General features: G+C 46.1%; 1 protein-coding gene across 2 annotated transcripts; it reads left to right on the top strand.

Moving 5' to 3' along the window:
• The first annotated feature begins 13199 nt into the window (after window positions 1-13199).
• GUCA1B (guanylate cyclase activator 1B) lies at window positions 13200-65282 on the top strand. 2 transcript variants are annotated; one of them, XM_066598668.1, is made up of 5 exons: window positions 13200-13443; window positions 53522-53671; window positions 54791-54905; window positions 58474-58547; window positions 65160-65282. In XM_066598668.1, the coding sequence occupies exons 1-5, from the start codon at window positions 13243-13245 to the stop codon at window positions 65229-65231; spliced, it is 612 nt and encodes a 203-aa protein (XP_066454765.1). In that variant the 5' UTR covers window positions 13200-13242; the 3' UTR covers window positions 65232-65282. The 2 variants fall into 2 exon arrangements, with proteins under 2 accessions (XP_066454765.1, XP_066454766.1); XM_066598669.1 differs by lacking the exon at window positions 65160-65282 and having other exon boundaries at window positions 58474-60438.
• The last annotated feature ends 6807 nt before the right edge of the window (window positions 65283-72089 follow it).

The following is a 72089-nucleotide window of genomic DNA, read 5'->3' as shown; positions in this document are numbered from 1 at the left end:
TTTATTTATAAACGTGGAAATATTGTTTGACAAAAGTTATATGAGCCTTTTGGGCCGCAGAAAAATTGGCAGTTCATCGTGATGACATGATGTTTCAGGAAGAGGAGCAGGAGGAGGAGGACTAATATCATACACAGATTGACAAAGGTAAATGTCCCTTTTTTTACGGTGATAGAGAACAATGCTTGCATCCGCGGTTGCAGCGAAAAGAATGTTTAGGTAACGCTGCTCTCCGCTGGTGGAGAAGAGAAATCCAGGCTTTGTTCATCTTTATGAGTGTTAGCATGTCGGCACTGTCAGTTGACAGGCGGGTACGCTTATCTGTGATGATTCCCCCAGCTGCACTAATCAACCTCTCTGACAAGACGTTAGCGGCAGGGCAAGCAAGCACCTCCAGGGCATACAGTGTGAGTTCGTGCCACGTGTCCAGCTTTGACACCCAGTAGTTGTACGGAGCAGAGGCATCACGGAGGACGTTGGTACGATCGGCTACGTACTCCCTCACCATCTTTTTACAGTGTTCCCTCTGACTCAGCCTTGACTGGGGAGTGGTGACACAGTCTTGCTGGGGAGCCATAAAGTTGGCAAAGGCTTTGGAAAGTGTTACCCTGCCTGCGCTGAACATGCTGCCTGATATCGGCGCCTCCCCTGCTACTTGGCCCTCGAAACTGCGCTTTCTGCCACTAGCCCTGTCAGATGGGAAGTTTACCATTAGTTTGTCCACCAGGGCCCTGTGGTATTGCATCACTCTCGAACCCCTTTCCTCTTCGGGAATGAGAGTCGAAAGGTTCTCCTTATACCGTTGGTCGAGCAGTGTGTATACCCAGTAATCCGTAGTGGCCAGAATGCATCTAACACGAGGGTCATGAGAAAGGCATCCTAACATGAAGTCAGCCATGTGTGCCAGGGTACCTGCACGCAACACATCGCTGTCCTCACTAGGAAGATCACTTTCAGGATTCTCCTCCACAGGCCATACACGCTGAACAGATGACAGGCAAGCAGGATGGGTACCCTCTGCAGTCGGCCCAGCTGTCTCTTTCCCCTCCTCCTCCACCTCAGGCTCCTCCTCATCCTCCTCCAAAACGCGCTGAGATATAGACATGAGGGTGCTCTGACTATCCAGCGACATACTGTCTTCCCCCGTCTCCTGTTACGACCGCAAAGCGTCAGCCTTTCTGCTTTGCAGGGAACTTCTCAACAGTCATAGCAGAGGAATGGTGACGCTAATGATTGCAGCATCGCCGCTCACCATCTGGGTAGACTCATCGAAGTTTCCAAGAACCTGGCAGATATCTGCCATCCATGCCCACTCCTCTGTAAAGAATTGAGGAGGCTGACTCCCACTACGCCGCCCATGTTGGAGTTGGTATTCCACTATAGCTCTACCCTGCTCATACAGCCTGGCCAACATGTGCAACCTAGAGTTCCACCGTGTGGGCACGTCGCACGGCAGTCGGTGCACTGGCAGATTGAACCGATGTTGCAGGGTGGCAGCGTCCGTGTTGGACTTGCGGAAATGTGCGCTGACCTGGCGCACCTTGCCGAGCAGGTCTGACAAGTGTGGGTAGTTTTTCAGAAACCGCTGAACCACCAAATTTAAGACGTGGGCCAGGCATGGCACGTGCATGAGGCTGCCGAGCTGCAGAGCCGCCACCAGGTTACGGCCGTTGTCACACACGACCATGCCCAGTTGGCGGCTCAGCGGCGAAAGCCAGCGGTCGGTCTGCTCTGTCAGATCATGCAACAGTTCATGGACCATGTGCCTCTTCTCTCCTCAGCTGATTAGTTTCAGCACGGCCTGCTGACGCTTGCCCGCCGCTGTGCTGCGGCGCCGCGCGACACCGACTGCCGGCGACATGCTGCTGACACATCTTAATTGCGAGCTAGAGGTTGCATAGGAGGAGGAGGGGGGAAGGTTTAGTGGAGGTGTCATATACCGCCGCAGATACCAGCACTGAGCTGGGGCCCGCTATTCTGGGGGTGGGTAGGACGTGAGCGGTCCCAGGATCTGAGTTTGTCCCAGCCTCCACTAAATTCACCCAATGTGCCATCAGGGAGATATAGTGGCCCTGCCCGCCTGTGCTTGTCCACGTGTCCGTTGTTAAGTGGACCTTCCCAGTAACCGCGTTGGTGAGGGGGTGTACAATGTTGCGGGAGACGTGGTCATGCAGGGCTGGGACGGCACACCGTGAAAAATAGTGGCGACTGGGGACCGAGTAGCGCAGCCGCCATCATGTTTTTGAAAGCCTCCGTTTCCACAAGCCTGTACGGCAGCATCTCCAGGCTGATCAATTTGGCAATGTGCATGTTTAAAGCTTGAGCATGGCGGCGTATTTGTGCTTTCGCTGCAACGCTTGTGCTAGCGACAGCAGGACGCTGCGCTGAGAGACATTGCTGGATGGGGCCGAGGACAGCGGAGGTGAGGGTGTGGGTGCAGGCCGGGAGACGCTCGTGCTTGTGTCCTGAGAGGGGGGTTGGATCTTAGTGGCAGGTTGGGGCACAGGGGGAGAGGCAGTGGTGCAACCGAGAGGCGGTGAACAGCCTTCGTCCCACCTTGTGGGGTGCTTGGCCATCATATGCCTGCGCATGCTGGTGGTGGTGAGGCTGGTAGTGGTGGCTCCCCGGCTGATCTTGCCGCGACAAAGGTTGCACACCACTGTTCGTCGGTCGTCCGCGCTCTCAGTGAAAAACTGCCACACCTTTGAGCACCTTGGCCTCTCACGGTGGCTTGGTGCGAGGGGGTGCTTTGGGAATCCGTTGGGGGATTATTCGCTCTGGCCCTGCCTCTACCCCTGGCCTTCTCACTGCCTCTTCCAACCTGTCCTGCTGCTGCACTTACCTCGCCCTCTGAAGACCTGTCCTCAGTTGGCTTATCAAACCAGGTGGGGCCAGTCACCTCATGGTCTAGCGGCTCTTCCTCCAAATCCTCTGTGCGCTCCTCCCTCGGACTTACTGCCCTTACTACTGCCTCACTGATAGACAACTGTGTCTCATCATCATCGACCTCCTCACCCACTGAAAGCTCTTGAGAGAGTTGCCGGAAGTCCCCAGCCTCATCACCCGGACCCCGGGAACTTTCCAAAGGTTGGGCATCGGTCATGACAAACTCCTCCGGTGGGAGAGGAACCATTTTTTTCCAATCAGGGCAGGGGCACGAGAACAGTTCCTGGGAGTCTGCCTGCTCATCAGAATGTGTCCTTTTCATGAAGTGAGGAGGCTGGGAGGAAGGAGGAGCAGCAGTGAGAGGATTCAGAGTTGCAGCCGTGGACGGCGTAGAAGACAGGTTGCTGGAGACATTGCTGGATGCACTTTCTGCCATCCACGACAGGACCTGCTCACACTGCTCATTTTGTAATAAAGGTCTACGACGTGGACCCAAAAATTGTGATATGAAGCTGGGGAGGCCAGAAACTTTCCTCTCTCCTAATCCCTCAGCAGCCGGCTGCGATTCACCTGGACCAGAAACTTGGCCTATGCCCACACCCTCACTTGGAACTCCGCGTCCACGTCCTCTAGCCCTACCCCTACCCCTCAGCATGGTGGATTACGAATTGAGCAGACACAGAGCGGTGTAAAAAATTTTTGAATTATTGGTGTGCAGTTGGAGGGAGACAGCGCTTATGTTACGCAAACTGCAGCCAGAAAAATAATTATACAGAAGTCTGCAAGCACGCCTACCTGTGCAATATGCAATAGTGATGCACCTGAACTCCCACCAGCCACGCAGTTGGGGTTCTTGTAGACAGGATTCCACACTACCCACTGTCCCTGCCTGACCAATACTGCCCCTATACTATGTAGTACAGACTGCAGCCTGAGAGCGCTATAGCTGTAATGGAGCTGCACGCCCGATATACAAAAAAAAAATGTGCAAAACTGCTCCCAGCAGCCACAACAGTAATGCACACGGTCAGATGTGGCCCTAAGAAGGACCGTTGTGGTTCTTGAAGACGCTAACACCCTAACACTCTCCCTATTGGAGGAACAGCACCTTCCCTAATCTCTGCCAGCGTGTGTCTGAGACGAGCAGCGGGCGGGACTGCCTTATATACTTGGCGGTCACTTAATCTCACCAGCCACTCACTGCAGGGGGTTGGGATAGGGCTGGCACGTCACAGAAGGAAGTTGTAATGCCTTCCCTGCATGTCTATTGGCCAGAAAATGGCGCAAAACTTTCAGGGAAGGAAATGGAATTGACTCGAGTAATGCGTGGTGCTCGTCTCGAGTAACGAGCATGTTGAACACCCTAATACTCGAACGAGCATCCAGCTCGGACGAGTATGCTCGCTCATCTCTACTTATAATTCTTTTCCTGGGCTTTACAGGCCATGGGCAGCTTGTTGGACAGTAGAAATGCTTTGCTCCACTCTTCTGGTATTATGGTTGTAGCAAGCTCATTTTCCCATGTGATCATAAAGATGGGGTCCTGAGAGGATAGACCAGCGATCAACCAACTATAGGTTTGTGATATGCATCTGTTTGGAGGCAAGTTTTAGTGAATAGAGTTTTAAATGAAGTCAGTGGGGCTCTAAATGCAGAGTTGGATATGTTAGTGTTGAGAAAATGTGAAAGCTGCATGTATGAGAACCATGAGAGTGAAACTACTGGGTGAAAGTTTTTAAGTTCAGCGAAAGAGGGTATCCTATTTCTGTTCAAAATCTGTTGGATTCTTGTATTGTCTGACTCAGACCACCCCATGAATCCTTCAGTTGCAAAGCCTGGGGGAAAATCAGGATTATGGAAGAGGGGTGTTAGAGGGCCTTTCTTTCTGGATGTTTTTTGCTGTGATCTTATCACATGTGGTGAGGAGATTAGGGACGAAGAGGGAACATTTAACATTGTTGTGGGGTCTGGCTGAGGGCAAAATGCAAGGCAGCGATTTTAGAGAAGTTTCAACAATGTTCATTTCTAGTTTAATGCGTTGTTTAGACTTCCTGGTGAAGTGCCAGTCGAGCAATCTAAGAAGGATAGAGCCCATGTGGTATAGCTTAAGGTCAGGAAACCCTGCCCCTCCTGCGGATTTAGGTTTTGGGAAGGTTTGGTAGCTGATGCGACTGTACCTTCCTCCCCATATAAATTGTGTGAAGGCAGATTGTAGTTTAAAGAAATTCATGGGGGGGCTTCATAGGCAGGGTCTAGAATAAGTACAGAAAGCTAGGGACGAAGTCCATCTTTAGAACGTTTTTTGGCCAAACCAGGAGAGAGATTTTTTGTCATAGTTATTCAAGTCTTTTAATGTGCGATCCAGCAAGGGGTGATAGTTTAAAGCGTAAAGAGCAGAGAGGTCCTGGGGGATTAGTATGCCTAAGTATTTGAAATGGGAATTTCTCTATTTAAATTGGAACTGTTGGGATAGGTGCTGAATTTCAGAGGATAGCAAGGAGATATTTAGCACTTCTGATTTAGTAATATTTATTTTAAAGTTACTGAGTTTTCCATATTTTCGGATCTCCGCTAAAATTAATGGAAGGAAAATTTGTGGCTGGGTAACATATAGAAGCGGATTGTCAGCATATAATGAGGCCTTGTACTGCTGTGACCCAATGGTGAAACCGTGTACACTGGAATTCCGCAACAAGAGTGTAGCAAGATGTGCCATGACTAGTGCAAAGAGAAACGGAGATAGAGGGCAGCTTTTAAACTTTTAAACCAATATAAGGCCTAGGCTCCGTGACTTAAACACTGATGAAAGGGGAAAAGGAAGTTCATATTGCATGTCCAGAGGTATAAGTATCGGATCAAAATGTGAGATATGTATCTGATGCGGAAACGCACACATCTTTCAAATGGTGGTTTTTCGTGGTCGGTCATTCCCCTGGAGGCGGAAATATTGGCCTGCTGAGTGGGGATTAACAAAGATCAACTGTCAGTTGTTATCCTGCATTGTTAGTTTAGCATGAAACAATAGCTGCAACTTTATTGCCTTTTCGTGGAGATGGCAGCAGATTGGGTAAAGGCTGCATGCTTTTGGGAGACAGAGGCAGAGAAGTCCTGGAATATTAAGACCCTAAAGTCTCTGATCCTCAAGATAGGTTGGCGACAGTAATCTCTGAGAATTTTTTCTTTTGCTGTCCAGTTAAGGTATTTCGCAATTACTTGTCTGAGGTTTTGACTTGCATCAGATGATCTGGGGGGCCCTATTCTGTGAGCTCGCTCTATGCTAGTTTTACCAGGAGGGATGTCCAAGGAAAGGGCCTTGGGGAGTTCTTCCATCAACAGTGAGGTCATTTTGCACAATGTTTTCTGGGATGCCCACAAAGCACAGATTAGTCCTGCAGTCCCGGTTTTCCAGGTCTTCCAGTTTCTCTCTCAGTGTAAGTTCTTTTTATTGACATCTGATGACTATTTGCTCCAAATGAGATGCTTTTATTTCATAGATGTTTACTTTGTTCTCCAGAGCTGTCATTTTTTGAGCATTTGTAGTGATGAAAGACAGTGCAGAGCTGATTGAGGTATGCAGCATCTCCAGTTTCTTATCAAACATCAGCATCAAAAGTCTCAATACTTTTTGTGCCACTGAGGTGGCTAGTGGAGTCTCAAAGGTCGATGCATAAGTAAGGCTGTGGCTTGGAGATGATTAGGGAGATATAGAGTCATTGTCCTGAGTGGAGTTTTGAGAAAGATAATGATCCTGGACTAGCTGCAAGGGATCTTGTATTTGAAGTTAACTTGTCTCTTCTGCCTTTGGACCACATCACGGCTGAGTTGCTTTTGCTTCCTGAGGAAAGCTGGGATGGAGACTGTCGGGAAAGTCAAGGCATACTATATGCGTCAGACTTCCGTAGATATTTTTCTATAATCTGGTGTCATAGACCCACAGAGGAATTGCCTAGCGGCCCTCAGGCTTTTGAAGATTTGTCTCCTCTAGTTGAAAGGAATGTGCGCATCTTGTCACAGGGTTTACTTATTATAGCTGGCTTGGTGGACTGCAATATGTGCACAGGTCTACGCAGGATTCATTGTATCTGGAGAGTTTACGTTAGTTGGTAGTGGTAATACGGTTCATGCTACCTCAGCAATATCAGTAAGGTCAGAGGTTGTAGGTCTGTAGTTGTAGTCGCCCAAAGTTAGGGGCCCTCTTGTTCTGTGCTTGTCCACCCCATATGGATTCGTCCTTGTGCATTCGTGTGTATTTGTGGCGACCTCTTGGGGTCAATATCTAGTGTTAGTGTCACCAATCATGGTGATGTCTGCATGACTGTCTCCCTAACCTGCTATGGGTGATGTGATTGGTAGAGAGGTTGGTTGGGGGCAGAGTTAGTTGGGAGAGAGAAGGAGAGATGTAGTCGGTAGGGGAGGACATGTGAGTAGGAGGCTGAGACTCTGATGCTTCTGTCTGATGCTTCCGTCGAAGACTCGTCTCTTTTATCATTAAGATGCATCCCTTCAGGGGACTTGAAGTGAGACTCAGTTCTTGGAATAGCAGTCGGCAGAGAATGCTACACACTCCCCTGCTTAACTACAGCATAGAGGGACTGTACCGACTTCGCTACTGCAAGTCGGAGGACAAGTTCTGGCGTGAGTGTATGCCCCATGAATGTCGCTAGGACAGCGAGGCAAGGGCATGAAGAGTAAGAAAAGACTGCTCGTGTTTGTTTTCCCCATGTCTAGAGCACTCTCTCAAGAGCCTTCATTCAAATAACTAAGACTGCTGATTACTGTATCTTGCGAAAAGAGTGTTTGTCTAATGCAAGTGTGTCAGAAGATAGTGAAAGGAAAAGGTGCCAGTAATATTGTACCAAAGACTGTTGCCATACTGTATTTGGAAATCAAAGTTTAAAACATCCAGTAAAAATCGTGTGCCTCTGGTTTTAAAACTGCCCTTTGACTGTGGACTTTTTATTTGGTTTTCGATGACTCATTACTGGAAAGGGGCACTGGCGCCATGTGAACAGTCAAGTTATCATTTCTCTACTAGCACCGCTACAAACTTTTACCCTTGCATGCTGCTGGGCCAGCTGTGTTTTAGGATGTGACGAGAGGAGATGGTAGAGCCATTGTGATGCACCATTTTTGTTCCCCACTGTCTCCCTCCCCAAAGGTTTGACTCCTGGCCGCTGCATAGTCTTAGGCAGTGACATGGTATGAAGGTTCTGTCATATATAGGGCTTTACACCCTGGAGTCTCCAGAGATATCAGTGATAAAATGTGAGCATATTTGATGTTTCCCTTCTGGAGGAACCAAAGTTCCTCTTTTAAGAAATTTTGTGGCTTAGCACCGTCTGGCTTTCAGGTTTTGCTGCATATATCGTAGGATAAGTGCCTCTCTAAGGCTTCAGGCCTTGCTTTTTTGCTTGGGGTCACACTGTGTGGCTGGCGGGGGTCTCCCAAAGGGTTAAGACCACCGCACGGGGGAGTTGATTGTGCTCTGGCACTTTTTAAGGTGACAGAGTGGCACTGCGGGTTCAGGGATGCAGCACTTTGGGCCCAGGTCTCAGGATCTTTTTTCTCTTACTGTGTGGTAAACAGGGTGCTCCTTGGGCCTGTCCCTGGTGGTCTGTGTGGCTAAGGGTGCAATGTGGGGTCTTTCCTACCACAGGAAAAGTGTCCTATAGGTAATCAGCGGTATTCAGGGCCGTGGGTTTTAGGGCCGCAATTGTGTTTGGGGGGCTCCTCACCTCTTACCCTGGGCCAGGAGACCTGTGTCTGGGTTCAGTCGGCCTTCTTCCTGGCTCCGGCGGCTCCTGGGCACCTCCGTGAGCAGCCATGGTCGCCACAGCAAAAATTTAGCCCACGGCTTCACAGGTCTTACAGGCGTCCGCAGCAATGGATCGGGCTGGGAAGCCCCTCTATTTCTTCCTCCCTTTGTCGGGAGGGTAATGGGGTCAGTGAGAAAGGTGGTAGAAACCGCAGGAGCTAGGATGGAGTAAAATTATGCCCGAGTGTGATGGAGCTCTCCCACGGCACTTCCTCCCTTATCATTGGTGAAGCCATGCCCCTACTAATGGGTTTTTATTCTGATGCATATCGGTATATTTTACCAATGATCAAGCATAGCAATATTCAAGTCCCATGGTGGGACAAATATAAAAAGTTAAAAAAGAGTAAAAAATATTTTAAAAAGTCAAAAGCCCACCTTTCCTCCTTTACTGTGTAAAAACTTTTTTTTTTTTTTAAATCCTCACAAATTTGAAATAGTTTAGTACGTTATTTAACCCACATGGTGCACGCCATGAAAAAAATATATAAAAGCATTGTGAAAATAGCTAATTTTGTATATCTTGCATCACAAAAAATGGAATAGAAAGCGATCAAAAAGTCATATGGATCACAAAATGGTACCAATAAAAAGTACAATGTGTCCTGCAATAAGAAGCTCTCAAACAGTAGCGTTGATAACAAAAAAAATAGTAGAGGTCTGAATGCGGCAATACAAAAAAAAGCGAGCAATGGACTGCCGGTAACCCCTGCAGTGATTTTCAGGTAAGGGCTTTAAATATAAGCCCTTCCCTGAAAATCATCCCTGGCTTGTGTAAAAGATAAAAAATGTCTAGGCACTTGATCTCCCAGTGGTGTAGTGAAGTTCTTTCAGCAGGCGGGGATTTTATATCCCCGCCTGCTGAAAGGGCTGTATCTGATTTGCTGAGCCAATCAGATAGAGCCCTTTCAGCAGGTGGGAATTTTAAATCCCCCCCTGCTGAAAGAGATTCAGAGCAGTGCAGGGAGAAGACAGGGCTGGACGCGCCTGAGCCCCAGCAGCTGCAGAGAGGTGAGTATATATATTTTTTTATTTTAAACACATTCTTGGGATGATTTTCAGGGAAGGGCTTATATTTAAAGCCCTTCCACGAAAATGCTTGCAGGGCTTGCCGGCAGCCCCTTGCTTTCAATGGGGCTGCAGAAGCAATGGGAGAACATTGCGATCCTCTGCTACAGCTGTGACAGGGGATTCTTTACTCCCCGCGGGGAGTCCCCTTGTCACTGAACAGTGTGACAGGGACTCCCCACGGGGAATATTGATGCCCAGCACGGACCTATGCATGCACGCATGTCCTATGTTTTGCAGGTACGTAACACACAGACATGTGAACTCAGCATAGGGAACCAATGGTTCTAAATAGATGCGTGGTTTTGTGCGCGCGTATATATGCACATAAACACGCTCGTGTAAATGAGACCTGAACCGCAGAATTAATTTAAGATACGATTTGTACTGCATGGTAAACACCATAAAAAGATAAAGACCATGCCATTTACACCTTTGTTCCTGCCTCTAAAAAAATGGAATAAAAAATTATCAAATTTGTTATATGTTCCAAAAAGTAGGATAAAGGAGCTTATCCCACAAAAAACAAGCAATATAGAGCTCCATCGATGGAGGACTAATAATGTTACTGCTTTTGGAATGCAGTGGCTCAAAAACAAATCTTAAAAAGAAGTGTTTTTAGTGCACAAAAATACGTAAAAATAAATTTGGTATTTTTTTTATCACTGGAATTGTGCTGACCCAGAGAATAATGTTATCACTTTATTTATTCTGCATGCTGAATGCTATAAAAATGAAATAAAGAAAAAAAATGGCAGAATTTATTTTTTTAACTACTAATATGCTCCCCCTCAAAAAAAATAATAAAATGGTATTAGTGTACCTTGATGCGAACGGAAGCTAGGGGTCTGACAGGAGGAATGCCCCTCTCACAACCCCAGCTCCCGATAGGGTGAAGGCACAAACGTCCTAGAAGCACAGTGTGGATAGATTTGTCCCAGCGCTGCTGCAGCTGTAACTACAGTTATTAGGCTTACATTATAATCTGTATATGCTGGCCTGTTACCACTGTAACATGGCAGTATTTACATGTCATAATGTAATACTAATAACTGTAGTAACCCTGAGTGTAAGGCTGCAGCAGCGCTGGAAGTGAAATCTATCGAGACGCTGCAGTGTGTTTTGTCTTGTCCCTTACGGGCGGCATTTAAAGGGGTTGTCCCGCGCCGAAACGTTTTTTTTTTTTTTTCAACCCCCCCCCCCCGTTCGGCGCGAGACAACCCCGATGCAGGGGTTAAAAAAAGAACACCGCACAGCGCTTACCTGAATCCCCGCGCTCCGGTGACTTCTTACTTACCTGCTGAAGATGGCCGCCGGGATCTTCTCCCTCGGTGGACCGCAGGGCTTCTGTGCGGTCCATTGCCGATTCCAGCCTCCTGATTGGCTGGAATCGGCACGTGACGGGGCGGAGCTACACGGAGCCCAATTGAGAAAAGAAGAAGACCCGGACTGCGCAAGCGCGTCTAATTTGGCGATTAGACGCTGAAAATTAGACGGCTCCATGGAAACGAGGACGCTAGCAACGGAGCAGGTAAGTGAAAAACTTCTGATAACTTCTGTATGGCTCATAATTAATGCACAAAGTACATTACAAAGTGCATTAATATGGCCATACAGAAGTGTATAGACCCACTTGCTTTCGCGGGACAACCCTTTTAGGGCAAGTCTGATACTCTGCTGGCCGCTCACCTATCAGTCCCGACCGCCGCTTCCGTCCCCGCCGCTTTGGCATTATGCCTTGGTCCTGGGTGACGGATGTCATTTCAGTTGCGGTGGCCGCATCAGTGGCCCGTGACGGGCGCTCTTGGCTTAGGTTTGGCCTCCCTGCTGGTGACGGCGTGCAGCGCTTCCACCATGAGGGGGCTTCTGGGCCGCTGCCACTGGGAAATCCACTTGTTGCTGCCAGCGCTTCTACACTGACGGAGCCTTCCGCCTTCTGCCCCGCCACCACAGCCGATGCTGCCGGGCAAGGCACTTGTTCCTGGGAGGTTTGTGGCTGCAGCGCCGGCGCCTGCTGTATGGATTCTCTATTTTATTTGTGTAGTGGCCTTGCAGGACCTGGTGGCTCACCCCCTGTACAGCCAATCACGTTCAGAGGGCGTCACCCCCCTTTCAATCTTGACTCCACCAGGAATTCTGGGTGGCGTCAAGATACACTAATACCTAATAAAAGTTACCCAATACAATTTATGTGCCTGAAAATTATGCCATAAAAATACAACTTGTCCATCAAAAAAATAAGCCGTAATATAGCTATGTCGTTGGAAAAATAAAACAAAAGTTATGACTCTAGGTATGCGACAATGAAAAAAAATGAAAAATTGGTTGGCCTATTAGAGCATAAAATGGCCCGTCACTAAGAGGTTAACATCCCTCATAAGAAACAAAGTGGGTATAACTCTCGGGACAGTTTCTGTCACTCATGCTGATTAATGTTGTAGTGCTTGTGGAGTTGGAGAGCCCTTCATAGGGTTTGACTAACCATGTGAAAGGGGTCAGGCCAAGGCATGGACCTATAAAAGCCACAGTGGCTTGCCTTTTTAGTACATGTTCTTGCCCTCTACAAAAGCATGAGAAGAGAGATTAAAAGCATCAGACACATTAAAACTTTTTATACTGCAGTTGTAAAAGTCATATCTACTATTGACATAAACATTGCCTCATTGATTTAGGCCTATAATTCCAAAAAATATATATCACAAGTATAAATCACTTTTACACATGAAGTACAATTCAGCCACTTTCAGGTTGTGCTGTACCTTTAACAAAAGCATCACATGAGAACATCTAAGTTCTTATGAGAATCTTCTAATGGTCTTATATCTTCTTATCCCTACCTGACAACACATGTTGCATTTAGGCTAATGGAGTCCGCCCCCTCCATTGTCTCCTTGTGCAGATCAGACAGCATTATCTGGGAATAGACACATAACTACTGAAAGGCGTACAGCAGGCTAAAAAAAGTTTCTAATTTCCGTATTAAGTTTAAATTTCACCCTGGACTTCAGTTTTACAGTCATCTGTTATTACAGATGAAAGCCAATGAGAAGAGATGGATCAAGTAAGATACTTCCCGGTGGATGTATTGAACACGAATGGATTGTATGTGAATTGACAAAATCCAGCCTAACGCAAGGAAAAAAAGAAGTCGAAAGAAATTGGGTGTCTTCAGGACATTTTCATTATTCTCATATTTTCTTAACTTAACATTTTTGACATACTATTAGAAATCCTTTTAAGCTGCTCTTGTGAATCAAGTAAAAGAACAACTAGTTCTTTATTCTCTTCTTCACCATTCCGCAAGACAGAAACACTTGGAATGTGGTTTGTGGAGGCTGGGTAACAAAGCTGCATGGGTGGCACCATTTTAATATTGGATCATTTTTGGAGAAAACCAGAAGGTCATAGGGTCATTCTGTGAAGAAGGATAGAGAGACTAAGAAGAGCGAAGACCATAGAAGGAATTTCTAAAGATGGGGCAGCACCTCAGTGAGGAGTCTAACAGAGTGGAAATAGATGTGGCCGAGCTCCAGGAATGGTATAAGAAGTTTGTTGTAGAGTGTCCTAGTGGGACTCTTTTCATGCATGAGTTTAAGCGTTTCTTTGGAGTGCAAGACAACCAAGAAGCAGCAGACTATGTTGAACACATGTTCAGAGCTTTCGATAAAAATGGGGTAAGTTGTCATCTTAACTCTGAACGCTATAACACAATCAAGTGGATACTGTATCTTTGAACATGTGGAATAAAATCACGTTTAGAACTAGTTAAGTGATTAAATGTGTTCTCTGGGTACAAGGACACTGAGAGAACTACTGGAGACCCAGGTTCTAATCCCTTTTTGTCCTATGTAAGATTTTTAGAGGACTGCTAAAACCCAACACACATGCAATTAATATTTTCATTCCCACCATTGCTTTATTCAGACTACTAGAAATTATTTTACACATTTCTCTTGTTTTTGTTTCCTGTGTTCAAGCAGATAGGATATATATTTCAGGAAGGTATAGCTGTTCTTGTCAATCTTTTTTGTTAAGTGTTACAGGTTTTTTAAGTGACTGTGCTATTGCCATTAACTTCACATTTGTCATATTCTAACAGGACAGATTAATTTGATTTTTTTTTATTAGAAAGCATAATTTACAGGGTGAATTTAGTAAGGACATAAGAAATCCAACATCTTACTATAATGACCAAAATATATACAATCCCAGTCGTTTAACTCCCTTTGGATACAGCAGTCGATTGTGATTATAGCATGTAAGCAGTTTGGCAGAGGAAGGAGGGGGTCTCCTATCAGTCCATAGATGTGATCGTGGTGGGGGGCAATGGTTTTGAATGGGGGTTGAGGGCTACTGAGCAATTTTTCGGACGATAGTCGGAAAGGCACCATTATGCCCCTTTTTGCACGGGCTGAGTCGGGCAAATGACTTGGTGACCTCATCACCAGCTCGTCCACGCTTGGGCAGCCTGTTTAAACTGCGCAATTTGTGATTGAGAATCATGCCATTCTTGTGCACTAGTCATTCAGTGTTTCACATTCCTTTGTAAAACACTGAACAATAAGCGTTTAAATGGCATGATAAGTGCGCGAGCCGCCGCTGATTTTTATGCTTGTTGAAACTGAACGATGTTCATTTGTCATTCAATTGTTTGCCTGCTTTCAAATTGAACAATTTTGTGAACGATAATTGTTTCATCTACATGAGGCTTAAGTCACAATTATAGACAAACACAATGAAAATAAACTAATAACACGCAAAGAGTTGTACCATTCATACCTTTTATTGCGCACACTGAGTAACCATCTACAGTGCAGGGAGAAAAAAGAAGCCAACGTCTGTCTTAGCAACTTCTCCAAGAGCTAATTGTCAAAGAATGGTATTCATGGAAGGACACCACCAAGGAAGCTGCTGCTGTCTGAAAAAAGAAACAGTTGGATGTTCCATGATGTTATATTCCACTATATTTATAGGGGGGGGAAAAAGCACTGCACTCCTACAACAAAACCTCATCTGAACAGTTTGGGACTGCTTTGCTGCCTCAAGGCCAAGATGCCTTGAGGGAACAATGAATTCTAATGTATAAGAAAACAATTGGAGGTGAATGTAAAGGAAGCAGTCCATGATCTTGTGACCCAAAGCACACAAAAGAAAATCACCTAAAGAATGGTAGAAAAACAAGATTTATGTTTTGGAATGTCCAAATCCAAGTTCTGACCTTAACCCTATGGCAATGTCCTGACATGACCTGAAGACGACACATAAAGCATCCCAGAAATATTGATAAACCGAAACACATTTACTGGAAGTAATGGTCCAAAATACCTCCTCAGCACTGTGCACAGCCATATTATTTGCAGCTACAGAAAATGGTTGATGGCGCTAAAGAAGGCTCTACAGGGTCATTTACTTTATATCCCTGCACTTTAAATATTTACTTAATGTGCTTAATATAATCCACGAGCAGTACTACTCTTTGTATGTCATTATTTTAGTTAGATTTTGTTAATCTTTGCAGAAATCCAGGCAATTCCCAGGGGTTCATTTACTTTTTCTTGCAATGTAGCTTTCTAATACACTTTGAATTTACATTCTTCACCATTTTCAAGATCTCTGTTTGCTGTTACATTTCAATTTGAAATCTGTTTTGATCTTGTCTAACTGACACACGTGTATGTCTGTGATGTGTAGACATACATTTATGTGAACCTCACATTATCATTAGTAATTTTCAGGCAGTAAGCAGAGCTCTTCACATTGTAAGACGTTGTCGCAACAAAATTAAAGGGGACGTCCAGGATTAGAAAAAAAAGGTTCTGCTTTTTCCCTATCTACAGAGCATGACTGTCCATGGACTCTGATTTTACAGTTAAGCCCCATTCACTTGGGGATGAGCTGCAATACCAGGCATCACCCAAGAAGACGAGTGGCGCTGTTTCTAGGGGGGAAAAAAAGATGCTTTATGCTTTTATTAACTCTTCTGTAGGCCCCCTAAGTGGTCTATCTAGAATACATGGTCACCAATTAAAAGAATACAAAATAACATTAGCAGGGTACAGATTCTCATGCAATGTGCAGTGCAAGCCTGGTTCACAATAGGTAATTGTAAATTGATTATGAATGTGAAGATGCAAAGGTTGGCACAGATGAATAGTAAATATTTGGAATTTCATAAGACTTTTTTTCATATAATAGTTTTCAAAGACCGTTTTCTATGGTGGTAAAGGGATTATTAACAGCCTTCAGGACAGATGAGGGGGACTTTGCAAAATATATAGTAGGACTGAACTTTGCTAGAACTTGTTCACAACATGTTCAAACCACAGATACCAGGTGCTTGCACACCTATGTTGTCCTGGACAGCACCATAAATCATGACTCCGTCTACCGATGTTGTGGTTTTCTTTTCCTGTGGCTTATATTTCTTCTTGTGTGATGGCCAGATGCTTAATAATCTGTAGTCTGAGTGCATGCATAATCAGAAAAAGTCCCCTACCAGATCTCTCTGCCCTCTTCAAGACCGGACTAATACATACACAATAAAAGAGTACTTAAAATAATTACAATACAGTCACAGCAAAGTATTTTTCTACACTTCCCTTTAACCCCTTAGTGAAGGCCACATAGTGTTTTTACGTCCCTGCTAAGTGGGCTTTAATCCTCAAGGACGTAAAAACATGCTTGCTCTGAAGATTAAAGGCCCGTGGGCTGAGGATGTGACAGCTCCATGCTGTTGGTTCCCGGAGGTAGCTGTCAACCTGGAGCTGTCATGGGGGACCGCGGGAAGCTCCCCCGACTCATGCAATCGACACTATCCAATGGATAGTGTCGATCGCATGAAAGTAAATAAAAAGTGAAAAAAAGTTAGTTTCAGCTCCCCTCATGGATCGCATCTATGAAGAGGGCTAAAACTACTCACCCCTGTACTCCGCGATACCCCGCGTGATCTGGTCTGAAAAGAACCATCAGCTGTCTTCTGCGCGCCAAAGGAAAAATGTGACGCATGTGCAGAAGACAGGATCATCGTGGGAAATGTCAAATCTTTTGGCTCCCTGCTACTGAAGGTTGCTGGGATGCAGGAGATGTCACCGAGGACCGCGGTGACTGATCCCTGGGCCTGTGATTGCCGCTATCCAATGGATAACAGCGATCACGGAAAAGTTCAAAAAGTAAAATAAAGTTAAAGTTTCACTTCCCCTGGATCCATGAGGGGAGGTGAAAATATTCACCCCCATCCTCCGCAATGTCCCACAGCGATATGGTCCTTTCAGGACCTTACGTCGCCTTCTGCGTTGGGCGCATGCACAGACGGGCTCACACCCTGGGAGATTTAAAAATCCCTCTGCTCCCGGTCAGCATGTGCAGCCTGGAGCAGAGAGATATCACCAGAGACCATTGTATGCGGTTCCCGGTCACATGATGTAAAAAAAAAAGTTTAAAAAGTTTGTTTCATCTCCCCTCACGGATCATATCCAAAATGGCCGAAGCATGCACAAAATACGCAGATTGTCCGGGTAATTGAAAATCTCTATACTCATGGCTACCAAACGTAGCCGAGAGCCTGGAGATGTCACGGGCTTCCGTGGTCCCTGGTCAGATGATCACTGCTATCCAATGGATAACGGTGATCATGTAAGAGTTTAAAAAGCTGAAATTTCACCTCCCATCACGGATCTGATCCATTAAGGCAGGTGAAATTACTTACTTAAGGCCTCCGGTGATGTTTCCCGACGGGATCTTTATGCGCAGACCTTTCCCCAACTTCAGCTCTTGTGCCCATTAGCAAAATGGCGGACACAAGCATAGAAGCTGGGGAGGGCCCGGGAAATTAAAAATCCCCTTGCTCCTCACTAGCCGAGACTGTGGAGCAGTGACCGAGGGCCGCAGTAAGCGGTCTCCAGTCACATGATCATCGTTATTCAATGGATAATGGTGATCACGTAAAAGTTAAAAGCAGTTGAACTTCAATGCTCCTTTTGGTTTGGGCCCCGTTGTGAAACCAGACATAAGATTGGGGCCACAATGGGCATACATGGGGCAAACAGGGTGTTCCATTTTGGGGTGAAAGTCTTCATTCATATGTATGCTGTACCAAAAACGTTTTCTAAAATGACATAATTGCCAAAAATTGCAAAAATCGTAATTTTTTCCTTCTGCTTCGCTTAGATTAATTCAAAAACTGTGGCGTCAAAATATGCAGTACACCCCTAGTTGAATGCGTTAAGGGCCTAGTTTTCAAAATGGGGCCTTTTGTGGGGGTTCTCCATCATTTTGGCTGCTCACGGGCTCTACAAGTGTGCTATGGGGCCTAAAATGCATTGAAGTAAAGTGTCTGTCCTGAAAGCCACCAGCTGCTCCTTTCAGTTTGGGCCCCGCTGCACATAAAGATATAAGATTAGGGCCACAACGGGTATGTTTCTGAAAACAGGACAAACAGGGGTATCCCTTTTGGAGTGTAAATCCTCATTTTAATGTGCACTATAGAAAAAAATGTCTTTAAAAGGACATATTTGCAAAAATATGAAATTTTATTTTTTTCTCCTCTAAATTGCATTAAAAAACTGTGTGGTCAAAATATTCATGACACCCGTCAGTGAATACATTAAGCGGTGTAGTTTTTGAAATGGGGTCATTTGTGGGGGTATCTATCATTCTGTCAACTATGAGCCTTTTAATTCTTGGGTTGGTGTAGGAAAACTGTGTTCCTCAAAATGTTGATAAGTAATTATAATGGTGGACACCGACTAGCGTTTTTTTTTTCTTGCACTGCAAGAGCGAGTGAAAACACTTACCTCACAGCGCAAAAAAAACGCTGCGATATCACAAATGCTTTCAATGGGGCCGGCAGCAGCAGCGTCAGCCCCATTGAAAACATAGGGAGTATATCGCTGACTTCTGCCACAGCTGTGACAGGGTTTTTTTTCATCCCCGCAGGGATAAAGGAATTCTCTTCTTCAGCTGTGACAGAAGTCCAGGATGCTATCCCATTGCTTTTAATGGGGTCGGCGCTGCTGCTGCACTTGGATATGCAAAACCTTTATGGAGTTATTCTATGTTAGAGTGACACATGTCAGATTTTCAAAATTTGGCTCCATCACTAAGGCGCAAACAGGCTTCATCCCTAAGGCCTCATGTTCACGGGGAAATTTGGGCCCGCGCGGATTCTCCATGCAGAATCCCGCAGCGGGTCCCTCCTTTCCTGCAGACATGAGGCCAAAAAATAGATAATACTCACCTGACTAGACGCTGCAGGTTCCTGTCCGTCACGGCCGGATCTTTTTTTCCGCCCGGCAGATGTGCTTGGCAGGCCGGTAGCGTGCCGCATGCATGTGCCGTGCACACTTTTTTTTTTTAACTACTGCTTTCCCGCCGTCCCACAGCACAAATACAGCTGAGGGACCGGACGGCTTCCATAGGCTGTAATAGAACACCCGCAGAAAATGGATCATGCTGCAGGCGATTTCAGGGAAAATGACATCCGCAGGTATTTAGTTACCTGCGGGTCGGGTGTCCAATGATTCCCTATGGGCGCGGATCACGCATGCTTGACAACTGCACGGATTTGTTAAATTGCAAGCATGAAAATCATAGTTGGCTCGTTCGCTAATCATTCGGTTTAAATACTGATCATTCCTTCATTCCTATTCAACAGTACTGTAAATGCAAACGATTTGGCGAGCAAAGGTTTTATCTGCCTTAATAAACAGGTTGCGCGAGCAAATGAGCGAACTCTAACAGTATTTGCTTTTGTGAACGGTAAATCGCTTTGTCTGAAACCACTCATAGGGCTCCTGCACACTTGCGTTTTTCTTGCGCCTTTTGTTTTCTTCACGCGATTGTCAATCGGACTTTCTAATGTTAAAAATGCATCACACAAAAATTGCAAAACACCAACCTGCGATGCGTTTTTAACATCAGAAAGTCGCATTGATAATCGCGTTAAAAAAGCTCAGCGATATCGCAGCGTTAAAAAAACGCAAGTGGGTGTGAGCCCTTAGGTGGAGTCTGCAGAAATGGTGATCTGCTGATTGAATGTTTGTCCGACAGCTTTCTCATCTGTATGACTAGATTAACTCATGGCTGATCTGCTTATACGATACCCTTAGGCCTCGTTCACACGAGCGTGTATTTGTGCTCACAAAACCACGGGTCTATTAGAACTATTTTTTTCCCATGGTGTGCTCGGCTGTTATTGGCTGAGCCCTCTGATTTTAAATGTATATGTATATGTATTTTTTTTTCACAAGCTAGGAATGATTTTCAGGGAAGGGCTTATATTTAAAGCCCTTACCCGAAAATCACTACAGGGGTTGCCGGCAGCAGCGGTTGCCCCATTGAAAGCAATGGCACGCAGCTCTGTTTACGAGCTGTTTTGTGCACATCCGTGCAGCGCTGATTTGCACGAACATATGCGCGTGCAAAACAACGCTCGTGTGAACGAGGCCTTAGGGTGCCTTCAAACTAGCGCTAAAATCCCACGATGAGAGTGAAAATGCAGAATTATGAAACCAATGATTTTCAATGGTTTCATTCCCATTTGCGATGTTTTCACTCATGCAATGTTGCGAGATTTAAAAATTGCAGCATGTCCTATCTTTCTGCGTTTCACGATTTAAAAAAAACAAAAAACATTTTCCCCTAGCCCATGTTTTCCTATGGAGCCTCCTTTTTATCACATCACAAAGCGTGAAATTGCAATTTGCATGCAGTGCATCTGAGAAACTCCTCAACATTAGAAACTCCTATTGACCTTCACGCGATAAAATCAGTAGGGTAGCACAAGACCGGGTTCACAGGAGTGAGACAATTGCACTATTTTCATGTCATGTAAGAGTGAGTGAAAACGCAGAATTATGAAACCAATGATTTTCAATGGTTTCATTTTCGATATTTTCACGCACATGTTGTATGGAAAAAAAAACAAACACATTACACCCCTAGTTAAATGCGTTAAGGGGCCTAGTTTTCAAAATTGGGTCATTTGTAGGAGGTTCTCTAACGTTTTGGCTGCTCACAGGCTCTACAAGTGTGCAGCCACACTTGTATGGCTGCACACTTCTATCTTTTTGCAGTATCGCCCATTGTTTTCAATGGGGCCTGCTGCAGCAGTGCCAGCCTCGTTGAAAGCAATGGGAGAACTCTACATTCCTCTTTCACAGCTGTGGCTGGGGAATCCTTTCATCACCGGCAGCGGAATCCCTTCATCGCTGGTGGGGGTATCCCTTTATTGCTGGTGGGGGAAATCGCTTCATCCCTGTGGTGATGCAAGGCTGGTTTTACATGAAACCACCTCACATCCACAATGCTTTCACATGGTGGAAAGTGCGATATCGGGCTGTGAATCACGGCCCAATATCCCCCTCACCCATGTGAAACTAGCCTTAAGGGCATGACCTATTTTGGTCTGAAGAATTCTTTGGGGATTTTCATCTACTTTTCAAAAGCCATAGCATTATTTTTCCACTGACGTGCCCGTGTGAGGGCTTGTTTTTTGCATGGCAAACTGTCATTTTTATCGGTACCATTTTTAGGTACATATAATGTATTGTAAAACTTTTATTAATTTTATTGGAGGGCACGGAGAGAAAATGCATTAATTCTGCCATAGATTTTTTTTACATTACTCATGCTGCACAAATGACATGATATATTTTTTCTGTAGATCAGTACGATTACAAAGATACCAAAATTATTAATATTTTTAGATATTTCTACTTTTGTGCAATAAAAACCCCTTTTTGGTAAATTTCTGTGGGGGCTTGTTTTTTGTATGACAAGCTATAGTATTTATTGGTACCATTTTGTGTATGGCTTATTTTAAAATCACTTATTGTGTTTTTTTGTGGGGCAAAATGAACAAAATTAGCATTTTCTACCCGTTTTTAAGTTGTTTTTCTTTTTTTTACTGCTTTTGCTGTGCAGGGTCAATTGTGTGTCCAATTTATTGTACAAGTCATTACAGATCTGATGATACCAAATATGTGTGTTTTTTTATATATACAATTGGGAGAGTGTGCAAAAAAAAAAAGTTAGTTTTTTTTTTATAGTATATTTTTACATTTTTTTATGGCCCTGTGGGGGACTTAAACCATAGAAGGTCCGATCGCTATGATAAGGCAATGCAGTACTTTTGTACTGAAATACCTTATCGCTTACAAGAGCAATCACAGCCCATGGCAGGCCAAGACACCAGTGTATGGCATTAGAGATGAGCGAGCACCAAAATGCTCGGGTGCTCGTTACTCGGGATGAAATTATCGCGATGCTCGAGGGTTCGTTTCGAGTAACGAACCCCATTGAAGTCAATGGGCGACCCGAGCATTTTTGTATTTCGCCGATGCTCGCTAAGGTTTTCATGTGTGAAAATCTGGGCAATTCAAGAAAGTGATGGGAACGACACAGCAATGGATAGGGCAGGCGAGGGGCTACATGTTGGGCTGCATCTCAAGTTCACAGGTCCCACTATTAAGCCACAATACCGGCAAGAGTGGGCCCCCCCCCCTCCCAACAATTTTTACTTCTGAAAAGCCCTCATTAGCATGGCATACCTTAGCTAAGCACCACACTACCTACAACAAAGCACAATCACTGCCTGCATGACACTCTGCTGCCACTTCTCCTGGGTTACATGCTGCCCAACCCCCCCCCCCCCCTGCACGACGCAGTGTCCACAGCGCACACCAAACTGTCCCTGCGCAGCCTTCAGCTGCCCTCATGCCACGCCACCCTCATGTCTATTTATAAGTGCGTCTGCCAGAGGAAAAGCAGGCACACACTGCAGAGGGTTGGCACGGCTAGGCAGCGACCCTCTTTAAAAGGGGTGGGGCGATAGCCCACAATGCTGTACAGAAGCAATGAGAAATATAATGCTGTGCCACCGCCATCAGGAGCTGCACACGTGGGCATAGCAATGGGGAACCTATGTGCCACACACTATTCATTCTGTCAAGGTGTCTGCATGCCCCAGTCAGACCTGGCTTTTTAATTCATAGACACAGGCAGGTACAACTCCCTATTGTGAAGTCCCTGTGGACCCACAGCATGGGTGGGTGCCAGGAAGCCACCAGCGGTACATAAAAATATCCCATTGCATTGCCCAACACAGCTGAGGTAGTAATGTCGTGCTTAATGCAGGTGGGCTTCGGCCCACACTGCATGCCCCAGTCAGACTGGTAATATGTACCTTAACAGTAACCACGTTGGTGGTAATGTGGTGGTGACTGCGGACCTAGTAGCGCGGTTTTATTTTGTTGGTTTTCGGAATGTGGCCAGGATTAAGTGGGCTGTGGCGGGGGATGTTTTTGAGGCACTACGTGTCCTCTCCACGTGTCCGTGGTTATATGCACCTTAACAGTAACAGCGTGGGTGGGAAATGGCCTCGCCGCCATCATGTCTTTGGGAAGCCTCTGTTTCCACACCCCAGAGACATACCATTAGCAGCGGTATAGGCAGAGCCCATAATTAGTAACATTTCAGCCGTAGCATTAGGACAGGCCCCACTAACATATCACTAGCAGCATTATAGGGGGAGCACAGTATTAGTTCCATTTCAGTAATAGTAGTACTCAAGACAGGCCCCAGTAACAATTCCGAAGCAGCAGTATAGTGGGAGCGCAGTCTTCGTTCCATTTCAGTAGCTGCAGTATAGACAAGGCCCAAGTTACATTTATGTAGCTAAAGTGTAGGCCAACCCCACACACCTTTCTGTACCATGAGTGCAGGCGAAGAACATAGAAATTGCTATGATTACACTGTAGGTGAGGGCCCCAAAAAATTGGTGTACCAACAGTACTAATGTACCTCAGTAAAAATTGGCCATGCCCAGCCAAGATGGCAGGTGAAACCCATTAATCGCTTTGGTTAATGTGGCTTAAGTGGTAACTAGGCCTGGAGGCAGCCCAGTTTAACGAAAAATTGGTTCAAGTTAAAGTTCCAACGCTTTTAAGAGCATTGAAACGTATAAACATTTTTTAGAAAAATTATATGAGTGAGCCTTGTGGCCCTAAGAAAAATTGCACGTTCAGCGTGATTACGTGAGATTTCAGGAGGAGGAGCAGGAGGAGGATGAATATTATACACAGATTGATGAAGCAGAAATGTCCCCGTTTTGGATGGTGAGAGAGAACGATGCTTCCATCCGCGGGTGCAGCCTACGTATTGCTTATGTATCGCTGCTGTCCGCTGGTGGAAAAGAGAAGTCTGGGGAAATCCAGGCTTTGCTCATCTTGATGAGTGTAAGCCTGTCGGCACTGTCGGTTGACAGGTGGGTACGCTTATCCGTGATGATTCCCCCAGCCACACTAAACACACTCTCTGACAAGACGCTAGCCGCAGGACAAGCAAGCACCTCCAGGGCATACAGCGCGATTTCAGGCCACGTGTCCAGCTTCGACACCCAGTAGTTGTAGGTGGCAGAGGCGTCACGGAGGACGGTTGTGCGATCGGCTACGTACTCCCTCACCATCCTTTTACAGTGCTCCCGCCGACTCAGCCTTGACTGGGGAGCGGTGACACAGTCTTGCTGGGGAGCCATAAAGCTGGCAAAGGCCTTGGAGAATGTTCCCCTGCCTGCGCTGTACATGCTGCCTGATCTCTGCGCCTCCCCTGCTACCTGGCCCTCGGAACTGCGCCTTCTGCCACTAGCGCTGTCGGATGGGAAGTTTACCATCAGTTTGTCCACCAGCGCCCTGTGGTATAGCATCATTCTCAAACCCCTTTCCTCTTCGGGAATGAGAGTGCAAAGGCTCTCCTTATACCGTGGGTCGAGCAGTGTGTACATCCAGTAATCCGTAGTGGCCAGAATGCGTGTAACGCGAGGGTCACGAGAAAGGCATCCTAACATGAAGTCAGCCATGTGTGCCAGGGTACCTGTACGCAACACATGGCTGTCTTCACTAGGAAGATCACTTTCAGGATCCTCCTCCTCCTCCTCCTCCTCAGGCCATACACGCTGAAAGGATGACAGGCAAGCAGCATGGGTACCGTCAGCAGTGGGCCAAGCTGTCTCTTCCCCCTCCTCATGCTCCTCCTCCTCCTCCTCCTCAACGCGCTGAGATATAGACAGGAGGGTGCTCTGACTATCCAGCAACATACTGTCTTCCTCCGGCTCTGTTTCCAAGCGCAAAGCGTCTGCCTTTATGCTTTGCAGGGCACTTCTCAAGATGCATAGCAGAGGAATGGTGACGCTAATGATTGCAGCATCGCCGCTCACCACCTGGGTAGACTCCTCAAATTTTCCAAGGACCTGGCAGATGGCTGCCAACCAGGCCCACTCTTCTGTAAATAATTGAGGAGGCTGACTCCCACTGCGCCGCCCATGTTGGAGTTGGTATTCCACTATAGCTCTACGCTGCTCATAGAGTCTGGCCAACATGTGGAGCGTAGAGTTCCACTGTGTGGGCACGTCGCACAGCAGTCGGTGCACTGGCAGATTAAACCGATGTTGCAGGGTGGCAGCGTGCGTGTGTGATTTGCGGAAATGTGCGCAGATCCGGCGCACCTTTCCGAGCAGGTATGACAAGTGGGGGTAGCTTTTCAGAAAGCGCTGAACCACCAAATTAAACACATGGGCCAGGCATGGCACGTGCGTGAGGCTGCCGAGCTGCAGAGCCGCCACCAGCTTACGGCCGTTGTCACACACGACCATGCCCGGTTGGAGGCTCAGCGGCGCAAGCCAGCGGTCGGTCTGCTCTGTCAGACCCTGCAGCAGTTTGTGGGCCGTGTGCCTCTTATCTCCTAAGCTGAGTAGTTTCAGCACGGCCTGCTGACGCTTGCCCACCGCTGTGCTGCCGTGCCGCGCGACACCGACTGCTGGCGACGTGCTGCTGCTGACACATCTTGATTGCGAGACAGAGGTTGCGTTGGAGGAGGAGGAAGGTGCTTTAGTGGAGGAAGCATACACCGCCGCAGATACCACCACCGAGCTGTGGCCCGCAATTCTGGGGGTGGGTAGGACGTGAGCGGTCCCAGGCTCTGATTCTGTCCCAGCCTCCACTAAATTCACCCAATGTGCCGTCAGGGAGATATAGTGGCCCTGCCCGCCTGTGCTTGTCCACGTGTCTGTTGTTAAGTGGACCTTGGCAGTAACCGCGTTGGTGAGGGCGCGTACAATGTTGCGGGAGACGTGGTCGTGCAGGCCTGGGACGGCACATCGGGAAAAGTAGTGGCGACTGGGAACCGAGTAGCGCGGGGCAGCCGCCGCCATCATGCTTTTGAAAGCCTCCGTTTCCACAAGCCTATACGGCAGCATCTCTAGGCTGATCAATTTTGCAATGTGCACGTTTAACGCTTGAGCGTGCGGGTGCGTGGCGTCGTACTTGCGCTTGCGCTCAAACTGTGGCGCTAGCGACGTCTGGACGCTACGCTGAGAGACATTGCTGGATGGGGCCGAGGATAGCGGAGGTGAGGGTGTGGGTGCAGGCCAGGAGACGGTAGTGCCTGTGTCCTCAGAGGGGGGTTGGATCTCAGTGGCAGGTTGGGGCACAGGGGGGAGAGGCAGTGGTGCAAACCGGAGGCGGTGAACGGGCATCGTCCCACCTTATGGGGTGCTTGGCCATCATATGCCTGCGCATGCTGTTGGTGGTGCCTCCCCAGCTGATCTTGGCGCGACAAAGGTTGCACACCACTGTTCGTCGGTCGTCAGGCGTCTCTGTGAAAAACTGCCACACCGTAGAGCACCTTGACCTGTGCAGGGTGGCATGGCGCGAGGGAGCGCTTTGGGAAACAGTTGGTGGATTATTCGGTCTGGCCCTGCCTCTACCCCTGGCCACCGCACTGTCTCGGCCTGTGCCCACACCCTGACTTGGGCCTCCGCGTCCTCGCCCGCGTCCTATAGGCCTACCCCTACCCCTCAGCATGGTGTATTACCAGTGATTTGATTTCCCAGGCAGGAAAGAAAGTGGCGCAAGCCTGCTGTAAAACATAGCTGGTTGCGTCTGATTTTTTAACGTTCTCCACGCAGCACACACGTACCCAGAGCCCCGAGGACTGTCAGAGGCAGGCCAAATATACTTTTTTCCATTTTTTGTTAAAGGAAAGGCCCACTGCGTCTATTCACTGAATAATAAGTTTAATAACTGTGTTGTGCCCCTGCAAATGTGTCACAGAACTTTAGTGTTGCAGAGTTATTAACTACAGCTGAGCAAGGAATTTCCCAGGCAGGAAAGAAAGTAGCGCAAGCCTGCTGTTAAACGTAGCTGGCTGCGTATGAATTTTTTACTATCTCCACCCACCACACACGTACACAGAATGCTGAGGACTGACAGAGGCAGGGCACATAGAAATTTTCCCTTTTTTTAAAAAGAAAAGGCCCACTGACTATATTCAATCAATAATATATGTCTTCTGGCCCTGCCTACACAATTCTCTCCCTGTAGTATTACTGCCGGGCGCAATGCTCTGCACAGCCGATTTAAAAAAAAAAAAAAATGCAACACTGCTAACAGCAGCCTGCACAGTACTGCACACGGTTAAATGTGGCCCTAAAAAGGACCGTTGGGGTTCTTGAAGCCTACACTCACTCCTAACACTCTCCCTGCCTAACCACCACTTCTATCCCTGGACTATTAATGCGGGGCGCAATGCTCTGCAGACAGCCGATTTTGGGGAAAAAAAAAATGCAACACTGCTAACAGCACCCTCCACAGTACTGCACACGGATAGATGTGGCCCTGAGAAGGACCGTTGGGGTTCTTGAAGCCTACACTCACTACTAACACTCTCCCTACAGCTGCTCCGGCACCAGCACTTTCCCTCAGCTAACTGAGTCACAAGGCATCTGAGGCGAGCCGCGGGAGAGGCCGACTTTTATACTCGGGTGACATCTGATCGCCCCAGCCACTCACAGCAGGGGGGTGGTATAGGGCTTGAACGTCACAGGGGGAAGTTGTAATGCCTTCCCTGTCTTTCAATTGGCCAGAAAAGCGCGCTAACGTCTCAGAGAGGAAACTGAAAGTAACCGAAAACATCGCGTGGTACTCGTTACGAGTAACGAGCATCCCGAACACGCTAATATTCGCCCGAGCATCAAGCTTGGACGAGTACGTTCGCTCATCTCTATATGGCATCCAGTTCCTATGGCAACCCATCAGCCTTCTGCGATTAAATCTCAGACTAATGATGCTATCACAAAGGGAGTGCTCTTCCTCTGTGAAACCTTTACATGCCACAATGTACATTGATTGCGACATGTAGGGGGTTAACAGCATGGATCAGTGTTCTCATCAATGCATGCTGCTGCAACGAGAGGCCATCTCCCAGTCACAGCCAGCTCCCGCTGCAGAATGGCATGGACTCAGAATGTTTATGTCCTGTTGTGTTAAGTTCCCCTCAGCCAGGACATAAACTTATGTCTTATGGCATTAAGGGGTTAAAATCAGGTTCTCACATGCATTGGTGCCTACAATAGATATGACAAAGCTGGCCACATTAGATGGCGTTTGCAGTTTTCTACATAAATGTTATTCCCCCCCTCCCCCCCCCCCTTTTTTTTTTTTTTTTTTTTTTTTTATACACAAGGTGGTCTAGTATCTATCTATCTATCTATCTAAAAAGACGAAAGCCCTCACTGACTGACAGACTCACTGACTGACTGACTCGCCACTAATTCTCCAACTTCCCGATGTCTTAGAAACATGAAATTTGGCACAAGCGTAGATTATGTCCAAAATTGGAAAAGTTAATAGGTCCCATTTCGATTATTCAATTATCGCGCAAAAGAATTAGCGTCCAAGTTTTACATACGGAATCTAATTCTCTCACTTCCCGATGTCGTAGAAACTTGAAATTTGGCACGAGCATTGATTATGTCATAAATAGGAAAAGCTAATGGGTCCTAACTCGATTATTTAATTCTAAGTGCAAAAGAATGTGTCCAAATCTTACGTACATAATCTAATTCTCTCACTTCCCGATGTCATAGAAATTGGAAATTTTCTTCATGAGCATTGATTATGTCATAAAGAGGAAAAGTTAATGGGTCCCAACTCGATTATTCAATTCTAAGTGCAAAAGAATTAGCGTCCAAATTTTACGTACGTAATCTAATTCTCTCACTTCCCGATGTCATCGAAATTTGAAATTTGGCACGGGCATTGATTATGTCATAAATAGGACAAGTTAATGGGTCCCAACTTGATTATTCAATTCTAAGTGTAAAAGAACTAACGTCCAAATTTTATGTACGTCATCTAATTCTCTCACTTCCTGAGGTCATTTTATATAAAGAAAACGTCGCATGGTTTCCTCCACGCGGTGTTTCCTGGGTATTGCACAGAACCATGCAAAATGGTGAACATATTTTTTTCCTCGGTATCTCTAAAGTAACCACGACTTCATAAGATTTTCCGTGTGAACACCAGATAAACACCAGTACCAAATTAACTCGGGCGAAGCCAGGTATATTAGCTAGTGTAATTATAATACGGTTAGGCCTCTTTCACACAAGCAAAATCTGTATTCGCCCCATAAACTGCTGCTGAAATCCGAGCATAATAACACCTCTTTAATTAACACGTCAAGTCTTTTTTCTGCACTGGGATGTGAAAAATGATGTTATAAGGACTTCGATTTCAACATGGATTTCAGCTTGGAATTTGTGTCAAAATCTGCATTAAAAAAAATCTTCTTGGCCCATGTGTGGATGAGTTTTTTTGAAACGTGATTCTTCTTTTACTGTAAAAAAAACAAAAAAAACCGCAGATTTCCTGAGTAAATTCTACTGTGGAAAATCTTCAGCTTCTGCACTAAGTGTGGACGTACCCTTATACGGTCTACTGCGATTTAATGGTTAATGCCCAATATCTCTTCTTGGACTTAGATATATGGAGCTCCCCAATGAACGACAGTAGTTTCAGCATTTGATTCAATATTTTGTCCTGAAGTAATCAGAATTCCGTAGCTCATTACAAATGTCTTTTTAAAAAATATTTTTTACTTTTTTTTTACTTTATGTTTTTAGGCATTAGTTTGTAAATGTTATTACTCTGATGGCATACATTTGGTAATTTAGCCATAAGCACAAGTTGAGGCCTATTAGCAAGACTGAAAATATTTAAACCCTTAATAATGGGTCCAGTTTAGGCCATGATGACCAACCAATTTTTCTGGGTTTTTTTGTATTTGCAATCCTACAACCATAACGTTTTCATTTTTCCAAAGACCTAGCCGTATGAGGGCATCATTTTTAAGTATGTATAATGTATTATATAACGTTTATGATTTTTTGTGGGGTGATTGGGGAAAAAAGAAATTCCGCCACAGTTTTTTTATTTCACTTTTAAGGCGTTCAGCATGCAGAATAATTAATATCATAGTATTATTCTTTGGGTCAGCATGATTCCGGAGATAAAGTTTATGCCAGATTTTTTATGTTTTGCTATTTTTGTACACTAAAACACTTTATTTAAAAGATTAGCTTTTGTGTTGCCACATTCTAAGAGCCTTAATATCTTTATTTTTTCATCAACGAAATTCTATAAGAAATTCATGATCTCTACTCTTCATGTATCTCATTTTTGGCAACATAACACTTCTATCGCTTTTTATTCAATTTTTTCTAGAGGCAAGATTAATGAAATATGCAATTCTGGCACGGTTTTTAATTTTCTTTAGGGTGCATTCAGACGACCGTATATTGGCCGGGTATTCACGCCGGCCGACATACAGCGTCTCTCTCTGCCGGGGGAGGAGGCTGGAGTGGGGCTAAGTTCCGTGAATTAGCTCCGCCCCGTCCCACCTCTCCTCATTGCAAATAGTGCAGGGGGGTGGAGAGGAGGCAGAGAGGGGGCGGGAGCTCAGAGCACTGCTCCCGACGCTCTCAGCCTCCTCCCCCTGCAGAGAGAGACGCTGTATATCGGCAAGCGTGAATACCCGGCCGATATACGGTCGTCTGAATGCACCCTAAAACTGTGTTAAATTAATTCTGCTGGTCAACACACCAATGCCAAATCTTTATGGTTTTTAAAATATTTTGCTACTTTCCCCTACTTTAAAAAAAACAAACAAAAAAAAAAAAACATGAATTTTTTGTTTTGTTGCATTCAAAGACCCCTAATAATTTTTCTTTATCAACAGCACTGTCAGAGCTTTTATTTTTCTTTTTCTGTGGGATGCGCTGTACTTAATTCCAAATAGTAATTTTTTTCTCTTCCAATTTTTTGTGAAGGCGAAATATGAAAAATTAGCAATTCTTGAAATGTTTTTAATTTTTTATGGCGTGCACCATATATGTTAAATAATGTCCTATTTTTTACATGCGTCATTCCAAATGCATGCTTATTTATATATAATTAATAACTTTTTTTTTTTTACACTTTTTAACTTTTTATTTTTGTCCTACTAGGGGACATGAATGTCATCACATTTTATCATATTTATAATACATGCAATACTTCAGAATTGCATTGTATTAAATGGTCCTATAGGGCTATTGTAGATGGCAGACCTGGAGGCTATCTTCAAGCCACCAAATGCCATAGCGGGTGTGCAATGGGACACAGGGAGATCCCCCCCTTGTCAGCCTTTTACATGCTGTGGTCACACTGACCGTGACATGTATAAGATTCAGTTGCAGGGATTGGCAGTTTCTTTCGTCCCCGCCATTAGAGCATGAGTCTAGTGACAGCCTGGTACCCACTCCGACAGGCATGGGAGAACTGCGTTGGTATTCTCATGCAGCACCATAAAAAGGCATATGCATCAGAATGAAGCTCATAAGTGACTTCTCATATGCATTTTTATGGCAGTCACTAAGGGGTATTACCCCCAAAAGTTTTAAGGCCCATTTACACGACAGTTTGAGTGACCTCTTTGAGCAATCATTTTGCATAAACTATTAAGTAGCTACTCAGCTACTTATTAGCATGCAAATGAAGCCTTTAGCTGAATACAGTTAGTAGCTAAAGGGCTGTCATCTGCATTTAGCTCCTTTTGTTCTCCAACGGGAAACAATGCTATCAGCACTACCCGCGGAGAACTCAGCGTGCGGTCCTGATAAGACAGCACAACGATTTTTAGGCTGGCCTGAATTTAATGATCACCTAGAAGTGCACGGAAAGTGCACCACGGCCGCGTGTTTAGACAATAATTATCGCTCAACCGATCGCTTTTTAGCAATTTTCTGAGCGATCAATGCTCCGTGTAAATGGGCTTTTACACTAGGTAGCTCATTAACACCTCTGTGTAGTGGGCCCCAATGGGCTGATTAAGGGAGCCCCCTTCCTGTGACAATGTTTCTTAGATGCCACAGTCAATGTTTACCAAAGGTCTCCTAGTGTTGAACTCATGTTTACAACCTCTGTGCCTTTGTGATTTTCCTATTGCCTGTGTTCCCCACCCCCTGCACCTCCTGTACCACCCCCAACCCATTTGTGTTTAACCCAATGTATCTCATATAGTAATTGTTGTATTGTTTTGCATTTATCCATGCCTGAAAGCGCTGCAGAATAAGTTGGCGCTATACAAATAAAGATTATTATTATTATTAATAACTCCAACAAATATGTTCAAATTAAAAAAACTCATTAACAATTGTTTGTTCTGTATATGATTGGCCTGTGTGAAGGCCCTGTAAAAAGTGGTGCTCAACTTATATGGTCGATCAGTGCCTGTCATGGGCCTGAAATTGCCCATGTTAAAGGACCCCAACTTACTGATACTATAGAGCACGCTGGAAGTACCCCCCCCAATATTGATCCAGAGGAAGGCAAAAAAACAGTGAGGTAGAAGACAATTGACTACAATTCTTGGACAGATCAGTGGCAAAAAAAGACCTGGCGCTAAAGGACACGATGGCTGATACGGTCAGAGCTGATACTGGCATGGATATCACACAACTGAAAGAAGCAGTGCAAAACTGAAAAACATGGAGGGAACTCGCCTTTTTGGGTTGCCGAGGGTCGTGAACGACTAAACGACTAGCAGCAAGATTTTACAACTTTGTCAGCCAGTAGGCAAAAAAATGAGTGCCATTGGACAACTTTAAAATGGATATCCTGTTAAAGGGATTGTCCAATTTAAGGAAACCCCTGTCAGTGGATCCCCCATGCAATAAAATAACAAATCAGCGCTCCCCTGCTGGTTTCCGCCAGTGGCTCCATTTAGCCTGTGACATCACTTTACAGGCTGCAATCAGTCAGAGACCATCTACAAAAAAGCTGCAGCAGCCAATGACAGCTCTCAGCGATCATGGCTGAGCACAATTATTGGCTACTAACGAAGGATTTCCGGACTTCACAGCAGCTTGTAAACAAAGACAGTGCAGACCGGAGCGGAGGGCGGGTGACAAGTGGGGTACGGAGAGAGGTGAGTAACTACTGATTTGTGGTTACATGGTGACGTGTTTCTTTAAAGTGAGTTCCCAGGGAGATTAATACTGATGACCTATCCTTAGAATAGCTTATCAATAGTTGATTGGCTGAGATTCATCGCTCGGGACCCCAACCGATCAGCTGAGCGGGCGTATACTGTCAGTGCCGCAATTAAACAGAGGTTGTGTTACAGTACTAGTAGTGTGCACTGGAACGCACGGCGCAGGACTTACAATACTAGCCGTGTGCACAGGTACACACGGCATGGGTATGTTACAATACTGGTAGTGTGCACAGGTATGCACAGTGCGGGAATACCTGACTCTCACCCATGCCAATGTCCCTTCCAGGAGGTATCCCCAAAGGTGGAGGCCAGGCCGCCAACACTGATCCAGGCCGCCAACACTGACCCTACGCTGCCTAGTGGCAAGACAGGAAGGAACCGCCATACCTATGCAGAAAACAACTTACTGGTACCGACAGGCTAGGCTGAAAGGATGGACCAATATGACAGGAAAAAAACGGTAAATCCACAGCAGCTACTATCAGCAGTAGCAGAACACCCAGCACAAACTTGGAACAGGTCAAAGTACCAGAGCCAGAACTCAGCAGGTCTGAACAGCAGGACTGCTCAAGGATCACTGGAGAATAATCGGTCACTCCCAGGCAGCAAGAGCTGGATCTTATATGGAGGCGGGAGAAGCTGGTTGGCTGCCAGACAAGTCAATCACAAGCCACACCTCACAGACACTAGCAGGATAATTAACCTAGACTAGAAGGCACAGGAGCTATTAACCCTGGCAAGTCTGGACAGAACCCACAGACACTAGGTGTGCTGGCAAATATTTAACCAAGTGCTGACAGGCGTAACACTATTCCCCCTCAAAAAAGGGGGCCTCTGGACCCTTTGGACAAACAAAAAAAATGTGTATATATATATGACAACTTCTCCAATGGACGGGCCTGAAATAACACATAACTGTCACAATAAGGAGCAAAAACATACATACGACAACTTGAACAGAACTATTGCGCCTTGCACAATTGGCCTCAGACACAGTACTCTGTAATGAACAGGTGTACGAAGCCAAAATATATATATATATATCATAACATTTCCCAGAACCGGAATGAGGGCTAATAGCCCCTAACAGGGGTATTCGCAGGAATACACCTGGTTAGACAATGGGTTCCCCACCCAAAAATTTCATTAGAAACCCAAATGACAATCCAGTTATGAATCTAAAACCAGGGTAATCCAAGGATTATATCAGAAGGTAGGCCCTCACATACATACAAGGATATGGTTTCCACATGAAACTGCCCAACCTTTAAACGTACGTCCGGAGTAACATGTCTCAGACATAACGGGGATAAGTCTACACTAGTAACTGACATTGATTTAGGGAGAGCCTCTATCTTCAGACCAGCTTTTAGGGCAAACTGAGAATTTATCACATTAATGTCTGACCCGCTATCCAGACAAACACCAGCAGATATGACGTTATCCTCTAATATTACCTCTGCAGAGACCTCTTGCCTGGATTTAGCCAACCAAGCAACTTGTGGATCCTGCTTAATCACTGGTTGCTTGTTCCGGGGTCTCACTGGACAACTGCAAATAAAGTGCCCGTCGTGCCCACAATAAAAGCACAAACCTTTCTTTAGACGAATATCCCTACGAGCTTTTTTAATAGAGACTGTCCCTAGCTCCATAGGTTCATCTGCAACCACTTCAGGGGATGTATACGATGAGGAAGGAGATTCAAACATAGTCTCCTGCTTTCTCTCCCGCAGGCGGCGATCAATCCTTATTGCCAAGGCCATGGCATCCTCCAGCGTGCAAGGAGTAGCATACTGAACCATTGCATTCTTCACCCTGCATGATAGACCAACACAAAACTGGCTTCTCAAAGCTGGATCGTTCCACTCGGTTTAATTTGCCCAACAGCAAAATTCTACACAGTAATCCTCAACCGGGCGATTGCCTAGTAGTATTATGTGGATTGTACTTTCAGCGAGGGCCACACGATCTGGATCATCATAGAGCAAGTCTAGAGCTGAGAAAAAAAACTGTCAACTGAAGACAGAGGAGGTGAGACAGGAAAAAGGGAAAATGTTACCATGCAGGGCGGCGCGGGGTCCCGTGGTCGGCGTGCGTCGCTCCGGCGTCGGCGTCCTGGAGCTCTGGTGTTGGGGCTCTCCCGGCGGCTTGGGGCGGCCGGTGGGCGGTGGCGTGTCCGATCATAGGGTGCCGCCCACACGCCTCCATCCTTCTTATGCAGCAGTGGGAGGAGTTGCCGCTTGTCTGCAGTTCAGTCTGTTTCTGTTTGGTCATTTCCATCTGCCTCCCTGTCGGCACTCTGCCCCCTGTTAGGTAGTTCCATCTTGTGTAGTCGCCAGGTCCCTAGCCAGGGTAGGGACCGCCGTCCAGTTGTCCGCCTGGGGTTAGCCAGGGTCGTGGCAAGTAGGCAGGGACAGTGGGGTGCGGGAAGTTCAGGGCACCCCATCTTGTGTAGTCGCCAGGTCCCTAGCCAGGGAAGGGACCGCCGTCCAGTTGTCCGCCTGGGGTTAGCCAGGGTCGTGGCAAGTAGGCAGGGACAGTGGGGTGCGGGAAGTTCAGGGCACCCCATCTTGTGTAGTCGCCAGGTCCCTAGCCAGGGAAGGGACCGCCATCCAGTTGTCCGCCTGGGGTTAGCCAGGGTCGTGGCAAGTAGGCAGGGACAGTGGGGTGCGGGAAGTTCAGGGCACCCCACCTGGCGCTCAGGGGGTCAGAGTGCCGTAACAGAAAATGCCCAGGCCTGAGTGTCTCCCTGTAACTGGGAGATATCTATGCCCACACTCACAGGTACGCATGGCACGGGTATGTTACAATACTGGTAGTGTGCACAGGTACGCATGGCATGGGACTCCCTGACTCACCCATGCCAATTTCCCTTCCTGGAGGTAGCCCCAAAGGTGAACATTACCAGGCTGCCAACACTGACCCTACGCTGCCTAGTGGCAAGACAGGAAGGAACCGCCGTGCCTATGCAGAAAACAACTTACTGGTACCGACAGGCTAGGCTGAAAGGATAGACCAATATGACAGGAAAAACTGGTAAACCTGCAGCAGCTACTATCAGCAGTAGCAGAACACCCGGCACAAACTGGGAACAGGTCAAAGTACCAGAGCCAGAACACGGCAGGTCTGAACAGCAGGACTGCTCAGGGATCACTGGAGAATAATCGGTCACTCCCAGGCAGCAAGAGCTGGATCTTATATGGAGGCGGGAGAAGCTGGTTGGCTGCCAGACAAGTCAATCACAAGCCACACCTTTCAGACACTAGCAGGATAATTAACCTAGACTAGAAGGCACAGGAGCTATTAACTAACCCTGGCAAGTCTGGACAGAACCCACAGACACTAGGTGTGCTGTCAAATATTTAACCAAGTGCTGACAGATGTAACAGGTTGAAGTTGAAGCAACAAAGTCTCTGTGCCGACCCCGTGTAGTGGCCAGCACTTGCAACTGCAGGCACAGCAGTTACAAGCGTTGATGTCAATGAAAGCCGTGTCAGTTACAAGCGCCCACCACTAGACAGAGGTCGGAGCAGAGACTTTCGATGCTTCAGCTTCGACCTCTGTGTATTTGCGGCTCTGACAGCATGTGCCCGCTCAGTTGATCAATTCCTAAGGATAGGTCAGCAATAGTATTCTCCCTGGAAACCCCCTTTAACTCAGCAACCCCTTTAAGTTATTCTCAAATCTGATTAACAAGACTATATTTCAACCCATATCGCCCATGTTTTAGCAATTTTACCTGCTCCAGTTTAAAATGCAATACAGAATTCTTATTAATGTTTAGAAGAAAAACAAGAACCATACAAACAGGAAACAAACATTAAGAATTGCTCATAATACGCATCATGAGGTTTGGCAATAAAATGGAGACTCAATCGATTTTTCCAGACACACAAATACTTGTTAGCGTCCTAGAGCTGTTACTTGAAGGAACCAAAACTTCTTTTCAGTATTTTGCTAACAAAGTTTCTGCAGCAACTAATTGAGTGCTTTATGCTCATTTACTCTTCCATTCTACTGTATTTTATACTTATTATAAACATATTACTGCATATAGGATTGTACATTTCAGTCTCCCTCAATAAAGTTTATATTAAAAAATCCAATTCGTAATGGTGTACTACAGACTACTATTATGGACCCCGGCTTGCCTGTGTATTTCCTTACTAGTCTCGAGTTATCACGTTAATGGAATATTTACTCTGTATATGACTCCACTCTGTATACATCTCCACTCCTCCCACTCACATTCTTGTTAGAAGAACTTTGCCCCAATCCGCCTCTGGAATTTCATTCCACTGGACATTCGCCACTCTCATCAAACCTGCAAGTGAGTCTTGTAAAGTTGCATGAGAGACATGATAACTAGAGATGAGCGAGCACCAAAATGCTCGGGTGCTCGTTACTCGAGACGACATTTTCGCGATGCTCGAGGGTTCGTTTCGAGCAACGAACCCCATTGAAGTCAATGGGCGACTCGAGCATTTTTGTATATCGCCAATGCTCGCTAAGGTTTTCATTTGTGAAAATCTGGGCAATTCAAGAAAGTGATGGGAACGACACAGCAACGGATAGGGCAGGCGAGGGACTACATGTTGGGCTGCATCTCAAGTTCCCAGGTACCACTATTAAGCCACAATAGCGGCAAGAGTGGGCCCCCCCCCCTCCCAACAATTTTTACTTTTGTAAAACCCTCATTAGCAAGGCATACCTTAGCTAAGCACCACACTACCTCCAAAAAAGCACAATCACTGCCTGCATGACACTCCGCTGCCACTTCTCCTGGGTTACATGCTTCCCAACCCCCCCGCACGACCCAGTGTCCACAGCGCACACCAAAGTGTCCCTGCGCAGCCTTCAGCTGCCCTCATGCCACACGCTGGCCTCATAGCCACACCACCCTCATGTCTATTTATAAGTACGTCTGCCATGAGGAGGAACCGCAGGCACACACTGCAGAGGGTTGGCACGGCTAGGCAACGACCCTCTTTAAAAGGGGCGGGGTGATAGCCCATAATGCTGCACAGAAGCAAGGAGAAATCCAATCCTGTGCCTCCATCAGGAGCTGCACATGTGGGCATAGCAATGGGGAACCCATGTGCCACACACTATTCATTCTGTCAAGGTGTCTGCATACCCCAGTCAGACTGGGGTTTTTTATAAATAGTCACAGGCAGGTACAACTCCGCAATGGGAATTCCGTGTACACCCACAGCATGGGTGGCTCCCTGGAACCCACCGGCTGTACATAAATGTATCCCATTGCAGTGCCCAGCACAGCTGAGGTAACATCAGGTTTAATGCAGGTGGGCTTCGGCCCACACTGCATGCCCCAGTCAGACTGGGGTTCTTTAGAAGTGTACACATGGAGTTACAACTCAGTGTGGACCGACAGCATGGGTGGGTCCCAGGAAGCCACCGGCGGTACATAAATATATCCCATTGCATTGCCCATCACAGCTGAGGTAACGTCCGATTAAATGCAGGTGGTCTTCGGCCCACAATGCATGCCCCAGTCTGACCGGGGTTTTTAATACATAGACACTGGCAGGTACAAATCCCTAATGTGAAGTCCCTGTGGACCCACAGCATAGGTGGCTCCCTGGAACCCACCGGCGGTACATAAATAAATCCCATTGCATTGCCCATCACAGCTGAGGTAACGTCAGGTTTAATGCAGGTGGGCTTCGGCCCACACTGCATGCCCCAGTCAGACTGGGGTTCTTTAGAAGTGGACACATGCAGTTACAACTCCGTGTGGACCGACAGCATGAGTGGCTCCCTGGAACCCACCGGCGGTACATAAATATATCCCATTGCAGTGCCCAGCACAGCTGAGGTAACGTCATCTTTAATGCAGGTGGGCTAAAAATTACTAGGATTACAATGTAGGCGAGGGCCCAAAAAAATTGGTGTACCAACAGTACAAATGTACCTCAGAAAAATTGCCCATGCCCAACCAAGAGGGCAGGTGAAACCCATTAATCGCTTTGGTTAATGTGGCTTAATTTGTAACTAGGCCTGGAGGCAGCCCAGTTAAAATTAAAATTGGTTCAGGTGCAAGTTTCAACGCTTTATTGAATTGAGAATTGAAACGTATAAACATTGTTTACAAAAGTTATATGACTGAGCCTTGTGGGCCTAAGAAAAATTGCCCGTTCGGCGTGATTACGTAAGGTTTCAGGAGGAGGAGCAGGAGGAGGAGGATGAATATAATACATAGATTGATGAAGCTAAAAGGTCCCCGTTTTTTATGGTGATAGAGAACGATGCTTCCATCCGCGGGTGCAGCCTACATATAGTTTAGGTATCGCTGCTGTCCGCTGGTGAAGAAGAGAACTCTGGGGAAATCCAGGCTTTGTTCATCTTTATGATTGTAAGCCTGTCGGCACTGTCGGCACCCAGTAGTTGTAGGGGGCAGAGGCGTCACGGAGGATGGTCGTGCGATCGACTACGTACTCCCTCACCATCCTTTTACAGTGCTCCCGCCGACTCAGCCTTGACTGAGGAGCGGTGACACAGTCTTGCTGGGGAGCCATAAAGCTGTCAAAGGCCTTGGATAGTGTACCCCTGCCCTCGGAACTGCGCCTTCTGCCCCTAGCGCTGTCGGATGGGAATTTTACCATCAGTTTGTCCGCCAGGGTCCTGTGGTATAGCATCACTCTCGAACCCCTTTCCTCTTTGGGTATGAGAGTGGAAAGGTTCTCCTTATACCGTGGGTCGAGCAGTATGTACACCCAGTAATCCGTAGGGGCCAGAATGCGTGTAACGCGAGGGTCACGAGAAAAGCATCCTAACATGAAGTCAGCCATGTGTGCCAGGGTACCTGTACGCAACACATGGCTGTCCTCACTAGGAAGATCACTTTCAGGATCCTCCTCCTTCTCAGGCCATACACGCTGAAAGGATGACAGGCAAGCAGCATGGGTACCCTCAGCAGTGGGCCAAGCTGTCTCTTCCCCCTCCTCCTCCTCCTCCTCAACGCGCTGAGATATAGACATAAGGGTGCTCTGACTATCCAGCGACATACTGTTTTCACCCGCCTCCGTTTCTGAGAGCAAAGCGTCTGCCTTTATGCTTTGCAGGGAACATCTCAAGAGGCATAGCAGAGGAATGGTGACACTAATGATTGCAGCATCGCCGCTCACCATCTGGGTAGACTCATCGAAGTTTCCAAGGACCTGGCAGATGTCTGCCAACCAGGCCCACTCTTCTGTAAAGAATTGAGGAGGCTGACTCCCACTATGCCGCCCATGTTGGAATTGGTATTCCACTATAGCTCTACGCTGCTCATAGAGCCTGGCCAACATGTGGAGCGTAGAGTTCCACCGTGTGGGCATGTCGCACAGCAGTCGGTGCACTGGCAGATTAAACCGATGTTGCAGGGTGCGCAGGGTGGCAGCGTCCGTCTTGGACTTGCGGAAATGTGCGCTGAGCCGGCGCACCTTTCCGAGCAGGTCTGTCAAGCGTGGGTAGCTTTTCAGAAAGCGCTGAACCACCAAATTAAAGACGTGGGCCAGGCATGGCACGTGCGTGAGGCTGCTGAGCTGCAGAGCCGCCACCAAGTTACGGCTATTGTCACACACGACCATGCCCGGTTGGAGGCTCAGCGGCAAAAGCCAGCGGTCGGTCTGCTCTGTCAGACCCTGCAGCAGTTTGTGGGCCGTGTGCCTCTTCTGTCCTAAGCTGAGTAGTTTCAGCACGGCCTGCTGACACTTGGCCACCGCTGTGCTGCCACGCTGCGCGACACCGACTGCTGGCGACGTGCTGCTGCTGACACATCTTGATTGCAAGACAGAGGTTGCATAGGAGGAGGAGGGTAGTTTAGTGGAGGAAGCATACACCGCCGCAGATACCAGCACCGAGCTGGGGCACGCAATTCTGGGGGTGGGTAGGACGTGAGCGGTCCCAGGCTCTGACTCTGTCCCAGCCTCCACTAAATTCACCCAATGTGCCGTCAGGGAGATATAGTGGCCCTGCCCGCCTGTGCTCGTCCATGTGTCCGTTGTTAAGTGGACCTTGCCAGTAACCGCGTTGGTGAGGGCGCGTACAATGTTGCGGTAGACGTGATCGTGCAGGGCTGGGACGGCACATCGGGAAAAGTAGTGGCGACTGGGAACCGAGTATCGCGGGGCCGCCGCCGCCATCATGTTTTTGAAAGCCTCCGTTTCCACAAGCCTATACGGCAGCATCTCCAGGCTGATCAATTTGGCTATGTGCACGTTTAACGCTTGAGCGTGCGGGTGCGTGGCGGCGTACTTGCGCTTGCGCTCAAACACTTGCGCTAGCGACGGCTGGACGGTGCGCTGAGACATTGCTGGATGGGGCCGAGGACAGCGGAGGTGAGGGTGTAGGTGCAGGCCGGGAGACGGTAGTGCCTGTGTCCTGAGAAGGGGGTTGGATCTCAGTGGCAGGTTGGGGCACAGGGGGAGAGGCAGTGGTGCAAACCGGAGGCGGTGAACGTCCTTTGTCCCACCTTGTGGGGTGCTTGGCCATCATATATCTGCGCATACTGGTGGTGGTGGCTCCACGGCTGATCTTGGCGCGACAAACCTTGCACACCGCAGTTCGTCGGTTGTCTGCACTCTCAGTGAAAAACTGCCAGACCTTTGAGCACCTCGGCCTCTGCAGGGTGGCATGGCACGAGGGGGCACTTTGGGAAACAGTTGGTGGATTATTCGGTCTGGCCCTGCCTCTACCCCTGGCCACCGCACTGCCTCTTGCAACCTGCCCTGCTGCTGCACTTGCCTCCCCCTCTGAAGACCTGTCCTCAGTAGGCTTAGCAAACCAGGTGGGGTCAGTCAGCACATCGTCCAGCTGCTCTTCCTCTGAATCCTCTGTGCGCTCCTCCCTCGGACTTACTGCCCTTACTACTACATGAGTGATAGACAACTGTGTCTCATCGTCATCGTCCTCCTCACCCACTGAAAGCTCTTGAGACAGTTGCCAGAAGTCCCCAGCCTCATCCCCCGGACCCCGGGAACTTTCCAAAGGTTGGGCATCGGTCACGACAAACTCCTCTGGTGGGAGAGGAACCATTGCTGCCCATTCTGGGCAGGGGCCCGAGAACAGTTCCTGGGAGTCTGCCTGCTCCTCAGAATGTGTCATTGTAATGGAGTGAGGAGGCTGGGAGGAAGGAGGAGCAGCAGCCAGAGGATTCAGAGTTGCAGCAGTGGACGGCGTAGAACTCTGGGTGGTCGATAGATTGCTGGATGCACTTTCTGCCATCCACGACAGGACCTGCTCACACTGCTCATTTTCTAATAAAGGTATACCCATTAATTGTGAGATGATTCTGGGGACGCCAGAAACGTGCCTCTCTCCTAATCCCGCAGCAGTCGGCTGCGATACACCTGGATCAGGAGCTCGGCCTGTGCCCACACCCTGACTTGGGCCTCCGCGTCCTCGCCCGCGTCCACGTCCTCTAGGCCTACCCCTACCCCTCAGCATGGTGTATTACGAGTAGAGCAGAAACAGAACGCTGTAATTAAATGTTGCGCTTATTGGCCTGTGGTTGGAGGCTGACTTCGCTTACGGAACGCACAGCAGAGCCAGGAAACAATTTTGCGCACGCCTGTAGTGAGACATAGGTGCATATGACTGAGCTAGTGGAATTCACAGCTCAGAAGCAGTCAAGTGGCCAAAGGCCAGTAGTAGGCCTTAAGTATTTTGCTTCTATTTTTTTAAATGCTGAGCTGATACAGCAGACAGATACTGTAGGCAGCGTATATTATGTATACTGTTTCCCTCTGCCGGGATGACGGCAGTGATGTAACGGAGACAGCAGAGGCAGGAAACAATTTTGCGCAAGCCTGCTGTAATGCTTAGCTGCGTATTAATTAGGACTTCTACCCCCAGCAGACAGATACTGTAGGCAGCGTATAATATTATGTATACTGATTCCCTCTGCCGGGATGACGGCGGTGATGTAACGGAGCCAGCAGAGGCAGGAAACAATTTTGCGCAAGCCTGCTGTAACGCTTAGCTGCGTATTAATTAGGACTACTACCCCCAGCAGACAGATACTGTAGGCAGCGTATAATATTATGTATACTGTTTCCCTCTGCCGGAATGATGGCGGTGATGTAACAGAGACAGCAGAGCCAGGAAACAATTTTGCGCAAGCCTGCTGTAACGCTTAGCTGTGTATTAATTAGGACTACTACCCCCAGCAGACAGATACTGTAGGCAGCGTATAATATTATGTATACTGTTTCCCTCTGCCGGGATGACGGCGGTGTTGTAACGGAGACAGCAGAGCCAGGAAACAATTTTGCGCAAGCCTGCTGTAACGCATAGCTGCGTATTAATTAGGACTACTACCCCCTGCAGACACGCAGTAAACTGTACACGGTCACAGGCAGCCCAAATATAGTATTTTTCCCCAATTTTTTTGAAAAAGCCCACTGCCTATATAGCCTGTATATCTCTTTCCCTGCCTCATCAGTACTGGCCCTATACTCTGTGCAATGACTGCAGACTGAGGACGCAATGCTCTGCATGCCCGATATACAAACAAAAAATTGTGCAGCACTGCCAAAAGCAGCCTCAACAGTACTGCACACGGTCAGATGTGGCCCTAAGAAGGACCGTTGGGGTTCTTCAAGCCTAAGATAACTCCTAACGCTCTCCCTATAGCAGCAGCAGCACTGTCCCTGATCTCTGTCAGAATGCATCTGTGGCGAGCCGCGGGCGGGGCAGATTTTAATACTCGGGTGACACCTGATCTCCCCAGCCACTCACTGCATGGCGTGGTATAGGGCTGGAACATCACAGGAGGAAGTTGTAATGCCTTCCATGTCTTTCTATTGGCCAGAAAAGCGCACAAATGTCTCAGAGATGAAAGTGAAAGTAACTCGAACATCGCGTGGTGCTCGTCTCGAGTAACGAGCATCTCGAACACCCTAATACTCGAACTAGTATCAAGCTCGGACGAGTACGTTCGCTCATCTCTAATGATAACTGCCAAGTTATACCACTTTCCTTCTACAATATGTACTAAAACTATTCTGCACCCCATCAATCTTATAGCAACAATTACTTGGGGAAATCTTTTTACGCACAGCAAACTGTAATTCTTACAGGCAGAGTTCTCAATCCTATTGTGTTTAAGGGTCCTTTTACACGGGATGACTGTGATGCCTAAGCATCCCAACGATTATTGCAGAGGCGGACAGAGATTGTTTCCAGCCTCCTGCCTTCATACATAGTATACAGACTGCCTGTTTTATTTTTGCCGATTATCGTTTAATTTAAATGCCTCCACAAACTGGACAAACAATAAGCGAACAAATTAATTTTTATCATTCAATCGCTGACAGCGTTTAGTTCTGCTACATTTCGAGCTATTTCTACGCTTTGTTGATTTAGTTGTAATGGTACCTGCATGGTACTTCATGTAATATGATTGTACTATATCCAACCCCTTTTCATAATAATTCAACTACCCTTTAAATTTTGGTTAGATCAGCTTGTTTAGTTACCTTGTTTGAAAAATATATAGTTAAAAACAAATGAAGCGTCAAATAAACAAACATTTTCTTATGTATAAGAGAATGTGTTAAAGTAACCAGCTACTAGAAACAAAGAGACTTCTTATCAGCATGCAGATATCAACGTAGTCCAGCCAAAACCAATTAAAAATGTATTCAACATTTTGTAGCATCCCCTTTAAGCAGAGGGCATTGAGTTTACTAGTGCTTGGAGCTCCTCAGGGGTGGTTGAATGTCAGATGTGCAGAATCTTTACCTTTAATCAGTCCCTGGTGCAGCATGAATTTATTCACAGTTAATCCTTCTCGATAAGGACTCAATCGGTGACAAATCAGAGCTGCTACCAGGCCAAGGAAGTGTAGGGATCATATTTTGAGCCAACCAGACTGTAGTCGACTTTGCTGTATGACGGAACACTTGTTGGAAACTGAATTCTCCATGATTAGTTTGAAGCTGAAGACTAGAAAGCAAAAGATGTCAAGCCAAAACTTTTTGGCACATTGATACTGCAGTGTCACACAAGGCACACATTGATGAGCTGGAAGGGTAGAATGGTCACCGGTCACAGTGGCACTTACCAGGCTCCCTCCCAGAGGGACACTCGTAGCCTCGGCCAGAGCAGCACTGGGCCTTTTTCGGACACCACTAGGATGGGGATGCCCAATAAATTGGAGAACAGGGATAGCAGATGTCACAGGTTACGCCACCGTTGTGTTACCCACCGGTATGACCTTCTGTGGTAAATAAATGAAGCCGCAGACAGAAGTAACGTACCTCAGGTCCCTGGGAACGGTCAGGGCCTGGCAAAAACTTTACTGGAACAACTTCTTGTCGACAAGGCACAAATGACAATGATTTGCAGTGCATGTATTAGACAGACTTGAGAGTTCCTCCACCTGGTGATCCCAGACTTCAGGACGGCCGGATGTGACAAATAAAGAAGTGTACCTCTATGCGGTGATCGTCTAGATCCGGATGGCCGCGTAGGAAAAGATGAATAAAGAGTACCTATACACCAGGCCTTGGAAGTGGCACCTGATTCTTGCTCATGGTCTCTCTCTTCAATTGGGGCTCACTCCTCTCTCATCTTTGGAACATACACTCTCATGGAACCTCTCTCCTTCCTCCATTCTTCACCACACGAGTGTTGAAGGTACCCCCATGTGGCTGGCACTCTGAAGACTCAGGAACCCAGAAGAAATGGAGTCTGACTCCCTTTCCCGCTCTCACACACTCCTATTTATATTCTCACTCATACCACTTGACAAGAGAAATTGATACATTGCAAGCATCTCCCAGTCTCATGCAAACACTTATCCCATCATTTGCTGCAGCTGTGAAATACAGATAACAGAATGACTAGAGACTTTTGAACAGCACACCTACAAAAGACATGACATGTATGACATTTATGGAGAGGGCCAGGATAAATGTACTGGTCCACTACAATAGTATTCACTATGAAGTGGAGACTGTCAACGCCTTTAGCCAACATGCATCCTCACACCATTACAGAAGCTGGAATTTTCACTGTGCGATTTAGGCAACCTGGATGGAATGCTTCTTCAGAAGTTCGGATCAATTGTTTGCACTCCCCGTCAGCGCAGACATTAAACCTTAACTTGTCACTCCATATTTTCGAATTCCACTGATGAGGCACCCAGTTTTGGTGCTCCTTGCCCACACCAAACTTTCTTTTTGTGTTGTAGAAGCTAAAACCTAGTCTAAATACAGCTCTATTACATGTTATGTTACTTAAATTCTGTGCAATGCCAGAATTTTTTTAACGGCCGTCCCATTTTCTTTCCAACAACAGTTGTTTTTGTATACTATGAAATTATACCTTGAATTATCAAGTGAGGTTTATCCAATGTTTTGGAAGTCACATATTGAGATTTCCCTTTTTTATGCAATTTTATAATTGCCTCATCATTTAGTCATGTACTGGTTTGCTAAACAGCATTTTTATAAATTATATGGATAAGTATTGTGGCTGCTCCTATACACGTCTATGGGAAAGCACGTGCATGGCACTGTGAAAAGAGTCGGATTTGCAGTACTGACGCAATCTACAGAGCAGGACACCAGAAAACCGGTGAGTATAAAGAATACATACCCCGACTCCCTGTCAAGTCTCCTAACAGAACTATAACTTAGTTTATGGTGCTGTGGGGATGTGACAGGTTCCCTTTAAATATGATGTACTGTATACTTTGTCTGGCTTAAGCAGAAAGCCAAAGTGTGAAGTTCAAATTAATTCACTTTATTGAGGAGGTTGACCCCCACCATTTACAATTGTTTCGCAACCACTCTGACTTTCCAGGTTGCTGTAGAGCAGGACATGTGACTGCTGCAGCCAATCACTGCCTATAGAAGGTTACTGCTGTCTCCAGTGATTGGCTGCAGCAGTCACAGGTCCTGGTCAAAGGCAAACAGGAAGAACAAAGTGGTGGTGCAGCAATTTTAAGGAGCGGGACAAAACTTTTAACTAGAGATGAGCGAACGTACTCGTCCGAGCTTGATACTCGTTCGAGTATTAGCGTGTTCGAGATGCTCGTTACTTGTGACGAGTACCACGCGATGTTCGGGTTACTTTCACTTTCATCTCTGAGACGTTAGCGCGCTTTTCTGGCCAATAGAAAGACAGGGAAGGCATTACAACTTCCCCCTGTGACGTTCAAGCCCTATACCACCCCCCTGCAGTGAGTGGCTGGCGAGATCAGGTGCCACCCGAGTATAAAAATCGGCCCCTCCCGCGGCTCGCCACAGATGCGTTCTGACATAGAGGAGGGAAAGTGCTGTCTTGGTGGAGCTGCTATAGGGAGAGTGTTAGGAGTATTTTAGGCTTCAAGAACCCCAACGGTCCTTCTTAGGGCCACATCTAACCGTGTGCAGTACTGTGGAGGCCGCTTTTTGCAGTGTTGCACTTTTTTTTTTTTTGGTATATCGGCCGTGCAGAGCATTGCGCCCTGCAGTAATACTCCAGGGCCAGAAGTGGTGGTTAGGCAGGGACAGAAGACATATTGATTGAATATAGGCAGTGGGCCTTTGCAAAAACAGTTGGGGAAAAAAATCTATTTGGGCTGCCTGTGACTGTCCTCAGTGTTCTGGGTCTCTGCTGGGTGTAGTAGTCCTCCAAATTCATACGCAGCCAGCTAAGTGTTACAGCAGGCTTGCGCAAAATTATTTCCTGGCTCTGCCTGGGCTGTTAAATCACCGCTGTATTGCAGTCCACAGTGCAACACTCTGCAGTTCTTTGACATGCTCCAGGGCCAGTAGCGGTGAGGCAGGGACAGAAGACATATTGATTGAATATAGGCAGCGGGCCTTTTCAAAAACATTTGGGGAAAAAAATTTATTTGGGCTGCCTGTGACTGTCCTCAGTGTTCTGGGTCTCTGCTGGGTGTAGTAGTCCTCCAAATTCATACGCAGCCAGCTAAGTGTTACAGCAGGCTTGCGCAAAATTATTTCCTGGCGTTCCGTAAGCGAAGTCAGCCTCCAACCACAGGCCAATAAGCGGCACATTTAATTACAGCGTTCTGTTTCTGCATTACTGGTAATACAGCATGCTGAGGGGTAGGGGTAGGCCTAGAGGACGTGGACGCGGGCGAGGACGCGGAGGCCCAAGTCAGGGTGTGGGCACAGGCCGAGCTCCTGATCCAGGTGTATCGCAGCCGACTGCTGCGGGATTAGGAGAGAGGCACGTTTCTGGCGTCCCCACATTCATCGCACAATTAATGGGTCCACGCGGTAGACCTTTATTAGAAAATGAGCAGTGTGAGCAGGTCCTGTCGTGGATGGCAGAAAGTGCATCCAGCAATCTATCGTCCACCCACAGTTCTGCGCCGTCCACTGCTGTCTATCAGTGAGGTAGTAGTAGGGGCAGTAAGTCCGAGGGAGGAGCGCACAGAGGATTCGGAGGAAGAGCAGCAGGACAATGAGGTGACTGACCCCACCTGGTTTGCTACGCCTACTGAGGACAGGTCTTCAGAGGGGGAGGCAAGGGCAGCAGCAGGGCAGGTTGCAAGAGGCAGTGCGGTGTCCAGGGGTAGAGGCAGGGCCAGACTGAATAATCCACCAACTGTTTCCCAAAGCGCCCCCTCGCGCCATGCCACCCTGCAAAGGCCGAGGTGCTCAAAGGTCTGGCAGTTTTTCACTGAGAGTGCAGACGACCGACGAACAGTGGTGTGCAACCTTTGTCGCGCCAAGATCAGCCGGGGAGCCACCACCACCAGCCTCACCACCACCAGCATGCGCAGATATATGATGGCCAAGCACCCCACAAGGTGGGACGAAGGCCATTCACCGCCTCCGGTTTGCACCGCTGCCTCTCCCCCTGTGCCCCAACCTGCCACTGAGATCCAACCCCCCTCTCAGGGCACAGGCACTACCGTCTCCTGGCCTGCACCCACACCCTCACCTCCGCAGTCCTCGGCCCCATCCACCAATGTCTGTCAGCGCACCGTCCAGCCATCGCTAGTGCAAGTGTTTGAGCGCAAGCGCAAGTACGCCGCCACGCACCCGCACGCTCAAGCGTTAAACGTGCACATAGCCAAATTCATCAGCCTGGAGATGCTGCCGTATAGGGTTGTGGAAATGGAGTCTTTCAAAAGTATGATGGCGGCGGCGGCCCCGCGCTACTCAGTTCCCAGTCGGCACTACTTTTCCCAATGTGCTGTCCCAGCCCTGCACGATCACGTCTCCCGCAACATTGTACGCGCCCTCACCAACGCGGTTACTGCCAAGGTCCACTTAACAACGGACACGTGGACAAGCACAGGCGGGCAGGGCCACTATATCTCCCTGACGGCACATTGGGTGAATTTAGTGGAGGCTGGGACAGAGTCAGAGCCTGGGACCGCTCACATCCTACCCACCCCCAGAATTGCGGGCCCCAGCTCGGTGGTGGTATCTGCGGCGGTGTATGCTTCCTCCACTAAACCACCCTCCTCCTCCTGCTCCTCCTCCTCCAACGCAACCTCTGTCTCGCAATCAAGATGTGTCAGCAGCAGCAGCACGTCGCCAGCAGTCGGTGTCGCGCGGCGTGGCAGCACAGCGGTGGGCAAGCGTCAGCAGGCCGTGCTGAAACTACTCAGCTTAGGAGAGAAGAGGCACACGGCCCACAAACTGCTGCAGGGTCTGACAGAGCAGACCGACCGCTGGCTTGCGCCGCTGAGCCTCCAACCGGGCATGGTCGTGTGTGACAACGGCCGTAACCTGGTGGCGGCTCTGCAGCTCGGCAGCCTCACGCACGTGCCATGCCTGGCCCACATCTTTAATTTGGTGGTTCAGCGCTTTCTGAAAAGCTACCCACGCTTGACAGACCTGCTCGGAAAGGTGCGCCGGCTCTGCGCACATTTCCGCAAGTCCCACATGGACGCTGCCACCCTGCGCACCCTGCAACATCGGTTTCATCTGCCAGTGCACCGACTGCTGTGCGACGTGCCCACACGGTGGAACTCTACGCTCCACATGTTGGCCAGGCTCTATGAGCAGCATAGAGCTACAGTGGAATACCAACTCCAACATGGGCGGCGTAGTGGGAGTCAGCCTCCTCAATTCTTTACAGAAGAGTGGGCCTGGTTGGCAGCCATCTGCCAGGTCCTTGGAAACTTTGAGGAGTCTACCCAGATGGTGAGCGGCGATACTGCAATCATTAGCGTCACCATTCCTCTGCTATGCCTCTTGAGAAGTTCCCTGCAATGCATAAAGGCAGACGCTTTGTGCTCGGAAACAGAGCCGGGGGAAGACAGTATGTCGCTGGATAGTCAGAGCACCCTCCTGTCTATATCTCAGCGCGTTGAGGAGGAGGAGCATGAGGAGGATGAGGAGGAGGGGGAAGAGACAGCTTAGCCCACTGCTGAGGGTACACATGCTGCTTGCCTGTCATCCTTTCAGCGTGTATGGCCTGAGGAGGAGGAGGAGGATCCTAAAAGTGATCTTCCTAGTGAGTACAGCCATGTGTTGCGTACAGGTACCCTGGCACACATGGCTGACTTCATGTTAGGATGCCTTTCTCGTGACCCTCGCGTTACACGCATTCTGGCCACTACAGATTACTGGGTGTACACACTGCTTGACCCACGGTATAAGGAGAACCTTTCCACTCTCATACCCGAAGAGGAAAGGGGTTCGAGAGTGATGCTATACCACAGGACCCTGGCGGACAAACTGATGGTAAAATTCCCATCCGACAGCGCTAGTGGCCGAAGGCGCAGTTCCGAGGGCCAGGTAGCAGGGGAGGCGCGGAGATCAGGCAGCATGTACAGCACAGGCAGGGGAACACTCTCTAAGGCCCTTGACAGCTTTATGGCTCCCCAGCAAGACTGTGTCACCGCTCCCCAGTCAAGGCTGAGTCGGCGGGAGCACTGTAAAAGGATGGTGAGGGAGTACGTAGCCGATCGCACGACCGTCCTCCGTGACGCCTCTGCCCCCTACAACTACTGGGTGTCGAAGCTGGACACGTGGCCTGAACTCGCACTGTATGCCCTGGAGGTGCTTGCTTGTCCTGCGGCTAGCGTCTTGTCAGAGAGGGTGTTTAGTGCGGCTGAGGGAATCATCACAGATAAGCGTACCCGCCTGTCAACCGACAGTGCCGACAGGCTTACACTCATCAAGATGAACAAAGCCTGGATTTCCCCAGACTTCTCTTCTCCACCAGCGGACAGCAGCGATACCTAAGCAATGCGTAGGCTGCACCCGCGGATGGAAGCATCGTTCTCTATCCCCATCAAAAACAGGGACCTTTTTGCTTCATCAATCTGTGTATAATATTCCTCCCCCTCCTCCTCCTGAAACCTCACATAATCACGCCGAACGGGCAATTTTTCTTAGGCCCACAAGGCTCAGTCATATAATTTTTGTAAACAATTTTTATACGTTTCAATGCTCATTAAAGCGTTGAAACTTTCACCTCAACCAATTTTTATTTTAACTGGGCTGCCTCCAGGCCTAGTTACCAATTAAGCCACATTAACCAAAGCGATTAATGTATTTCACCTGCCCTCTTGGTTGGGCATGGGCAATTTTTCTCAGGTACATTAGTACTGTTGGTACACCAATTTTTGGGGGCCCTCGCCTACAGTGTAATCAAATGAATTTTTAGCCCACCTGCATTACAGCTGACAGTACATCAGCTGTGTTGGGCACTGCAATGGGATATATTTATGTACTGCCGGTGGGTTCCAGGGAGCCACCCATGCCGTGGGTCCACAGGGAGTTGTAACTGCATGTGTCCACTTCTAAAGAACCCCAGTCTGACTGGGGCATGCAGTGTGGGCCGAAGCCCACCTGCATTAAGCACGACATTACCTCAGCTGTGATGGGCAATGCAATGGGATACATTTATGTACCGCCGGTGGGTTCCAGGGAGCCACCCATGCCGTGGGTCCACAGGGAGTTGTAACTGCATGTGTCCACTTCTAAAGAACCCCAGTCTGACTGGGGCATGCAGTGTGGGCCGAAGCCCACCTGCATTAAGCACGACATTACCTCAGCTGTGATGGGCAATGCAATGGGATACATTTATGTACCGCCGGTGGGTTCCAGGGAGCCACCCATGCTGTGGGTGCACACGGAATTCCCATTGCGGAGTTGTACCTGCCTGTGACTATTTATAAAAAACCGCGGTCTGACTGGGGCCTGCAGACACCTTGACAGAATGAATAGTGTGTGGCACACAGGTTCCCCATTGCTATGCCCACGTGTGCAGCTCCAAATGGAGGTGGCACAGGATTGGATTTCTCATTGCTTCTGTACAGCCTTGTGGACTATCGCCCCGCCCCTTTTAAAGAGGGTCGCTGCCTAGCCGTGCCAACCCTCTGCAGTGTGTGCCTGCGGTTCCTCTGGCAGACGCACTTATAAATAGACATGAGGGTGGCGTGGCATGAGGGCAGCTGAAGGCTGGGCAGGGACAGTTTGATGTGCGCTGTGGACACTGGGTCATGCGGGGGGGTTGGTCAGCATGTAACCCAGGAGAAGGGGCAGCGGAGTGTCATGCAGGCAGTGATTGTGCTTTGTTGGAGGTAGTGTGGTGCTTAGCTAAGGTATGCATTGCTAATGAGGGCTTTTCAGAAGTAAAAATTGTTGGGAGGGGGGGGGCCCACTCTTGCCGCTATTGCGGCTTAATAGTGGGACCTGTGAACTTGAGATGCAGCCCAACCTGTAGCCCCTCGCCTGCCCTATCCGTTGCTGTGTCGTTCCCATCACTTTCTTGAATTGCCCCGATTTTCACACATGAAAACCTTAGCGAGCATCGGTGATATACAAAAATGCTCGGGTCGCCCATTGACTTCAATGGGGTTCGTTACTCGAAACGAACCCTCGAGCATCGCGATAATTTCGTCCCGAGTAACAAGCACCCGAGCATTTTGGTGCTCGCTCATCTCTACTTTTAACCAATTCACAAACAATTGTTAGATTATGATAATAGTTCTGGGGGGGTAGATGGACTATTACCACTATGTAACGAATGTTCATATTGATGAGCTTGTGTCACTTTTTTGTAAATCATATTGTTTGAATTCCGAAACTTGCATTATGTAGAGAAATAATTCTAGTTTAAGACAATATAAAGTTTGCATAACTGATGAACATGATAAAAAATGTAAGACAATTTTACAAAAACACATGCATTCAAAACCAACGGTAGTATAACTATTATGAAAAGAAGTAATCTAACATTAGTAGTAACATAATATACAGTCATACTTGCGCTCAGTGGGATGTATATACAGAGACTATAGGTATGAAGCTGTAGCAACACTCGAGAGATTGCCTTTATAAAACACACAGTTCTTCCTATTGTAATAACCACACATATGTCACAACACTGTGTATACATATATATGATTGTTTCATGTAAATCCTCTGATGTTTTTGTCACTTACAGGATAACACCATAGACTTCCTGGAATATGTTGCTGCTCTTAATCTAGTTTTACGGGGGAAACTAGAGCACAAGCTGAAATGGACTTTCAAGGTGTATGACAGAGATGGCAATGGCTGTATTGACAAGACAGAACTTTTAGAAATAGTGGAGGTAAAGTGTTGTGCACATTATGATAAACTATTACATATTATATGTACAGTTTTGTGAAAAAAAGGAAATTGTCAGATTACATATTCTGTTTTATCTGATATATAACGTAGGCCGATTTCACATCTGCGTTGGATTCTCTGGTCGGAGGTTCCACCGCAGCTCCGGATCAAACTACATGCATGCAGCGCTTTCTCTTCCATCCAAAAGCTGGGCAACCAGCCTTACTGTATTTCAAAAAAACATTACTTTTTTGGTGAATTTATCATAATCCAGAAAAATAAAACATTTTGTATGTGGAAAAGTTTGGAACTACTTTCAGTCAATATTCAGTAAGACTCTCTTTGACATAAACAGTCTGCAAACATTTTTTGCAGCTAGTTAGCCCTCTTTGTATTTCTGCTTTAGAAAGTGTCCCCACTCTTCTTCGCAGAACATTTTTAATTCTGGTGTATACTTCGCTTGGAGATCTTCCATTGGAGTTTGAAATATTCTCAGATATTCAGGTCTGGGGACTGTGAGGCCCTGTCAAAATCCTTAATCTATTATTTATTAGCTTTTAAAGCCTAAATGATATAAATGTATGTCATGGATTGACTTGCCTTAAGCCTCCGTGGTAAATATTTAAGTCAAGGCGATCGTGTGTGCACAGGAACTCTGCCGACTGATCATTACAAGAGTTTATTGTTAATCAACAGCTGAGCTCCTGCTGTAATGGCCAGATAACTCCAATCTCAGCAGTTTAACCCCTTAGATGCTATGGTCAGTAGTGACCGTGGCATCTGGGTGGTCACACGAGAAAGTTTCCTTCTGTCCCCATTGGACCCTGTGAATTCAATCATGTGGAGCTAATGAGTAGCCATGGCAGCCAGAGACTTAATAAAAGTTAATAATTTAGTTATGTGGTTACAAAATGGCTTATTTCAAAAACACTATTCATCCCACAAAAAAACAAGCCTTATCTCAATGGAAAACTAAGAAAGTTATAGCTAAAGTGAGGTAACACAATAGCGAAAATGTGCATGGGAGCCATAATGCCAAAATATTTTACATGTGGTCTTTTTTTCCTTCCATATTTTTCTTCCTCTTACTGGATATTAAATTTGTTCATTTTTATTTCAGTCTATATACAACTTGAAGAAAGTTTGTCGCCAGGGTCAAGAAGATCGAATTCCATTGTTGTCGCCAGAAGAAGTGGTGGATAGGATATTCCAGCTGGTGGATGAAAATGGAGACGGTACGCTGCTGATACAACTCTAGGTTCATGGATACAGGATAAAAAAATTACCTTTCTATTAGCTCACTTGCCCAATAGCTGGATAAGCACCTGAGTAATGCACCCCTATACCAACTGACTCGGCGAATAATGTTATCATGTTATTTATACCACATGCTGTATAAAAAAAAACATTGGCAGCATTTCTAGGGTCCCCCCCCCAAAAGTAAAAAAATCTTATATGATACATTATATGTACCCAAAAATCATGCTATTATAAATTATGACTTGTCCCAACTTTCACAGCACACATTCTATATTATTTGATGTACCTGTAACTAGAGAATACAGAAAAACATCATCTTCTTATGTCACATATGAGATAATTAGATTTTAATTTGGACAGTTAGATTTCCAGATTTCCATTTGGTGGCTACCATAAAGTAGTAAGCATTTTGTTTTTTTCAGATGGATCCCACCTTTACTAATATTTCTGCATTTGACTGCAATTTGACTTGTATTGCTAAAAAAAGAGAACAAAAACACATTAATGCAATTTCCTTTTGTGTGACCCAGTAAGATAAACGCTTTAAAAGTACAGGCGACCATACACATTAGATAGAAGTAAGTTGATGGTTGAGAAACATGTTGAACGATCTTTTCACAGAGCTTTAGCTATACACAATGTAGTCCATATTGGCCGCTTCAGTCATTCAAATTGGCCATACTTGTTCAATGACACTGAGCGACGGATAAACAGTCTTTCTGGGAATGTTCTTTCAAAGAAAGATTGTTCACTGGCAAAGATCTTTTGTCCGACTACCACACAAAGATTTCAAACTCACCCAACTTCTTTCCAGACTATGGCAGTCTTTCATTGGTTGGCTAAATGGATCGTTAATAGAGATGAGCGAGTGTACTCATTAAGGCAAATTACTTGAGTGAGTATCGCCATTTTCGAGTACATGCCTGCTTGTCCGAAAAGATTCGGGGGCCGGTGGGGGTGAGCGGTGAGTCGCGGGAGGGAGTGAGCAGGGGGGAGCAGGGGAAGGAGAGAGAGATCTTACCCTTCGCTCATCCCCCCCCCCCCCCCCGCTCCCCGCCGGCCTCCGAATCTTTTCGGGCAAGCAGGCATGTGCTCAAAAATGCCTATTAAAGGGGTTTTATCCTTACTATAAAAACGTTTCTAGCATCTGGGCCCGGCATAAAATAAAAAAATACAGATAATACTTACCTCTCCTTGGACCCTCAAAATGGAGCTGAGTGGCTCACACTGTCCGGGCTTCCTGGGATCAGTGCTCATATCCTGGGCGCCATGATGCCAGGAGTTTGGTGATGTTGCTGCGGCTTCTGTTTGGCCACAGCATCAAGTGCTTCTGTCTGGCTGTCTTCCGGAAAGCCGATGGTGGGGCAGTGTAAGCTGCTCAGCTCCGCTTTGGGAGTTCAAGGAGAGGTATTATCTATTTTTTTATATTATAGCGTTCTCAGCTTTTGACATTTTTTTTATAGTAATTGTAAAACCCCTTTAATGAGCAGTCTATTTAGGCCCTAATGACCAGCCAATTTTACAGTTTTTCATTGTCACATTCCAAGAGCGCTAACTTTTTCATTTGCTGATCTTTTGCGGAAAATAATTGTGAATGCATGTGGTTTGCCGTGCAGATGTACGAGTATGCACAGCGTATCGTCCACACAGAATAAAGATCACCCATTGTTTTTACGGGACAAGTCATATTTTTTGTAGAATTTATCACATAAGTTCTATTGATATTTTTTGGGGGAGACAAACCCCAGGCTGTATTTTTTTTCAGCATTCCCCTTGTGGTATAAATAACATAATAACATTATTCTCTGGGTCAGCACAGTTGGAAAAATACTAAATTTGTATATTTTGTTTTAGGTTTTACTAGTTTTGCAGACTAGAAACACATTTAAAGACTACCTGAACTTTCAGAAAAGTTTTCGACATGTTATAGAGACATGTGAAAGTATTGATTAGTAGGGGTCCCGTTGCTGAGACTCATGCTCATTGCTAGAATGAGGAGGCTGCAGCACTCACCCGAACACTGTGCCCCCTTGGCTTTGTTCGCTCGTTTTCGTCTTCTTCTGGCAGCTGAGATCATCCTCAGAGGTCTATAGGAAGCGTTTTTTTCTTTTAATGGCATAATGTTTGGATAGATGTGAAATTTCTATGACTCTGGACAGAATTTTTTTTATATAATGAACACTTTATAATTATGATTAGGAACCTCAATTTCTGTGAACCAATCAGTTATTGAAGCATTTCTTACATTTGCTGTATACACTCATTGTAAAAATAATTCAAGCACCTAGAAGAAGCTGTCGGAATCTAATGAAACTTTCTCTGTGTGATTGTAATGTTGATATAAGTGAGTGATTACAATATCATAGCAAAAGGACTATTTATTGTGGAAAACTGAACACTTGAAGGCTTGAAGGGAGGCTCTAGTACTCTGTTGTACCCCCTGTAGTCTAGATGCAAGATGTGAAACGGGTGGGAATGAAGGCATACAAGTTTCCATATGGTATCCTGCAGCATATCGCTCCACATAGCCTGTAACTGAGTCTTTTAGATTGTACAGACTTGTAGGGTTTTGAATTGGTATTCCAGATGGTCCCATACATCTTCTAATGGCAATAAATCTGGCAACCGGGCTCAACGGAAGTATGACAATGTTGCGGGGACATTCCTATGACCCCTTTGTGTGTGCAGCCGAGCATTATCCTGCTGGAAAATGCCTCTTAGAGGCCGCCATGAAAGTAACACATGTGGCTGCAGAATGTCCTGAACATATCACTGAGCTGTCATTGTCCCTTGTACCACTACTAGGGGTGACCGACTATCGTATGCGATGGACCCCTAGACCATTACACCTGCAGGGGGCGCAGTGGGCCACTCCACAGCAAAGGCAGGAATGAGGCACTCACCCCGAGGTCACCAGACATGAACATGCATCATTGAAGACAACCCCGTTCCACACTGCAGCAGTCCAGTTTTGTGGTTCACGACTCCACTGCAAAAAGAGGAGACGGTGGGTGGGTGTCAAAGATCGTACACATATTGGGTGCTGTGAGACAAAATGTCCTTCAGTCAAGCACCTGGAACTGGTTCTCACAGACACAGGGGCCTGTGACAATGGTGTCACCTATATCTGGATGGCAGACAATGAAACAGTTGGAGCTGCTCATGCTTGTTGGATGATCAGATGATCCTCTCCATTGGTGGTCTGACGAGGGCGTCCTGAGCCCGGTCACCTTGTGTGCCCTCACACAACCACTGGCCCCAACACCTCCTAACAGTCTGGTCAGAATGGCCCAGGTTATAGGCAAGAGACTTTCTATAGGCCAATGGGGGGAATCACTTTTAGGGCCTCAGGTGACAAGACCGTTCATCTAATCACACCACAACTCTAATCATTTGTATATCTGCCTAAGATGGAACTGCATGCTGAGTTTTGCAGCAAAATAACAACTTCTTCTGGGGACCAAATTGTTTTTACAAAGTCTTTATTATGGCTATCTTTTGGTGTGGATATACATATGTAAATTTTTACGACTTTCTTTGCAGGCCAGCTGTCTTTAGATGAATTTATAGATGGCGCTCGGAAAGACAAATGGGTGATGAAGATGCTTCAAATGGACGTGAGTCCAGGCAGCTGGATTAATGAGCAGAGAAGAAAGAGTGCTTTGTTTTAATGTTAACTGGTTGACTACATTCTTGTTGTGTTTCTGACGACCTGAAGAGCTCCACGGAGTTTGGGACTTCTCAGAAAGAGTCGAGCATCAGGTTTTGAAGGCATATGATCACTGTGCTTGATACCAGTAGCAAGCATTACCGATCAGAGATTATTATAAATTTTGATGTATTTTCTGATTCATAATTGCTGCTATCATGTTCCTGAGATCTGCGCAATATTTCACAATGTTACCAGGCATATTGTGATTGCTTATCTCTATGTACAACATAAATGTTGTGTTGGTGGTTGTGTTGCTGTTGCTAAAATGCTATTATTCTGCAGTCTCAAATTATACTAATTGATTTTGCAATATGGATTTAATTTGGAAGTAAAATTCAATTATTTGCTTCCTAATGCTCAATAGAAATTATAAACTGAGGTTTTAAAATCTATGCAGATTTTGGGATTTATGTAACAATCTATTTATCTGCCCGGGGGTCTTTAAGAAATTGTATGACACTGACTGGAAAAGGGTAAGATGAAGGAAAGGAAATGTGGATAAAAATATGCTTCACAGCATAGATCCCAGTTGCTCCCCAGCAACAGTGAGCAAACTATCTTAGCTAACTTCCACTGTAAGGTCTCATCTACAGGGCAACGGTATGCAAGTGTCTGCCGCATGGTCTTCCATGCATTGTGTTATGCTGGAGATAGTCTCCCCTAGACACAAAACTTCAAGGGGAAATACTTCTATAATGCAACATCCACGGAGCATGCCAGAATTTTTTTGCCTGCATAATCCAGCAAAAAATAAACCTTCACATATCTATATGAAATCAGAGGTATAGTAGGCACATAGGTTACATAGACTCTATGTAACTTGTATGGAGCTATAGTAGGCCGGTGAGTGGCCTATTATAGCTCCATGCTGGTTACATAGAGTCATAATGTGGCTATGTGCGCGAGGCCTTACTTAGAAAACAACTATTTATAGTCTTTTCCTGAGGAGCAACTGAGAGCTTTTTATACAGAGGGTGGACAAAAATATGGAAACACCGTATAAAATGCATGCCTTAAAATTGTCTTATTGAAATATGATTTCCAGCAGCCCAAGCAACAAAGTTCCATTGGTCAGGGGTTTGAGCCACTCAGCTGCTGTTACCAGCTCGCTCCCAAAGCCATCCAGAGCAGAGCAAGAGGTGAAGTAAAAACAAATTTGGTGGGTAAGCTCTCAGCCAAGCAGGGGCCAAAAGGGCAGCTCAGTGCTAATGATTAAAATATCATACATTTCGTACAGTGTTTCCATATTTTAGTCCACCCCCTATATGTGAAATCTCTGCGAAAGTGGACCTACATTTAAACCTTACAGAATGTAGTATATAAACCTTGTATATATAATATTGTTTTATGCTTTGCAGTTGCTTTGTACTTAGGCGACTGTTTAAAGTGTTCCTGATAACAAGACACAGGTGGTAGCACACTTATGGGTTCAACCAACAATGTATATAATGGCTGCCTTGATGAATTTTAACTTTCCTGCTACTGTTGTCGGCACAGGAAGACATTAAACTGTCTTTTAACCAAAACCGGTTTAATCTGCACTTGTATACAGCACTTTAAAACCTTGTACAGATTTAACTCAAGCGTTAATCCCTTCCTTGTCAAGGGGTCTTTCAGCAATGCAGAACCCTCTGGCAGGGGATTTCCGAAGACATGTACAGCGACTGGCAGATGAAATGTTAATGATGTGTGCTGGTTCCTACACGCTTCTTCACTTGAAATCAGTAATGTCATTGCATGTGAGCAATATTATTTTGCGAATGTGCTAAACTTCTTGCAATTTATTTAATAAAACTAACGGCAAATGTGGGAAAAATGTGTCCACTTCTGTTAAAGAAAGTCTGCTGTCCACAGGGAAACAAGGGGTTATGCATCTCGGAGTTTTATGGAACCACAAGATAGCGCCCATAGACTTCTATGGGATCTATACTGTACCTCCACAGGCTTCAGTTTCATATGGAGAGGTACATAGTTTTTTTTTATCTTTAGATTCTGTATTTTATGACTAGAAAAAAAAAATACTGCAATTTTCCATCGCGATGGGGCTATTCTCACTTTCTGGGGAAGAATATCTCTATATTACAGGCCTGTACGAGGGCATCAAACAGCTGCATACTGAGTCAGAGACTGTGTGCCTTCATACAGCAATGCCATATGTATGAGGCCTTATGGTAAAAAGTACATAGTATGAAGGGAACTCAAAAACTAAGGTTCTTTGCCATTTATTTAATAAAATCAAGTTCAATCGTGCTGCTTACTCAATAGCTGGAAGCAGATATCGAGTTCCAACCTGTACAGATCAGCCATGTGAACTCAGTGATACAGGAAGCAATACGATGTGCAATATGGAACCATATTGCGCATCATATCATGTTATTATCATTTGTTGTACAGTACTGTGCAAAAGTTATAGGTGTAGAAAAATATGCTGCAAAGTAAGAATGCTCTCAAAAATAGAAGTGGTTATTTTTTATCAATAAACAAAATACAAAGTTAATGAACAAAAAGGAAATCTAAAGCAAACCAATTTTTGCTGGGACCTCCCTTTGCCTTCAAAGCAGCATTAATTCTTCTAGGTACACTTGTACAAAGTCAGGGATTTTGTAGGATTAAAGTCAGGTGTATGATTAATCAGTTATATGACCCTAATTCCAAAAAAGTTGGGACCCTGTGTAAATGTAAGTAAATAAAAAAAAAAGAATGCAATGATTTGGAAATCTCATAAAACCATATTTTATTCACATTAGAACACAGAACACAGATATCTGGAGGGATAGGGAGACATTTTTCTATTTTACTTTAAAAAATGTACTCATTTAGAAATTGATGGTAGCAGCAAATCTCACAAAAGTTGGGGCAGGGCCGTTTCTACCATTGTGTAGCATCCTTTTCTTCTCCTTACAATACTCTGTAAATGTCTGGGAAGTGAGAAGTTGCTGTTGTGATGGATGTAGTACGTGGTTTAGTATTGTCTTGCTGAAATATCCAAGGCCTTCCCTGAAAGGGATGTTGTGTGGATGGAGCGTATGTTGTTCACAAACCCCTATATACTGCTCAGCATTGATAGCGTCTCTCATAATGTGGCACAAATGCAGCCCCATACCATCAGAGATGGTGGCTTTTGAACTGTGCGCTGATAACAAGCTGGATGACCCCTCTCCTCTAGAGTTTGTACGACATGGCGTCCATGGTTAACAAAAAGAATTTCAAATTTTGATTCATCTGACCACAAAACAGTTTTCCATTTTGCCTCAGTTCATTTTAAATGAGCTTTGGCCCAGAGAAGACGCCGGTGTTCCTGGATTGTGTTGGTATATGGCTTCTTCTTTGTATGATACAGCTTTACCTTGCATTTGTAGATTACACAGTTAACTGTGTTCACAGACAATGATTTCTGGAAGGGTTTCTGAGCTCATGCACTGATTTGCATTACAGAACCATACCTGTTATTAATGCAGTAATGCCTGAGGGCCCGCAGATCTCTTGCATCTGATATTGACCGACCAACAGCCTTGTCCCTTGTGTGCATGAATTTCTCCAGATCCTCCAGATGACATTATGTACTGTAGATGATGAGATATTCAAAGTCTTCACAATTTTATATTGAAGAACATTTTTCAGAAATTTTATATTGAAGAACATTTTTCAGAAATTATTCCACAATTTTTAAATATAGATTGTGAACCTCTGACATCTTTACTTCTAAGACACTTTGCTTCTCTAACTTGCTCTTTTTATACACAGTCATGTGACTGCCTTAAGTTACCCTTAGGGCTCTTTCCCACGAGCGCATATCTGCATTTTCATGGCCGGCTGATATGCGCTGTGATCTGTTGCATTGGATTCCAAGGCATGAGATCACATGGGCGCATTTCTGAGACTATGTTTCGGGCCCGACGTAAAAACGCCCGGCGCTATATTGGCTTGGCCGGGCGTTTTTACGTCGGGCCCGAAACATATTCCTGTAACTATGTTTTGGGCCAGAATATGTCGGCCGCTGCATGGGCTCCTATGGGATTGCATTTTGTTAATTGACAAAAATAAACTAACACTTCTGTTATTGAAAGTATTCTTACTTTGCTGCATTTTTTTCACACCTGACTTAACTTTTTGCACAGTGCTGTATATCACACCATATTCCTCCCTAGAAGCACTGAAATAGGACATCTATGGAGAGAAAAAAAACTAATATTAAAGGACCGGTGCTCCAATAGAAGAAATCAGCAGGCAAAGTAGCGGTGGTAAGTAGATAAGGACTCACCTTTGTGCCTACGGTCAGGCTGAGTCTGACCATAGGCTGGTGTGGACAGCCCTATTTGGATAGGTGATAAGTAGGTCCAGATTTCCTATATCCACCAGGGTGGAGAGCAAGCAGCCCGAACACCAGAAGGTATGCAACGATCCATGGTATATAACATAGACAATAAGAAAAAGGCTTCATGCAGTGTCTCTTGGACGCCTATGTGCCAATCCACATTAAAACATTGCAGCATCTTTAGCTGCTGTATTGTACCATATTCTTTCCACTAATGTAGACAATAAGAATAAAAGGCCCTATGCTCACAGGCAATTTAGTGCAGTTCACAAAATAAGTGAAAAGGTGCAGAAGGAGGACTTACTGATTGCGGGGGTCTCCTTTTCGTCACACATGACCAGTTCTAAACAACCTTTTCTCTTTCTGTTTTTCTGCAATGCCGTACACACTTGAGTCTTTAATGACCAGCTGCACTGTGGGTTAAATTCCCCATTTACATTGGTATATGGAATTGTTTCTTCGTACGCCTACCCGGTAGTAACGTCATCTCTATGGCCCGCACGTACAATCGCCTTATCATTTACTCTACTATATAGGAAAGCTGCATTTATGTTGTTGTTATGCTTGAAAAAGAGGCCTTGTGAACCTCAAAACGCGTTGTCATATCTTTGTACTCTCCACTTGTACTTGAATAAATCTGTGTTTGAATTCCATGGACAAAAAGGAGACTTTTCTTCCAACTCTTGACACCATATAGGGGGGGGGGGGGGGCTCAAGGAGAGGACCCCCACCCCCCTGCAATCAGTAAGTCCTCCTTCTGCACCTTTTCCACTTATTTTGTGAAGTGCACTAAATTTCCTGTGAGCATAAAGTCTTTTTTTCTTATTGTCTACATTAGTGGAGAGAATATGGTACAATACAGCAGCTAAGGCTGCTGCAGTGTTTTAATGTGGATTGGTCCAGGAGACATTGCATGAAGCCTTGTGAAGACTCAGGCTTTAGGCTGCCTGCACACAGCCAGATTTGCATTGTGGAATCCTGAGTGGGAGTCTGCCAATACTGTCCATAGCATGCAATGGAAAAACGCTTTTTCCTGCACATGAGTGTAAATCAATTGTGATGTTCCGCTCACAGAGAAAAAACTGCAGCATGCTCCATTTTTGCAAGGATTTTGCGCAGATGGCTTCCATTGGAGTCAATGAAAGCTGTCCGTTCGTGACCCTTCCGCAATTAACATTGCGGAAAAGGTTGCGGATTGCGTGTCATCGCTAGGCGATGAGGCGGGAAAAGCAGGAGTTTAAAATTTTTAAAAAAAATCTGTACTGTGCATGTCCGACAGCGAGCCATGCGGACCATCCACAGTACAGATGAAGAGAAAGAAAAGCAGGTATGTGTCGACGCCACTGCTGCCAAGGTCGGACTCTGCTGCGCCTGTGTGCAGGCGGCCTTACCCTTACAGCCTGCTGAGCAGTTATTTAGCAGATTGGCCACAGAATCTTCCATATGCAAAACAGTCATTTTGATAAGAATATTGAAAAATTTATGTGTGAATTCTGCCTAATCGTATGTTTTTGGTACAGAGAGATATACATGCTAAAGATTTCAGATACTTGAAACACAGTTAAAATAATGAACTTATGGGTAAGGAGTAGTGTGTAAGACAATAACTGGGAAGAGCAGGTTGCACTGGGGCTGGGGATTCTGCTGTGGTCATAGACAGGAATGATATGGATGCTCCCTATAAAAGAATTTCTCCATAGAATAGTTGTGTTTAATCTAAAGGTCCTTTTACATGGCTCAATTTGAGTTTCATGAGCGTTGATTGACGATATCAACATTCGTTCAAATGGCCTTCACATCGACTGATGTAAACTGTACAGGGCACAAATGATCATTAATATGATTATTTGTCTCCCATACATTTTTATTATTGTTGACAGCACATCCCCCATTGACACGGGGAGATGTGCTGCTGATGACTATGATTTTTTTTTTGCTGAATTAATCATGTGATCAGCTGACAACTGAGAGTTTGCTTCTTTGTCATCTGTTCGCTGCCCTGTTTACATGTGGCAATGCTTAGAAACAAGCTTTCTTATGAACATTCATTCGGCTGATTATCTATGTGATTAAAGGGGTTTTAACCGTGTCCCAATCTCCTTCTACAGGAACATTTCTGTTTATGCCAGAAAAGAGGAGACATGGCTTTTGGGTATATGCAACCGATTTTTAAAAGTGTTCCACCATCTTTTGTTTCATTAGTGTTGGATTGGAGCGATGGGGTCCATTCGGCCAGGGGATACTTGTTATGGAGCAGGAAAACAGAACGCCTGAGCACAGATGTAAAGCATCCCTACTGAAGCATTCACATATTACTTCCTGTGTGTAATTAATATCTTGTATGGCTTTAGAAGTTCTTGTTATGCTGCTAAGTACTTGTATATTGATAATTCCTGTAACACAATAGCAGGGTTGTGGCTTTTCATTTGAGGACTCTTCCATCTTATAAAATTGCTTTTGTAATGATAATTTGCCCTAACATGAATACTCCTCAGTTCACCCCATCAGGTACGGCGCCTCGGCCCTGCAGCCACGCGCCTCGGCCCTGCAGCCACACAACTGGGACTATCTGTATGAATAACTGCTTAAGGATCCTGCAGCAAACACTCTATCCCACCTGAAGGGGTCGAACCGGAAATCCAAGGTTTCCCAAGTGCTGCCTCCTCAGACAACCTGAAGTCAAATTGATGTGTGACACGGCGCAGATCCGCATCTATCTACATATAAGAGGGGCACATTTTACAACATTTTTATATACCAGTTAAAAAATGTCACAAATTTGTGTGATTTCACACCCCCCTACCTCCTTCTTTCATTGGCCCTGTTACTTTCATCAGGACGCAGAGATTTATGTACTATTTACGCCAGAAACTGGCATAAAATTATATTGGAAATGTATGCCAAGATGGACCTGGTGTACATTTGTGAGAGATTTGAGGGCAGTTGGTCCAAGATTTCTTGTCTTTTCATAAGTTTGTCCAAGGAAAAACTTGTTAAATCTCAATTTGTCCTATATATCTGTTGCAAACACGGGCTTGTGGACCCACTTGACCAACTCACTGGTTTGCCATAGAGGTTATCCTGACGGCCTCACCGATAAGTTGATGGCTGACCCACTGGAGTTTCAGTGAAGGAGACAAGGAGCGCATAACTACCAGGCAGCTAATAACAGGTACCCGGCAGCAGGTACAGGATGATGGCCCTGAGCTGAGCAGGTACAGGAGGATGACGCTGAGCTGGTAAAGGAGACAGGCAGATGCAGCAGGGCTGGAACAGGTAGCAGTCACTTGCAGCAGGGCTGGCGCACAAAGCAGGTAGTCGCAGCAATGCTGGTGCATGAAGCAGGTAGTTGCAGCAGTGCTGGCGCATGAAGCAAGTAGTTGCAGCGCTGGTGCACAAAACACGTAGTTGCAGCAGCGCTGGCGCATGAAGCAGGTAGTTGCAGCAGTGCTGGTGCACGAAGCAGGTAGTTGCAGCAGTGCTGGTGCACGAAGCAGGTAGTTGCAGCAGCGCTGGTGCACGAAACAGGTAGTTGCAGCAGCACTGGTGCATGTAGCAGGTAGTTGCAGCAGCGCTGGTGCACGAAGCAGGTAGTTGCAGCAGCGCTGGTGGACGAAACAGGTAGTTGCAGCAGCACTGGTACAGGTAGTTGCAGCAGCACTAGTGCATGTAGCAGGTAGTTGCAGCAGCACTGGCACACAAAGCAGGTTGTTGCAGCAGTGCTGGCACACGAAGCAGGAAGTTGCAACAGCGCTGGCACACGAAGCAGGTAGTTGCAGCAGCGCTGGCACACGAAGCAGGTAGTTGCAGCAGCGCTGGCACACGAAGCAGGTAGTTGCAGCAGCGCTGGCACACGAGGCAGGAAGTTGCAGCAGCGCTGACACACAAAGCAGGTAGTTGCAGCAGTGATGGCACAGGTAGCAGGTAGTTGCAGCAGCGCTGGTACAGGTAGTTGCAGCAATGCCAGTACAGGTAGATGCAGCAGTGCCGGTACAGCAGGTAGTTGCAGCAGCGCTGGTACAGGAAGCAGGTAGTTGCAGCAGCGCCGCCAGAGGTAGCAGGTAGTTGCAGCAGCGCTGCTACATGTAGCAGGTAGTTGCAGTAGCGCTGGTACAGCTAGCAGGCAGTTGCAGCAGCACTGGTACTGGTAGCAGGCAGTTGCAGCAGCGCTGGTACTGGTAGCAGGCAGTTGCAGCAGCGCTTGTACTGGTAGCAGGCAGTTGCAGCAGCGCTGGTACAGCTAGCAGGCAGTTGCAGCAGCGCTGGTACAGCTAGCAGGCAGTTGCAGCAGCGCTGGTACTGGTAGCAGGCAGTTGCAGCAGCGCTGGTACTGGTAGCAGGCAGTTGCAGCAGCGCTGGTACTGGTAGCAGGCAGTTGCAGTAGACCTGGACATGAAACAGGTTAGACTGTACTCACACCAAGGTCCCAGCAGTGAATGATGGTCTCCAGCTCAGTTAAATAGAGGAATAATGACTCATAGTCTGCATGTGAGCTGAAGTACACTGGAAAAGCTTAATACTGGAGAAACCCAGGATCCAAACCTACACAGAAACATTAGAGTGATGCCTAACAATATCACTATGCCCAACCTAGATTTCATTCCATGACAGGAACTCTGGCTCTGGGACACTATAGGTGTTTATGTGAATTGATTATCACAGATGTACAGTACATCAGTTACTTAGTGAACTTTGTCGTGGCTGGGCCTCTTTGTTTTTGCTTATTTCTTCCTTTAAAATGTGTGTCGATCTGTGTATAATTGACGTAATCACAGGCCCTTCAGCGCTTGCACTACAGGACCTGTGATGATGTCACAGTCATGTGATCAGTTAAACATTTTTGAAATTACAACTTTTTTACTACAGTATTAGGTCAAGAAGTGGCGACGTCCGAAGTCATCTTTCCGACAATGATTTCATATAGACTATATGTTTGAGAGGAGAACACATGTCTCTTTTCTTAAGTATGGTATAAAGTATCGATGGCGAAATGTCAAATGTCTTACTGGACCAGAGAAGCAATTGGCCGAAATGTGGATTGGATGAATAAAATTGGACGAAATGTCCTAGTGGACGAGGAAAGCAATGGACAAAATCTATATATTGGAAACCAAAAAAGGCAACAGCACACAAAATAAATTTAATATCAGAGGTATACATACCTATAATCAATACTCTAACCACATTAAATAATGCAAGGTTCTTGGTATATAATTTAATCAAAATACATTGGCCCATCTACCAACGTCCAGGTGACCAAGCTCTCATATGGGTCCTAACTAGAGATGAGCGAGCATACTCGTCCGAGCTTGATACTCGTTCGAGTATTAGGGTGTTCGAGATGCTCGTTACTCGTGACGAGTACCACGCGATGTTCGAGTTACTTTCACTTTCTTCCCTGAGAAATTTGCGCGCTTTTCTGGCCAATAGAAAGACAGGGAAGGCATTACAACTTCCCCCTGCGACGTTCAAGCCCTATACCACACCCCTGCAGTGAGTGGCTGGTGAGATTAGGTGTCACCCGAGTATTAAAATCTGCCCCTCCCGCGGCTCGCCACAGATGCATTCTGACATAGTTCAGGGAAAGTGCTGTTGATGCCGGAGCTGCTATAGGGAGAGCGTTAGGAGTGATTTTAGGCTTCAAGAACCCCAACGGTCCTTCTTAGGCCATAGAAATCGCAGATCGCACCTATGTGCGATCTGCGATTCCTGTTCTCTTCTCTATATGCGCTCAATGGGGCCGGCGGCAGCAGCGCCGACCCCATTGAGAACATATAGAAGACAAATCATTCTTCTCTGCCACAGCTGTAACAGCTGTGGCAGAGAAGAACGATGTTTGCCCATTGAATTCAATGGAGCCGGCAATACAGCCGGTTCCACTGAAAGCAATGGGCTGCCGGCGATCGCGGGATGAATTGTCGGGAAGGGCTTAAATATATAAGCCCTTCCCTGCAATTCATCCAGAAATGTGTTACAATAAAAATATATACCGTATATACCGGCGTATAAGGCGACGGGGCGTATAAGACGACCCCCCATCTGTCACCTTATACGCCGGGAATACAGCGGAGCAAAGATTAAAAATCATTACTCACTTCCCCCGGCGTTCTGCGGTGCTGCTGCAGGCTGTCGCTCCCTCCTGGTCCCCGGCAGAGCATTGCTTTCTGGATGCAGGGCTTGAAATCCCCGCCTCCAGAAAACACACGTGCCTTCAGCCAATCACAGCCATTCAATGACATCATTGTCATTGGCTGTGATTGGCTGAAGGCACGTGTGTTTTCTTGCCGCTATTGTGGCTTAATAGTGGGACCTGGGAACTTGAGATGCAGCCCAACATGTAGCCCCTCGCCTGCCCTATCTGTTTCTGTGTCGTTCCCATCACTTTCTTGAATTGCCCAGATTTTCACAAATGAAAACCTTAGCGAGCATCGGCGATATACAAAAATGCTCGGGTCCCCCATTGACTTCAATGGGGTTCGTTACTCGGAACGAACCCTCGAGCATCGCGAAAAGTTCGTCCCGAGTAACGAGCACCCGAGCATTTTGGTGCTCGCTCATCTCTAGTCCTAACGCTAATATCAGGTGGTTTCATCTCAACTTGGGAAAGTTGGGTACCTACCTCTCAGAATGCTCCTCTCTTTGGACTAAGCCTCCAAATAAAACCATGGAAGGCAGGATACTATTTATATGGTCCAGTAGGAGGGACAGAAGGTAAATGGGCGGTAGTTGTGCACGGCCAAGTGAAGGCAGCCAAAACTTCACAATACTTTTACAAAAAAGAATAAAATAGGTCAGCACTACCCTATGGAAATATATCCCAATAGAAATCTATAGGTGCATGTTAAACCATGACTGCAACATACAGTAGAAGCAGAAACCAAAAATGGCAACAACACGCAAAATATATTTACTATCAGAGGTATACATACCTATACATAACTATAATACCTATAATAGTATCCTACCTTCCCTGGTTTTATTTGTAGGCTTAGTCCTAAGAGAGGAGCATTCTGAGAGGTAGGAACTCAGCTTTCCCAGGTTGAGATTATACCGCCTGGTTTTAGCGTTAGGACCCATCTGAGAGCTTGGTCACCTGGACGTTGGTAGATGGGCCAATGTAATTTGATCAAATTATATACCAACAACCTTGCATTATTTAATGTGGTTAGAGTATTGATTATAGGTATGTATACCTCTGAAAGTAAATTTATTTTCCGTGCTGTTGCCATTTTTGGTTTCTGCTTCTATTGTATGTTGCAGCCATGGTTTAATGTGTACCTATATATTTCTATTGGGATATATTTCTATAGGGTAGTGCTGACTGTAAGCATCAGAATTTGTCAGGCTTAGCAAATTTTCCCTAGAGGGATTCCAAAAGAATGTAGCAAACATAAAGCTGATGTATTCACGTATATATAAACTTACAAAAGCCAGAATCATATGATGTGGGCGCCATTGGGTACACTAGATGTCTAAAAAGAAGGCATCTTCTGTACAGTGAAATCGGTAACCTGGACTACTGACTTGACATCTGCTGTGTCTCCAATGGTGCCCACATTAAACATCTGTAAAGTGCATTAAAAACTTCTTTTCATATCATTCTGGATGCAGTTTGTCAACTCATGTAATTATAAATCAGCTAAGACACCATTATGGATGTGCATTTTTTTGAGATGACAATGTTGTGTTGCTGGCAAACTCCATGAGCAATGATTTGAGTTTTGAAGACCACCATTCTCTACACTGTGGTATGACACAACCTCCATTTCCCCTCATCTGAACTACCAATTTTCACTAAGATCTCCACACACATGAATATTTATATTGTAGCCTTGTCTTGTGTGGTCTGTAATGTCATCTTTAATGTCCTTTGGATCTGAAGGAAAGCTATGAATATGAATTCCACAGTCCGACCAGTGGTACTTCACCCATAGAAGGATGACCTTTTTTAGTATTTCACAATTAGAGGTTACTTGTAAACCAACTACTAGGGCAACCATTTCCTCATATTTTCTCACAGCACAACATTTGGAATACTTATGCATGCAGTATTTTTCAGTTCTTTTCAAATCTGCGTTTGGAAATTTACTCTAAGAGCATAATGGAGTTCAATAAACATTCTGTCTGGTACAATCTGTGTGTTATTGATATTCCAGAAAAACCTGCTGACCTTTAGAGGATTGAATACTTTTGTAAGCAGCTGCATATGTGGTTCTTCAATTTAACGATCTCTGCAGTGTATGGTGCACGTAGAGGTAAGGCTCCTTTTAAACGGAATGACCTGTTGGGCGTAGTTCCCCATCCCGCCTGCCTCCAATCACAGTAAACAGGCAATCATTCATAGATGAACTACTACCTGTTCACACGGGCTGATCGTCATGATGTTTTAATGCATGTAAAAATTGAACGAGAGATAAGAGAATACATTCTCGCTCATTGTTCAGTCGGGGTACGTATTTACACTGAATGACAATCGTTAAATTCTTGGATGTGGGAATCTTAACACTTTATAGACCTATGTAAAAGGACACTAAAAAGTTTTGATTTGACCAGTTTTAACAACTGCCTAGATTTCTAAGGTTGTTTCCACACGGGACGATCTGTCGGGCAGCGATAATCATTCCTGTGCTTTAACACAAGAATGAGCATCACTACTGAATGAAGGTAAAGTGGACCAGTGATCATTACAGCCTCAATTCACAATTAACAAGCAGTCATTCATAAGTTAATGACTGCCTGTTCATACGGGCTGATCTATCGTTCAGTCGGGCATTTGTTTACACTGAATGATAATCATTCAGATTCTTCTGGATACCATCTTGTCAACATCAATAATTCATCATGCCATTGTCTGTTCAGCAAGATGTGTTTGAATTTAGCAGGCACAAAATGGCATATTCCTAATGTTATTTGTGAAATCAGTCCATTTAGTGACCAGATAATAACAATAGTAACATACATAGTAACATAGTATGCTAGGCTGAAAAAAGACAAATGCCCATCCAGTTCAGCCTATTACTCCCCACCCCAATGTTGATCCAGATGAAGGCAAAAAAAAAAACCAATGAGGCAGAAACCAATTTACCCCACCTTGGGGGAAAAAAATCCTTCCTGACTCCATAATGGCAGTCA

The sequence above is a fragment of the Eleutherodactylus coqui genome, chromosome 4, assembly GCF_035609145.1.
Source record: "Eleutherodactylus coqui strain aEleCoq1 chromosome 4, aEleCoq1.hap1, whole genome shotgun sequence".
Classification (NCBI taxonomy): domain Eukaryota; kingdom Metazoa; phylum Chordata; class Amphibia; order Anura; family Eleutherodactylidae; genus Eleutherodactylus; species Eleutherodactylus coqui.
The sequence above is the reverse complement of the archived record's forward strand: the minus strand, read 5'-3'. Positions and strand labels throughout refer to the sequence as shown.

What these genes read in the sequence shown, in the direction of transcription:
- GUCA1B (XM_066598668.1), top strand. Translation starts at nt 13,243, where the DNA reads ATGGGGCAGCACCTCAGTGAGGAGTCTAACAGAGTGGAAATAGATGTG. An exon ending in GAGCTTTCGATAAAAATGGG is followed by an intron (nt 13,444 to 53,521) that starts GTAAGTTGTCAT and finishes TGTCACTTACAG; the next exon opens with GATAACACCATAGACTTCCT. An exon ending in GGTGGATGAAAATGGAGACG is followed by an intron (nt 54,906 to 58,473) that starts GTACGCTGCTGA and finishes CTTTCTTTGCAG; the next exon opens with GCCAGCTGTCTTTAGATGAA.